Source organism: Arachis hypogaea, chromosome 3 (genome assembly GCF_003086295.3).
Source record: "Arachis hypogaea cultivar Tifrunner chromosome 3, arahy.Tifrunner.gnm2.J5K5, whole genome shotgun sequence".
NCBI classification, from domain to species: Eukaryota; Viridiplantae; Streptophyta; class Magnoliopsida; order Fabales; family Fabaceae; genus Arachis; species Arachis hypogaea.
In genome coordinates, this window is record NC_092038.1 from 7,351,329 (window position 1) to 7,410,573 (window position 59,245).

Genomic DNA, 59,245 nt, shown 5'->3' on the forward strand with positions numbered 1-59,245 from the left:
CATACTAACACCCGTTTTAAGCCACTAGGAATTAGAGCTGCTCTTTGTTGACATTTTGTCTCTGCAACCAAGGTTATTTTTGTCCTCTCAACGTCTAAGTAAATGGGCTAACTTTTCATACCATGAATACCATATTCCGCTTTTTTCCTCCGGTATATGTGATCATTTTCCTATAAGTTTATATATATCTTGTGCGGTTGATTGATTCTAATAATCAATTAATGTAATAATCACCTTCTGAAGGTTCCAGAATTTGAAGGAGGCTAGAGTTTAGAGTTTTCATCTTCATTCGAAAGTTTAACAGCAGAATAAGTACCGGTATCACCAAGTGCACTAAGAATTGAAGCTGTCAAATACATTTAAATTGTTTTGTAATTGTATCCTATAATTATTGAACCTAATATTTTTATTGGGTTTATGAATTTCTCTAATGCTGACCTGTAAATTAATAATATTATTATAATAATTAATTTATATTTAATTATTTAGACAATAAAATTTTTTTATATTTAATTTTGTGCGTGTAGATATTGTATTTTTTTAAAAATTAGATTTTCATCAATCTTAATTACTATATGCATAACTTTTTTTAATATAATAAATACTATTTTGACTTAAATATTTTTTTAATAATCAACATGTATTATTTTTTAAGAGAATTATATATATATCAATATTTAAAAAGAATAATTAAATAATATCACCTTATTAATTAATTTAAAAAAATAATGCATGCAATCATGACCATAAGTATTTAATATTTTTCTTAGTTTATCTTTTTATTTATTTATTTAGTATTTAGTATTTTAAATTTTTGGAATATAGAATTCTAATATCATATCATAAAATTATTCATTCTATAAAGAAACAACATAAATGATTATATTTACCAAGTTTCATAAATAGACCCTATTATAATAAATTAATAATTAATTATTTATATAATTATATGAAAGTAAAGGTAGATTTAATAGAAGGACATACCCGACTACGAGGATGTTGAGCATGACAATGGCTCTCACTGTGATTTTCGCTAACTCTTCAACCTTTATTTATCACCATAAACAACTTCATCAATATTTAATATTATAACATACACACATACTCCTTTTAATTAATATGTTAACATCAAATCAAATTTTGTTACTACATATAATTAATATTATAAACAAGGCTTACGTTCATAGTGCAATAAACAAACGAAGATTCCAAAATCTCATCTTAAGTATTATTTTTATTTTTTTAAAAAAAATATAAAATGATACAGCAGTATATCTCACTGCTAAAACATGTTCATGTCACACATATGAACAAAACTATTCATGCAAGTTGAATTATTGGGGACCAGGTACAAATACTTCTAATATAGATAGATGTATTTTGTAACTTAAGTCAATTCTTCAAAATTACTGCAACTGGAACTAACAAAATAAGAGCAAGTTTGTTTGACTCTAAAATAACGGTCGAGCATGTTAGGCCAAATATGAGAAAGGCGGTAGCAATTAACTCGATGATAGTTAGCTTCCATATCTGAAATAAAAAGAAAATAAAATAAAATGTTAGAGATAGCATAACTTTTTATAAAAATAAATTGACAAAAGCCCTTTCTTATCACTAAAAAAAAAACAACTGTTGCATATACAAAAAAGATCTTTTGAACTAGAAAATGAAAAGCTATATTTGATGGACCACAAAACATGACCCAGCAAGTGGTATCAGAACCGATAGTGACCCAATAAGTGGTATCAGAGCCGATGGTTAATCGGTTTGGTTTAAAGAGTATTCAATGTGAAGTATCGAAAGCCTTTCTGGCAAAGGTAGAGCCGATGGTGACCCAACAAGTGGTATCAGAACCGATAATGACCTAACAAGTAGTATCAGAGCCGATAGTTAATCGGTCTGATTTGTTTTTGTATGTTCAGTAAATTCACCTGGTACCTGGTATAATAACTGTGATTATGGGACTTGCTAAGGTGGGAAAATTTACATTGTTATTCTTAGGATCTATTCTTTTCTTCTCAAATTTCAGATACAAGGTTTCCATCTAATGTTTTTTGCTTTTTAATTTCAGATCCAAGGTTTGCTTGCTGCATTATTGGCTGTTGATTATTCAGTGGATACATTACCCTGTGCTAGGAAATTAAAAAAGTGGATATAGATGAACATTACAAACCTAAAGTCTTTATTTGGGTTTTTTTCATATTTTAGCTGCCATATTTATCCTTTACTGTATTAATCACAAACCAAATTTATGCTTTGCATCTACTGTTGATTTAATTTCTCTATATTTTATGGCAATCTTTTCGCACTGTGTCAGAATCATTTAGATTCATATTGGAAGCAGAAAATTGTTGATTATTCTCTATATATTTAGCTTCTCTATATACTACTAACTTTTAATATGCAGAATATTCTATTTATTACAAATATCCGTTTCAGCCTCATTGTTTTCTTTGCTGAATTCACTTTTTCTTAATTATTAAACTATTGATCCCTATCATTTTTTACTGTAATTAAAAGTCACAGGACCAAAATATTAGAAGTTAAATACAAAAATTAACACAAAAATAAGAACTTTAAATCAGAAGTTATACAGGGAAAATTAAACCATGGAGCAGTTAAGATACTTTGTCATCCAATATGACATACTTTATCTCTTTCTCAGGCCCTACAGAAGTAAGGATGTATAATAATCAATAGCCAAAAAGAGTAGTCCTCAATGAGAATTTTTAAAAGAGGAATGTTAGGGGCAGTAATTTTTGTGATTTATGACCATTAAATAGTTATTAATGATGTTTTTAATGGTGTGAAATTTCATCAAATGATGTAGAATTACTCATTTTTATTTTACTAGTTACATACTGACTAAAATTTAATAAAGTTGTTAGCCTCTATACTTTTCCTTTTTAAAAAGAAGTGTATAAAAGAAAAAAATTATTAGTCCTCAATGGAATCCAGGTAATTTTTTTTCCTATAAAAATAATCCACAAAAATATTATATTTCTATAAAATATTTCAATGTCACCAGTTCTATAGTAGTTTAAATATTACTTGTTTTAAAATTTTTTCAATACTAACTGTCATTTGTTACAAGATTTTAGTCAATAAACATGTAACATTCAATTGGACCACTGAATAAGTAGTATAAGTGTATCATATACTAATTTTTTATGTTAGACACCACCATCCAGACAAACATGCCAATGAAATAGTTGTTGTAGGCCTATCTTCATATAAATTTATGTGTATTACTTTCTTGTCTAACATTAGTAAAACAGTAAAAATAAGTTGTGCTTAAATATTAAAACTGCTTGTTTTAATATTTAATGTAGGTTCAAGCTGGGGCCAGGGGTACTGAGAACATGGACTAGGATGCAATGGTTATGCAGATGTATAAATCAATATATTCATAAACTATATATATTTGCATTGCATGATATATTTGTAATGAATTTTACTCTTACTCTTATCAAATTAAAAGGAGTGATATGACATCATGTATACGTTACTATATTAGTATATTATTATCTATCATTGCAACTATCTAGCTTCATGAAATAAAAATATGTGATTGATGTATTATTTATGAGAATTCTTAATTATTAGTTCTCTCAAACTTGAAAAAATCTAATTAAATGAGGTTCCTCGTATTTGAGAAGATATATAACTTCTTTTCATACATAACAATTAATATAGCACTCCTTTTCATAGATGTTTATCCACATTGATGTTTATGGCTAGAAAAGAAAAATCAAAATTACGTGGAACTAAATGAACCGTGTGGGAGCCAAACAATACAACCAATAATTCTGCATCAGATCGTATTCTATCCTTACATTATCATATACTTTTTGGTTTTATTTATTGATTATTATATGATTGAGCGTATTTATTAATCTTAGAGATAGTATAATATTTTATATATAACCCAAGAAAGTAACCCTATTCAAAAAGCTCCATCACTCTCGCACTCAATCATAGTCTCATTGCTGGATTATCTTCATCGGGAAGACTTTCAATGCTTCACTTTGAATATTCTGTAAACCAGACTGATTAACCAGCGGCGTTGACTACTTGTTAGGCCACCATCGGTTCTGATACCACTTGTTGGGTCACCATTGGCTCTACTTTTACCAGAAAGACTTTCGATACTTCACCTAGAATACTCTTTAAACCAAACCGATTAACCATCGGCTCTGATTTCACTTATTGGGCCACTGTCGGCTCTGATACCACTTATTGGGTCATGTTTTATAGTCTATCAAACATAGCTTTTCATTTTCTAGTTCAAAAGATCTTTTTGTATCTGCAACAATTGTTTTTTTTTTAATGATAAAAAGTGTTTTTATCAATTTATTTTTATAAAAGGTTATGCTATTTCTAATATCTTATTTTATTTTCTTCTTATTTCAGATATGGAAGCTAACAATCATCGAGTTAGTTGCTATCGCTTTTCTCATGTTTGCCCTAACATGCTCGACCATTATTTTAGAGTCAAACAAATTTGCTCTTATTTTGTTAGCCCCAGTTGTAGTGATTTTGAAGAATTGACTTAAGTTACAAAATATATCCATCAATATTAGAATTATTTGTATCTGGTCCCCAATAATTCAACTTGCATGAATAGTTTTGTTCATATGTGTGACATGAACATGTTTTGGCAGTGAGATATATCGCTGTATCATTTTACATTTTTTTTAAAATAAAAATAATACTTGAGATGAGATTTTAAAATTTTTATTTATTTATTGCACCATGAACGTAAGTATTGCTTATAATATTAATTGTATATAGTAACAAAATTTGATTTGATGTTAACATATTAATTAAAAGGAGGATGTGTGTATGTTATAATATTAAATATTGATGAAGTTGTTTATGGTGATTAATAAATGTTGGAGAGTTAGCGAAAATCGCGGTAGGAGCCATTGTCATGCTCAACATCCTCATAGTCGGGTATGTCCTTCTACAAAATGTACCTTCACTTTCATATAATTATATAAATAATTAATTATTAATTTATTATAATAGAGTCTATTTATGAAACTTGGTAAATATAACTATTTATATTATCTCTTTATAGAATGAGTAATTTTATCACATGATATTAGAATTCTATACTCTAAAAGTCTAAAATACTAAATACTAAATAAACAAATAAAAAGATAGACTAAGAAAAATACTAAGTACTTATGATCATGATTGCATGCATTGTTTTCTTAAACTAATTAATAAGGTGATATTATTTAATTATTCTTTTTAGATCTTGATATATATAATTCTCTTAAAAAATAATACATGTTGATTGTTAAGAAAATGTTTAAGTCAAAATAGTATTTATAATATTAAAAAAAAGTTATGCACGTAATAATTAAGATTGATGAAAATTGAATTTTTAAAAAAATACTATATCTATACACAAAAAATCAAATGTAAAAGAATTCTATTGCATAGATAGTTAAACATAAACTAATTGTTATAATGATTTTATTAATTTACAGGCCACCATCAGGAAATCAATGAACCCAATAAGAATATTAGATCCAGCAATTACAGCAAACAATTACAAAGCAATTTTCATTAAGGCTGCCTTCCAAATCTGAAATAAAAAGAAGAAAATAAAATAAGATGTTATCCTTTGTTATATTAATCTTAGAGATAGCATAATATTTTATAAAATAACCCAAGAAAGTAACCCTATTTAGGAAGCTCAATCACTCACGCACTCAATTATTGTCTCATTGCTGGACTACCTTTACCGGAAAGACTTTCAATTCTTCACCTTAAATACTCCTTAAACCAGACCGATTAACCATCGATTCTGATACTACTTGTTAGGCCACCATCGGTTCTGATACCACTTATTGGGTCACCATCGGCTCTACCTTTGCCAGAAAGATTTTCGATACTTCACCTTGAATACTCTTTAAGTCAAACCGATTAACCATCGACTCTGATACCACTTATTGGGCCACCGTCGACTCTGATACTACTTGTTGGGTCATGTTTTGTGGTCCATCAAACATAGCTTTTCATTTTCTAGTTCAAAAGATCTTTTTTGTATGGAAAAGTATAGGGAGCCAATATAGTTGCTATACAATATATACAATGAGGATATTTTTGTAATTAAAATCAAATGATAATTAGAGTAATTAATTATCATTTATTTCAAATTTTAAATTCAATCTAAATAAAGATTCTATACCGTAAACAATGCAAAATTAAAAACCGCCAACCCTCTTCCCCGTTTACAGGAAATTGCTTTTCATAAATTCTCACCTTCTCTCAGCGGTGCCACCCCGCAACCCACAACAGCCGTCATCGCCAATAATCTTGGGAGACACTGCGGTGCGCACTGCGAAGGACCGTGCAACACCGTTGCAAGGGTTGCACCTGATTCTACCGCCAGAGTCCACTCAGTCGCGTCGCCATCTCCGAACCAGTTCCAACGACACTGCTCTGCATCGAGAAGTTGCACTTCACCTGGAGTGCCGACAACTCTATCCCACACAAGCCAGTTCCAGCACCATCGCTGCCACTCCCTCGCGCCGTTGCTGACTCGTCCCCTCGCGCCATCGCTACCCCTCGCTGACCCGATGCCCAACGTCCTCTACACGAAGCAACAAAAATCACAACCAGGTTCCACCGCTTGTGTCCTGGTTCCTGGGTTTGTTTTTTTTTTCTTTTATTTAAACTGGTATTGGAATAAACCTTAAAAAATTTTCTGATGAAAATGGAGAATCCAGACTAAAAGTGATTGGAATTATAGTGGTAAATTATTAGTATGAACTTCGTTAACAAGTTAAGCTTTCAAGTTGGCAAATCGTTTCATTGTCCATACTTTCTTTGGGTTTCTAAAGTAATCTTACTACTTTTATCACCTCAATGTGCAGTCCATTAGTGCGCTGAATTCTTGGTATGAAACTGTGCTTGAAGAAAAGTCTTGTGGCGTCTTATTTCAAATTCACCATTGATGCAATTATCAGGTGCAATAGCACAAGATATTTGTGCACTGGACTACCCTTTTATTATTATCATATCCAAATAAAAAGGTGAAATTTAGTACAGAGACTCTCACTTGGTGGCAATTGTGAACGAAAGATTTATGCAGCCATAATTGCAAGAATAGAGGCTTTTTTATGATTTGAACCCATCACTTTCAACTTACTAGGCAACTACTTTACTGTTATGCCAAGGTTCACCCTCTAATAATTTTATCCACGTACACCACAAGACATCTAGGTACTCGAAAAGCAGCAGAAAATATGGAGTGATCAAAATGGCTTCTTTGATGTATGTATTGAAGTTGTACATTAATCCTTTCAATAATTAATATTGGTCAACCAAGGCCTGTAGCAGTAGCTTCTGCCAAGAATAATTTGAAGTTGTACATTAATAGATTGGTTTTTATTATTATTATTATATTTTTCATGTCACTAATATTGTGATTTATATTAGTTTTTTTATTGTTTTAGTTCTGTCACCAATTTGAAGAATGTCAGATATTTGGAATATAATTATTAAGTATTTAGTTGGTTGTATTGGATTCATGTAAATACAGTTAAATTATGAAGGATGTTCATTTTACTAGGTATACGGATGATTATTTTCATTGTTAAGTGGATGTTTGGTTGTTAATATTAGATTCAACTAGATGCAATTAAATTATACTGGATGTTTAGTGTAATAGGTATTCGAATGGTTATTTTAGTATGATTGCGGATGGCGCTTTTCATTCTAAATTGGATTATTACTTTGGATATACCATTTGTAGTATAATTTATGACCCTATTGCGTTGATGTAAACAAAAAATTAAGAGAGAAACTAAAATAGGCCAGATGTTCATTTTACTAGGTAGGCCAATGGTTATTTTTATTGTATTTTGGATGTTCTATTTATTATTATGTTTCTTTTAGAGGAAAAAATAAATTAATAAAAAAATTGTAACTGTATTCATAAACGCGTGATTAAAGGCAAATTAGGATTAGTGGTCGCTGAACATAGCCGGAAGGAAATTGACTCTGCTCTCTAATTTCTCTAGATTTTTATTTTCGGTCTATAGCCACCTATCCACACATTCAAGAAAATAGCATATTCTTATGCATGCAACCACATTACATTAGAAAGTGTAGCTCTGTGTCTCTAACCAGTTTGCCGTATATTAATTGATGGCAAAACTAAGTTGGATATTGACTTCAGTCTCACTATGACTAGTAGTTTAGTGCTGTTATATTTCAACTTTTGGCCACAATAAACATAGTCCAATCTAATACTCTTTTTCCTGTCTTCTTTTTTAATGCTTTTCAAACATTTAGCTCTTTGTACTTTTTGCCAACCCCTTGCACACAAATAAAAACACATATTTCCTTATTGTAAATCACAGCTTTATAGGTTCTTGAGTTCATATATATAGCATAAAGATTAACAAAGTTAGAAGATTTATAATATGTTGTCATTTACATTGTTCAGTATTACAGAACAAAAAAATTCATGGGGCGAGCAATATCTTCTCAAAACGTTGGGTACTTTCTATGATGCAGTGTGCTCCACTACCTCAAAAAGAGGGAAGTATTTGTACATGACAGGCTTTACCTTTCCTTCTGCAGTTGTTGGTCAAACATTCTTCTCCCCTTTATAGTGTACAGTCTCATAATGAGGTCTCTTTACACCACTCACAGCGAAGACTCAACAAAATCATAAACCACAAAAGAGGGTAATTTGACAGCATAAATAAATCCTATCTTCACCGTCTGTCTTACAATATGGAAGTCTGTAACTGCAACCAACTATAAAAGTTTGTAAACCATAAAAGGCCCTTATACTTTTTCATGCTAAAATAAATTCAACTAAAACTCATTGCATGAGAAATACATAAACATTAAACAGATTAAATTGCACGCTATATACTACAAAATGCAAACAAGGTATGAAATTAAGAATAAAGTAGAGCAATGATTGATTCTAGCTAGAACTCTAAACTATGTTCAGACTAATATCCAAAGTCAGTACACATAATCATAATTAAGAAATGATTTAGTTTTTCAGTTAAAACTCTAGGTCTTATTCAGACAAGTAATAAGTTAAATAAATGAATATCTTTCTCTTCACCCTTCAACTGAGAACAAAATAAGCTCAATTTAACACTATAATTGATTACCACTATATAACAACATGGTGAGGATGAACCTATAAGACCAAACTCATGAATGTAGAATCTAGAAGGGGAAAAAGAAACGAACAACATTAACTAAGACAGTAGAATAAGCTGGCTTCAGTTTAAGATATACTAAAATAATATGTACTTTTAACATACATAGAATTCAGATAGATAGAGGTACCAAAACCAATTAAAAGCATTGGAAAGTGATAGGATTTGAAGAAAGGGAACAAATATGAGCATATTTGGATTGTATATTATTAGTGTGGGACAAATTAAATAGTGTGTGGTTGTGCAAGTTGTGTTCCTTTTCTTTGCTATTATGCATGCCTTGTATTTTGCTCTGCTCAATGCTCAACGTTCAACACTTGGAGCACCTCACAAATTTTGGTTAAGCTAAATTTGTTCCTGTAATTGACTTCTATGCTTATTAATTAGTATCATAGGTTTATCATAATAAATAAAATAAATGAGAGCATGCAAATAGTTGTATATATAATCTTTAACTACCAATTAAGTAAGGTAAGATAGCATGTGAATCTTCTCCGTTCATCAAAAGCAGAAGGAGGTAGGAATAAAAAAAAAAACGACCGATTCAATCCTTCAGTTGACCATATAGTAAGCATATTTAAATAAAAGGAAAACTATAATAAAGCATGGATACATGCGACTGTGAAAACCAACCATCTAATTACTTACTAAAGTATCCATCCAATTAAAGGGGCAAAAAATATTTATCATGAACACCAAACATTCAATACCCTACTAAACTAACCATCCAATTAAACGGACAAAAAAAATCTATCATTAACACCGAACATCCAATACCCTACTAAATAACCATCCCATTATGGTCAACATTAAGAAGCCAGTGATTAGCTGGGTGATTAGCTGGTTTACGTAACATCGCATCCAAAGGTCCACACGAGGCGAAAAAATAAAATGCTATTTAAACTAGATTAACAAACTTATTTCACCTTTTCTGCTCAAAAGTTATATCAATTGCAATGATCTTAAACAACAACTAATTTCACATGCTCGAACATACTAAAATTCCATATACTGCATTTTCACCATGTAAAATCAATCAAATAAGCAACATACAGTCTCTACATTACAAAATGCAAGATGAATGATGTTTCATGAAAGGAAGAAACTAACCCACTTAACGTGGATGCTCGACGACGATATAGTTCTGATGTTCGTGTTGGTCCCGGTAAATGGTTCACGTCAGGCGGCGAAGCTGTTAAATAAATTGCAACAATCTCAAGCAATAGCTAATTTCTCATGCTCCAAAATAATAAAATTCCATTTATTGCTTTTTCACCATGTAGTTTCAGAAAACTAAGCATCTTAAACACTCTATAAAATAAGTAGCAACTGCAATGAGTAATCATTAAAAGAAGAAACTAAAGAACTCGCCGTGGATGGTCGAAGAGGTTCTGGAACACGTCAGTTGGCAAAACAACGATCAGATACGCAGCCGCAAACCGTGCACCGGTGATGCTTCCGGAGAGGGCGAACAAGCGCGGCACTTGGGCGCAGCAACTCGGGTCGGCAGGAAAGAACGACCGTGCGATCCTGATGCCGCCAGCGACCGAGTTTGTCGCGAACAGGGGGTCTCCAATGCAGACGTGTTTCCGGAGCTGCTGCAGGTTGCGATTTGGACAGCTAGACGGCGGTGTGGGGGTTGGTGAGCAGCGAGGAGGAGGTTTTTTGGTGGCAGGGTAACACAATCAAAAGGAGGTGAATTGGGTGTAATTTTATTTAGAAATTATAATTAGGTTAAATGTGTGTTTATTATTATTTTCAAATATAATTGGGCTAGATAAAAAGTCCATTGTACATATTGTATACAAATGTCATTGTCTCCCTAGCGGGACTCTTTTTGTATTTGCAACAATTATTTTTTTTAATGATAAGAAAGGGCTTTTGTCAATTTATTTTTATAACAAGTTATGCTATCTCTAATATCTTATTTTATTTTCTTCTTATTTCAGATATAAAAGCTAACTATCATCGAGTTAGTTGCTACCGTCTTTCTCATGTGTGGCCTAACATGCTCGACCATTATTTTAGAGTCAAACAAACTTTCTCTTATTTTGTAAGTCCCAATTGCAATGGTTTTGAAAAATTGACTTAACTTATAAAATACATTCATCTATATTAGAAGTATTTGTACCTCGTATCCAATAATTTAACTTGCATGAATAGTTTTGTTCATTTGTGTGACATGAACATGTTTTAGCAGTGACATATATTGCTGTATCATTTTATATTTTTTTAAAAAATAAAAATAATACTTGAGAAGAGATTTTAGAATCATTGTTTGTTTATTGCACCATGAATGTAAGCCTTGCTTATAATATTAATTGTATGTAGTAACGAAATTTGATTTGATGTTAACATATTAATTAAAAATAGGATGTGTGTATGTTATAATATTAAATATTGATAAAGTTGTTCAGGGTGAGAAATAAAGGTTGGAGAGTTAACGGGAATCGCGGTGGGAGCCATTATCATGCTCAACATCGTCATAGTCGGGTATGTCCTTCTATTAATTCTACCTTCACTTTCATATAATTGTATAAATAATTAATTATTAATTTATTATAATAGGATTTAATATTATAACATACACACATCCTCCTATTAATTAATATGTTAACATCAAATCAAATTTTGTTACTACATACAATTAATATTATAAGCAAGGCTTACGTTCATGGTGTAATAAATAAACAAAGATTTCAAAATTTTATCTCAAGTATTATTTTTATTTTTAAAAAAAATATAAAATGATACAATGGTATATCTCAATGTCAAAACATGTTCATGTCACACATATGAACAAAACTATTCATGCAAGTTGAATTATTCGGGAACATGTACAAATACTTCTAATATAGATGGATGTATTTTGTAACTTAAGTCAATTCTTCAAAATCACTGCAACTGGGGCTAACAAAATAAGAGTAAGTTTGTTTGACTCTAAAATAATGGTCGAGCATGTTAGGCCAAACATGAGAAATGCGGTAGCAACTAACTCGATGATAGTTAACTTCCATATCTGAAATAAAAAGAAAATAAAATAAGATGTTAGAGATAGCATAACTTTTTATAAAAATAAATTGACAAAAGTCCTTTCTTATCATTTAAAAAAAAATAATTGTTGCAGATACAAAAAAATCTTTTGAACTAGAAAATGAAAAGCTATATTTGATGGACCACAAAACATGACCCAACAAGTGGTATCAGAGCCGACAGTGGCCCAATAAGTGGTATCAGAGCCGATGATTAATCGGTTTGGTTTAAAGAGTATTCTAGGGGAAACATCGAAAGTCTTTCTGACAAAGGTAGAGCCGATGGTGACCCAACAGGTGGTATCAAAACCGAGGGTGGCCTAACAAGTAGTATCAGAGCCGATGGTTAATCGGTCTGATTTAAGGAGTATTCAAGGTGAAGCATTGAAAGTGTTCCCGGTAAAAGTAGTCCAGCTATGATTGAATGAGAGAGTGATGGAGCTTCCTGAATAAGGTTACTTTCTTGGATTATATTACAAAATATTATGCTATCTCTAAGATTAATATAACAAAAGATGACATCTTATTTTATTTTCTTCTTTTTATTTCAGATTTGGAAGACAGCCTTAGTGAAAATTACTTTGTAATTATTTACTGTAATTGCTGGACCTAATGTTTTTACTGGGTTCATTGATCCTCTGATGCTGGCATGTAAATTAATAATATTATTATAATAATTTGTTTATGTTTAACTATCTATGCAATAGAATTCTTTTATATTTAATTTTTTGTGTATAGATATCGTATTTTTTTTAAAATTAGATTTTCATCAATCTTAATTACTACGTGTATAACTTTTTTTTAATAAAATAAATACTATTTTGACTTAAACATTTTCTTAATAATTAACATGTATTATTTTTTAAGAGAATTATATATATATAAATTAAAAAAGAATAATTAAATAATATCACATTATTAATTAGTTTAAGAAAACAATGCATGCAATCATGACCATAAGTATTTAGTATTTTTCTTAGTCTATCTATTTATTTATTTATTTAGTATTTAGTATTTTAGACTTTTAGAGCATAGAACTCTAATATCATGTTATAAAATTACTCATTCTATAAAGAGACAATATAAATAGTTATATTTATCAAGTTTCATAAATAGACTCTATTACAATAAATTAAAAATTAATTATTTATGTAATTATATGAAAGTGAAGGAAGATTTTATAGAAGGAAAAACCTGACTATAAGGATGTTGAGCATGACAATGGCTCCTACAGTGATTTTCGCTAACTCTCCAACCTTTATTTATCACCATAAACAATTTCATCAATATTTAATATTATAACATACACACATCCTCCTTTTAATTAATATGTTAACTCAAATCAAATTTTGTTATTACACATAATTAATATTAAAAGCAGGGCTTACATTCATGGTGCAATAAATAAACAAAGATTCTAAAATCTCATCTCAAGTATTATTTTTATTTTTAAAAAAAATTTAAAATGATACAGCGGTATATCTCACTGCCAAAACATGTTCATGTCACACATATGAACAAAACTATTCATGTAAATTGAATTATTGGAGACCAGATACAAATACTTTTAATATAGATGGATGTATTTTGTAACTTAAGTCAATTCTTCAAAACCACTGCAACGAGGGCTAACAAAATAAGAGCAAGTTTGTTTGACTCTAAAATAATGGTCGAGCATCTTAGGACAAACATGAGAAAGGCGGTAGCAACTAACTCGATGATAGTTAGCTTCCATATCTGAAATAAGAAGAAAATTAAATAAGATGTTAGAGATAGCATAACTTTTTATAAAAATAAATTGACAAAAGCCCTTTCTTATCATTTAAAAAAAAACAATTGTTGCAGATACAAAAAGATCTTTTGAACTAGAAAATAAAAAGTTATGTTTGATGCACCACAAAACATGACCCAACAAATGATATCAGAGCTGACAATGGCCCAATAAGTGGTATCAGAGTCGATGGTTAATCGGTTTGATTTAAAGAGTATTCTAGATGATGCATCGAAAGTCTTTCTGAAAAAGGTAGAGCTGATGTTGACCCAGCAGGTGGTATCAGAACCGATGGTGGCCTAACAAGTAGTATCAGAGCCGATGGTTAATCGGTCTGGTTTAAAGAGTATTCAAGGTGAAGCATTGAAATTCTTTCTGGTAAAGGTAGTCCAGCTATGATTGAGTGCGAGAGTGATGGAGCTTCCTGAATAAGGTTATTTTCTTGGGTTATATTACAAAATATTATGCTATCTCAAAGATTAATATAACAAAGGATGGCATCTTATTTTATTTTCTTCTTTTTATTTCAAATTTGGAAGGCAGTCTTAGTGAAAATTATTTTGTAATTGTTTGCTGTAATTGCTGGACCTAATATTCTTATTGGGTTCATTGATCCCCTGATGCTGGCCTGTAAATTAATAATATCGTTATAACAATTAGTTTATGTTTAATTATCTATGCAATAGAATTCTTTTACATTTGATTTTTTGTGTATAGATATAGTATTTTTTTAAAAATTAGATTTTCATCAATCTTAATTACTACGTGCATAACTTTTTCATTGTTCACCTGCTGAAACAACCCTGAGTTGGTTTTTGTTCTCAACAGGGTGTAATGTAAATGTAAATACTACCTAATTGATGTACCAAGAAAACATATATTATCCAATTCAATGAATCTTAAAGTTTCTCTTGTTGGACAAAAAAAAGTTTCTCACCAATGTTAAAAAAGAACTCCATTATTTTGGTCCAATCTACACAATCCAAATTGCTTTGTAATTGTTTGCTGCAATTGCTGGACCTAATGTTCTTACTGAATTCATTGATCCCCCTGATACTGGCCTGTAATTGATAATACTGTTATAATAATTAATTTATGTTTAACTATCTAGGCAATGAAATTTTTTTATGTTTAATTTTGTGTGTATAGATATAGTATTTTATTAGAAATTAGATTTTCATCAATCTTAATTACTACGTCTATAACTTTTTTTTGTATAATAAATATTATTTTGACTTAAACATTTTCTTAACAATCAACATGTATTATTTTTTAAGAGAATTATATATATCAAGATTTAAAAAGAATAATTAAATAATATCACCTTATTAATTAGTTTAAAAAAATAATGCATAGAACCATGACCATAAATATTTAGTATTTTTCTTAGTCTATCTTTTTATTTAATTATTTATTTATTTATTACATTTGTGCAATTATTTGTGATTACAAATTGGTCTAGTAGGACATATATATATACACGTAATAATTAATCAATCCAACAAAAATCCTTCTAAACTAAGATCATATGGTGAGAATATCCATAACGTGAAGGAATGAATAATAGAAAGAACATGTCTTTCATTTTCAGTACTTATGAAGACATATTTTTCCTTCTTATCTCAACGTACCTTTATTATTATTATTATTATTATTATTATTATTATTATTATTATTATTATTGATAATGGGAACCATATATATTGAGACATGAAAATTATATAGCCCCTTATAAAGAATTTAGTCAAGTCCATCTTGAAGAATAAATTTACTTTGATAGAAGGACATACCCAACTATGAGGATGTTGAACATTACAGTAGCTCCCAACGCCATTCCCGCGAACTGTCCAACCTTCATTTATCACCATAAACAATTTCATCATTATTATTACTTAATTAAGCAAGAAATTATTGGCAATTAGCACATTAAATATTATAAACATAATATAACATATGCTTACAGTTCTAGTGTGAGTGGCGAAAGCAGTGACAACAAACATGAGATTGAAGCTGATGATGAATTCTAAAGCAAAACTTGGTTATATCCTCCTGAAGGAACCGTAACTCCACCCCCATGAATGGATGATACACTTCCTTCAGTGCAAATGCGGCACACACTGATGCCAATATCTGTGCTCCAATATACATTGGCACCTGCATGCATGACATATATATTTTAATGAACATTCACATGCATTCCATATATAGATAGATCACTGAGTTCTTACCTTCTTCCAAGGGAAGTGCTTTATGGCAGCAAATGATATGGTGACAGCGGGGTTGAGATGTGCACTGAATATGTGTCCGGTGGACAGGATGATGACTGTCACCGCAAGGCCGGTGACGACAACGCAGCCCAATAGACTTTCCAATCCATTAGTCTTCTCGTTCATTATTGCCGCCGCTATTCCGGCGAACATCAGCATAAATGTGCCAACAAACACTGCGGCTACCTAATCATACAAATTTGAAATTAGTTAAGTGAAGAAACAGTTACAAAAAAATTAGTAATAAAAGGAGTCGGGAGATAATTAGAGATGTGGCTTAGTACGTGCGTAATACCTTTTTGGCAAGAGGAGGAAATGACAAACACTTGCAATTCTTCATTATGAAAGGAGGGAGGTGGTGAGCGCTGTGAATGTAACAGCCCAGACCACCTGCTAGCACGATATTGTCCGCTTTGGCACACAAGGCCTCACAGTTTTGTCTTTGACGATAGGGATGATAGCCGAAGCCCCCTACACTCACTCGTCAAAACGCGTCATGCTAGAGAGAGGTATCCACACCCTTATAAGGCATGCTTTGTACCCCTCTCCAACCGATGTGGGCCTTACAATCCACCCCCCTAAGGGAGCCCAGCGCCCTCGCTGGCACATCGATCCGGGTTCTGGCTCTGATACCATCTGTAACAGCCCAGACAACCCGCTAGCACGATATTGTCCGCTTTGGCACACAAGGCCTCACGGTTTTGTCTTTGATGATAGGGATGCTAGTCGAAGCCCCCCACACTCACTCGTCAAAACGCGTCATGCTAGGAAGAGGTATCCACACCCTTATAAGGCATGCTTCGTTCCCCTCTCCAACTGATGTGGGCCTTACAATCCACCCCCCTAAGGGAGCCCAGCGCCCTCGTTGGCACATCGATTCGGGAACCTGGCTCTGATACCATCTGTAACAGCCCAGACCACTTGCTAGCACGATATTGTCCGCTTTGTCACACAAGGCCTCACGGTTTTGCCTTTGACGATAGGGATGATAGCCGAAGCCCCCCACACTCACTCGTCAAAAAGCGTCATGCTAGGGAGAGGTATCCACACCCTTATAAGGCATGCTTCGTTCCCCTCTCCAACCGATGTGGGCCTTACACTCACCACCTCCCTCCTTTCCATACATTCACAGTGCTTACTACCTCCCTCCTCTCCATACATTCACAGCGCTGACTACCTCCGTCCTCTCCATACACTCACAGTGCTCACCACCTCCCTCCTTTCCATACATTCACAGCGCTCACCACCTCCCTCCTTTCCATACATTCACAGCGCTCCCTCCACTCCATACATTCACAACATTCACCACCTCCCTCCTCTCCATACATTCACAACGCTCACCACCTCCCTCCTGTCCATACATTCACAGCGCTCACCACCACCCTCCTCTCCATACATTCATAGCGCTCACCACCTCCCTCCTGTCCATACATTCACTATAACAGCCCAGACCACCCGCTAGCACGATATTGTCCGCTTTGGCACACAAGGCCTCACGGTTTTGTCTTTGACGATAGGGATACTAGCCGAAGCCCCCCACACTCACTCGTCAAAACGCGTCATGCTAGGGAGAGGTATCCGCACCCTTATAAAGAATAATTCGTTCTCCTTCCAAACCGATGTGGGCCTTACAATCCACCCCCTAAGGGAGCCCAGCGCCCTTGCTGGCACATCGATCCGGGTTCTGGCTCTGATACCATCTGTAACAGCCCAGACCATCCGCTAGCACGATATTGTCCGCTTTGGCACACAAGTCCTCACGGTTTTGCTTTTGACGATAGGGATGTTAGCCGAAGCCCCCCACACTAACTCGTCAAAACGAGTCATGCTAGGGAGAGGTATCCACACCCTTAAAAGGCATGCTTCGTTCCCCTCTCCAACCGATGTGGGCCTTACAATCCACCCCCTTAGGGAGCCCAGCGCCCTCGCTGGCACATCGATCTGGGAACCTGGCTCTGATACCATCTGTAACAGCCCAGACCACCCGCTAGCACGATATTGTCCGCTTTGGCACACAAGGTCTCACGGTTTTGTCTTTGACGATAGGGATGATAGCCGAAACCCCCACACTCACTCGTCAAAACGCGTCATGCTAGGCAGAGGTATCCACACCCTTATAAGGCATGCTTCGTTCCCCTCTCCAACCGATGTGAGCCTTACAATCCACCCCCCTAAGGGAGCCCAGCGCCCTCGCTAGCACATCGATCCGGGAACCTGGCTCTGATACCATCTGTAATAGCCCAGACCACCCGCTAGCACGATATTGTCCGCTTTGGCACACAAGGACTCACGGTTTTGCCTTTGACGATAGGGATGATAGCCGAAGTCCCCCACACTCACTCGTCAAAACGCGTCATGCTAGGAAGAGGTATCCACACCCTTATAAGGCATGCTTCGTTCCCCTCTCCAACCGATGTGGGCCTTACAATCCACCCCCTAAGGAAGCCCAACGCCCTCGCTTGCACATCGATCCGGGAACCTGGCTCTGATACCATCTATAATAGCCCAGACCACCCGCTAGCACGATATTGTCCGCTTTGGCACACAAGGCCTCACGGTTTTGCCTTTAACGATAGGGATGATAGCCGAAGCCCCCCACACTCACTCGTCAAAACGCGTCATGCTAGGGAGAGATATCCACACCCTTATAAGGCATGCTTCGTTCCCCCCTCCAACCGATGTGGGCCTTACACTCACCATCTCCCTCCCCTCCATACATTCACAGCGCTCACTACCTCCCTCCTCTCCATACATTCACAGCGCTCACCACCTCCCTCCTGTCCATACATTCACAGTGCTCTCACCACCTCCCTCCTGTCCATACATTCACAGTGCTCACCACCTCCCTCCTTTTCATACAAACACAGCGCTCACTACCTCCCTCCCCTCCATACATTCACAGCGCTAACCACCTCCCTCATGTCCATACATTCACAGCGCTCACCACCTCCCTCCTTTCTATACATTCACAGCACTCACTACCTCTCTCATCTCCATACATTCACAGTGCTCACCACCTCCCTCCTTTTCATACAAAAACAGCGCTCACTACCTCCCTCCCCTCCATACGTTCACAGCGCTCACCACCTCCCTCCTGTTCATACATTCACAGCGCTCACCACTTCCCTCCTTTCCATACATTCACAGCGCTCACTACCTCCCTCCTCTCCATACATTCACAGCGGTCACCACCTCCCTCCTGTCCATACATTCAAAGCGCTCACTACCTCCCTCCTCTCCATACATTCACAGCGCTCCCTCCTCTCCATACATTCACAGCGCTCACCACCTCCCTCCTCTCTATACATTCACAACGCTCACTACCTCCCTCTTCACCATACATTCACAGCGCTCACCACTTCCCTCTTTTCCATACAGTCACAGCGCTCATCACCTCCGTCCTCTCCATACATTCACAGCGTTCACCACCTCCCTCATCTCCATACATTCACAATGCTCACCACCTCCCTCTTTTCCATACATTCAGAGCGCTCACTACCTCCCTCCTCTCTATACATTCACAGCGCTCACCACCTCCCTCCTCTCTATACATTCACAGCGCTCACCACCTCCCTCCTCTCCATATATTCACAGCGCTCACTACCTCCCTTCTCTCCAAACATTCACTGTAACAGCCTAGACCACCCGCTAGCACGATATTGTCCGCTTTGCCACACAAGGCCTCACGGTTTTGTCTTTGACGATAGGGATGATTGCCGAAGCCCCCCACACTCACTCGTCAAAACGCGTCATGCTAGGGAGAGGTATCCACACCCTTATAAAGCATGCTTCGTTCCCCTCCCCAACCGATGTAGGCCTTACAATCCACCCTGTTAAGGGAGTCCAGCGCCCTCGCTAGCACATCGATCCGGGTTCTGGCTCTGATACCATCTGTAACAGCCCAGACCATCCGCTAGCACGATATTGTCCGCTTTGGCACACAAGGCCTCACGGTTTTGCTTTTGACGATAGGGATGCTAGCCGAAGCCCCCCACACTCACTCGTCAAAATGCGTCATGCTAGAGAGAGGTATCCACACCCTTATAAGGCATGCTTCGTTCCCCTCTCCAACCGATGTGGGCCTTACAATCCACCCCCTAAGGGAGCACAGCGCCCTCGCTGGCACATCGATCCGGAAACCTGGCTCTGATACCATCTGTAACAGCTCAGACCACCCGCTAGCACGATATTGTCCGCTTTGGCATACAAGGCCTCACGGTTTTGTCTTTGACGATAGGGATGATAGCCGAAGCCCCCCACACTCACTCGTCAAAACGCGTCATGCTAGGGAGAGATATCCACACCCTTATAAGGCATGCTTCGTTCCCCTCTCCAACTGATGTGAGCCTTACAATCCACCCCCCTATGGGAGCCCAGCACCCTCGCTGGCTTATCGATCCGGGTTCTGGTTCTGATACCATCTATAACAGCCCAGACCACCCGCTAGCACGATATTGTCCGCTTTGGCACACAAGGCCTCATGGTTTTACTTTTGACGATAGGGATGCTAGCCAAAGCCCCCCACACTCACTCGTCAAAACGCGTTATGCTAGGGAGAGGTATCCACACCCTTATAAGGCATGCTTCGTTCTCCTCTCCAACCGATGTTGGCCTTAGACATGATCAGTCCCTGATGGAGGCATTTGGACGGAGGGATTGATCCGTCCAAGTTTTGTGAAGGTCAAGAACTTAAAAATATTTTTCAATGGTCAAAGACAAAAATATTCGCGGGACAAAAGGTCATAACCTATTTATCCTTTTCATAAAAATTAGATTTTCATCAATCTTAATTACTACGTGTATAACTTTTTTTTAATATAATAAATACTATTTTGACTTAAACATTTTCTTAACAATTAACATGTATTATTTTTTAAGAGAATTATATATATATAAATTAAAAAAGAATAATTAAATAATATCACATTATTAATTAGTTTAAGAAAACATTGCATGCAATCATGACCATAAGTATTTAGTATTTTTCTTAGTCTATCTTTTTATTTATTTATTTAATATTTAGTATTTTAGACTTTTAGAGCATAGAACTCTAATATCATGTTATAAAATTACTCATTCTATAAAGAGACAATATAAATAGTTATATTTACCAAGTTTCATAAATAGACTCTATTATAATAAATTAAAAATTAATTATTTATATAATTATATGAAAGTGAAGGAAGATTTTATAGAAGGACATACCCGATTATAAGGATGTTGAGCATGACAATGGCTCTCACAGCGATTTTCGCTAACTCTCCAACCTTTATTTATCACCATAAACAACTTCATCAATATTTAATATTATAACATACACACATCCTCCTTTTAATTAATATGTTAACTCAAATCAAATTTTGTTATTACACATAATTAATATTAAAAGCAGGGCTTACATTCATGGTGCAATAAATAAACAAAGATTCTAAAATCTCATCTCAAGTATTATTTTTATTTTTTAAAAAAATTTAAAATGATACAGCGGTATATCTCACTGCCAAAACATGTTCATGTCACACATATGAACAAAACTATTCATGTAAGTTGAATTATTGGAGACCAGGTACAAATACTTTTAATATAGATGGATGTATTTTGAAACTTAAGTCAATTCTTCAAAACCACTGCAAAGAGGTCTAACAAAATAAGAGCAAGTTTGTTTGACTCTAAAATAATGGTCAAGCATCTTAGGACAAACATGAGAAAGGCGGTAGCAACTAACTCGATGATAGTTAGCTTCCATATCTGAAATAAGAAGAAAATTAAATAAGATGTTAGAGATAGCATAACTTTTTATAAAAATAAATTGACAAAAGCCCTTTCTTATCATTTAAAAAAAAATAATTGTTGCAGATACAAAAAGATCTTTTGAACTAGAAAATAAAAAATTATGTTTGATGCACCACAAAACATGACCCAACAAATGGTATCAGAGCTGACAGTGGCCCAATAAGTGGTATCAGAGTCGATGGTTAATCGGTTTGATTTAAAGAGTATTCTAGATGATGCATCGAAAGTCTTTCTGAAAAAGGTAGAGCTGATGTTGACCCAGCAGGTGGTATCAGAACCGATGGTGGCCTAACAAGTAGTATCAGAGCCGATGGTTAATCGGTCTGGTTTAAAGAGTATTCAAGGTAAAGCATTGAAAGTCTTTCCGGTAAAGGTAGTCCAGCTATGATTTAGTGCGAGAGTGATGGAGCTTCCTGAATAAGGTTATTTTCTTGGGTTATATTACAAAATATTATGCTATCTCTAAGATTAATATAACAAAGGATGGCATCTTATTTTATTTTCTTCTTTTTATTTCAAATTTGGAAGACAGTCTTAGTGAAAATTATTTTGTAATTGTTTGCTGTAATTGCTGGACCTAATGTTCTTATTGGGTTCATTGATCCCCTGATGCTGGCCTGTAAATTAATAATATCGTTATAACAATTAGTTTATGTTTAATTATCTATGCAATAGAATTTTTTTACATTTGATTTTTTGTGTATAGATATAGTATTTTTTAAAAAATTAGATTTTCATCAATCTTAATTACTACGTGCATAACTTTTTTTAATATAATAAATAGTATTTTGACTTAAACATTTTCTTATCAATCAACATGTATTATTTTTAAGAGAATTATATATATATATATATATCAAAATTTAAAAAAATAATTAAATAATATCATCTTATTAATTAGTTTAAGAAAACAATGCATGCAATCATGACCATAAGTATTTAGTATTTTTTTTAGTCTATCTTTTTATTTATTTATATAGTATTTAGTATTTAGACTTTTAGAGTATAGAACTCTAATATCATGTGATAAAATTACTCATTCTATAAAAAGACAATATAAATAGTTATATTTACCAAGTTTCATAAATAGACCCTATTATAATAAAATAATAATTAATTATTTATATAATTATATGAAAGTGAAGGTAGATTTTATAGAAAGACATACCCGACTATGAGGATGTTGAGCATGACAATGGCTTCCACAGCGATTTTTGCTAACTCTCCAACCTTTATTAATCACCATAAACAACTTCATCAATATTTAATATTATAACATACACACATCCTCCTTTTAATTAATATGTTAACATCAAATCAAATTTTATTATTATATACAATTAATATTATAAGCAAGGCTTATGTTCATGGTACAATAAATAAACAAAAATTCCAAAATCTCATCTCAAGTATTATTTTTATTTTTAAAAAAAATATAAAATGATACTGCGGTATACCTCACTGCCAAAACATGTTCATGTCACACATATGAACAAAACTATTCATGCAAGTTGAATTATTGGAGACCAGGTATAAATATTTCTAATATTGATGGATGTATTTTGTAACTTAAGTCAATTCTTCAAAATCACTGCAACTGGAGCTAACAAAATAAGAGCAAGTTTGTTTGACTCTAAAATAATGGTCGAGCATGTTAGGCCAAACATGAGAAAGGCGATAGCAACTAACTCGATGATAGTTAGCTTCCATATCTGAAATAAGAAGAAAATAAAATAAGATATTAGAGATAGCATAACTTTTTATAAAAATAAATTGACAAAAGCCCTTTTCTTATCATTAAAAAAAAACAATTGTTGCAGATACAAAAAGATCTTTTGAACTAGAAAATGAAAAGCTATGTTTGATGGATTACAAAACATGACCTAACAAGTGGTATCAGAGTCGACAGTGGCCCAATAAGTGGTATCAGAGCCGATGGTTAATCGGTTTGGTTTAAAGAGTATTTTAGGTGAAGTATCGAAAGTCTTTCTAGCAAAGATAGAGCCAATGGTGACCCAACAAGTGGTATCAGAACCGATGGTGGCCTAACAAGTAATATCAGAGCCGCTGGTTTAAGAAGTATTCAATGTGAAACATTGAAAGTCTTCCCGGCAAAGGTAGTCCAGTAATGAGACTATGATTGAGTGCGAGAGTGATGGAGCTTTTTGAATAGGGTTACTTTCTTGGGTTATATATAAAATATTATACTATCTCTAAGATTAATAAATGTGCCCAATCATATAATAATCAATAAATAAAACCAAAAAGTATATGATAATGTAAGGATAGAATAATGTAAGCAGATAAAAGTGAGGCTTCAAATGATGTCACCACAAACCTTGAGTTGAAGACTCCTGGATCTTCTGCAGATCAGGTTAGCGTTGTTTTCTCAATATGGTAACTATTAACTAATGGCTGTTATTGAACAAGTACTGTATTCAAGTGGTGTTTTGTGCTTGAATTTCGGGTTTTGCAGGATTTATCGTCAGGAAAAAGGAAATGCAGCAAGCCATTGAGGTCAGAAGGGAGTTCATTAGGTAGGTGTTCATCGTCTCATAGTGTTCAGGACAGCTCATCAAGTAGTGTCGATGGTAGCAGAAAGGCTAACGAATGAGAATGGGCTTATTTATGCCTCCCTGTAATCCCTTTGGAATTTTTCATTGTTCACCTGCTGGAACAACCCTGAGTTGGTTTTTGTTCTCAGCAGGGTGTAATGTAAATGTAAATACTACCTAATTGATGTACCAAGAAAACATATATTACCCAATTCAATGAATCTTAAAGTTTCTCTTGTTGGACAAAAAAAAGTTGCTCACCAATGTTAAAAAAGAACTCCATTATTTTGGCCCAATCCACACAATCTAAACACTTAATGCTCAAGCCTTTTCCATTCTATAACGAAAAAAGCACCGGCAATAACTTCCAAGTAACTTCAGACTGAACTAGTGAAGAATATACATACAAAAGCACCTTCTACACTATTTCATATAACAAAACAAAATACAACCTCCTAACAAAACAAAAAAAAAGCAGTTCAAGTAATATAACGTAATAGGACTTGAAAGAGCTTAGAGTTCAGAGTTTTCATCATCAGGAAGCTTTATAACACAATAAGCTCCGGCACCACCAAATGCACCAAGAATTGGAGCTGTCAAATAAATCCAAATTGCTTTGTAATTATTTGCTGCAATTGCTGGACCTAATGTTCTTACTGAATTCATTGATCCCCCTGATACTGGCCTGTAATTGATAATATTGTTATAATAATTAATTTATGTTTAACTATCTAGGCAATGAAATTTTTTTATGTTTAATTTTGTGTGTATAGATATAGTATTTTATTAGAAATTAGATTTTCATCAATCTTAATTACTACGTCTATAACTTTTTTTTGTATAATAAATATTATTTTGACTTAAACATTTTCTTAACAATCAACATGTATTATTTTTTAAGAGAATTATATATATCAAGATTTAAAAAGAATAATTAAATAATATCACCATATTAATTAGTTTAAAAAAATAATGCATAGAACCGTGACCATAAATATTTAGTATTTTTCTTAGTCTATCTTTTTATTTAATTATTTATTTATTTATTACATTTGTGCAATTATTTGTGATTACAAATTGGTCTAGTAGGACATATATATATACACGTAATAATTAATCAATCCAACAAAAATCCTTCTAAACTAAGATCATATGGTGAGAATATCCATAACGTGAAGGAATGAATAATAGAAAGAGCATGTCTTTCATTTTCAGTACTTATGAAGACATATTTTTCCTTCTTATCTCAACGTACCTTTTTTATTATTATTATTATTATTATTATTATTATTATTATTATTGATAATGGAACCATATATATTGAGACATGAAAATTATATAGCCCCTTATAAAGAATTTAGTCAAGTCCATCTTGAAGAATAAATTTACTTTGATAGAAGGACATACCCAGTTATGAGGATGTTGAACGTTACAGTAGCTCCCAACGCCATTCCTGCGAACTGTCCAACCTTCATTTATCACCATAAACAATTTCATCATTATTATTACTTAATTAAGCAAGAAATTATTGGCAATTAGCACATTAAATATTATAAACATAATATAAAATATGCTTACAGTTCTAGTGTGAGTGGCGAAAGCAGTGACAACAAACATGAGATTGAAGCTGATGATGAATTCTAAAGCAAAACTTGGCTATATCCTCCTGAAGGAACCGTCACTCCACCCCCCATGAATGGATGATACACTTCCTTCAGTGCAAATGCGGCACACATTGATGCCAATATCTGTGCTCCAATATACATTGGCACCTGCATGCATGACATATATATTTTAATGAACATTCACATGCATTCCATATATAGATAGATCACTGAGTTCTTACCTTCTTCCAAGGGAAGTGCTTTATGGCAGCAAATGATATGGTGACAGCGGGGTTGAGATGTGCACTGGATATGTGTCCGGTGGACAGGATGATGACTGTCACCGCAAGGCCGGTGACGACAACGCAGCCCAATAGACTTTCCAATCCATTAGTCTTCTCGTTCATTATTGCCGCCGCTATTCCGGCGAACATCAGCATAAATGTGCCAACAAACACTGCGGCTACCTAATCATACAAATTTGAAATTAGTTAAGTGAAGAAACAGTTACAAAAAAAATTAGTAATAAAAGGAGTCGGGAGATAATTAGAGATATGGCTTAGTACGTGCGTAATACCTTTTTGGCAAGAGGAGGAAATGACAAACACTTGCAATTCTTCATTATGAAAGGAGGGAGGTGGTGAGCGCTGTGAATGTAACAGCCCAGACCACCTGCTAGCACGATATTGTCCGCTTTGGCACACAAAGCCTCACGGTTTTGTCTTTGACGATAGGGATGATAGCCGAAGCCCCCTACACTAACTCGTCAAAACGCGTCATACTAGAGAGAGGTATCCACACCCTTATAAGGAATGCTTTGTTCCCCTCTCCAACCAATGTGGGCTTTACAATCCACCCCCCTAAGGGAGCCCAGCGTCCTCGCTGGCACATCGATCTGGGTTCTGGCTCTGATACCATCTGTAACAGCCCAGACAACCCGCTAGCACGATATTGTCCGCTTTGGCACACAAGGCCTCACGGTTTTGTCTTTGACGATAGGGATGCTAGTCGAAGCCCCCCACACTCACTCGTCAAAACGCGTCATGCTAGGAAGAGGTATCCACACCCTTATAAGGCATGCTTCGTTCCCCTCTCCAACTGATGTGGGCCTTACAATCCACCCCCCTAAGGGAGCCCAGCACCCTCGCTGGCACATCGATTCGGGAACCTGGCTCTGATACCATCTGTAACAGCCCAGACCACTTGCTAGCACGATATTGTCCGCTTTGGCACACAAGGCCTCACGGTTTTGCCTTTGACGATAGGGATGATAGCCGAAGACCCCCACACTCACTCGTCAAAAAGCGTCATGCTAGGGAGAGGTATCCACACCCTTATAAGGCATGCTTCGTTCCCCTCTCCAACCGATGTGGGCCTTACACTCACCACCTCCCTCCTTTCCATACATTCACAGCGCTGACTACCTCCGTCCTCTCTATACACTCACAGTGCTCACAACCTCCCTCCTTTCCATACATTCACAGCGCTCACTACCTCCCTCCTCTCCATACATTCACAGCGCTCACCACCTCCCTCCTCTCCATACATTCACAGCGCTCACCACCTCCCTCCTTTCCATACATTCACAGCGCTCCCTCCTCTCCAAACATTCACAGCATTCACCACCTCCCTCCTCTCCATACATTCACAGCGCTCACCACTTCCCTCCTCTCCATACATTCACAGCGCTCACCACCACCCTCCTCTCCATACATTCACAGCGCTCACCACCTCCCTCCTGTCCATACATGCACAGCGCTCACTCCCTCCCTCCTCTCCATACATTCACTATAACAGCCCAGACCACCCGCTAGCACGATATTGTCCGCTTTGGCACACAAGGGCTCGCGGGTTTGTCTATGACGATAGGGATACTAGCCGAAGCCCCCCACACTCACTCGTCAAAATGCGTTATGATAGGGAGAGGTATCCGATCCCTTATAAAGAATAATTCGTTCTCCTCCCCAACCGATGTGGGCCGTATAATCCACCCCTCTAAGGGAGCCCAACGCCCTTACTGGCAAATCGATCCAGGTTCTGGCTCTGATACCATCTGTAACAGCCCAGACCATCCGCTAGCACGATATTGTCCGCTTTGGCACACAAGTCCTCACGGTTTTGCTTTTGACGATAGGGATGCTAACCGAAGCCCCCCACACTCACTCGTCAAAACGAGTCATGCTAGGGAGAGGTATCCACACCCTTATAAGGCATGCTTCGTTCCCCTCTCCAACCGATGTGGGCCTTACAATCCACCCCCCTAAGGGAGCCCAGCGCCCTCGCTGGCACATCGATCTGGGAACCTGGCTCTGATACCATCTGTAACAGCCCAAACCACCCGCTAGCACGATATTGTCCGCTTTGGCACACAAGGCCTCACGGTTTTGTCTTTGACGATAGGGATGATAGCCGAAACCCCCTACACTCACTCATCAAAACGCGTCATGCTAGGCAGAGGTATCCACACCCTTATAAGGCATGCTTCGTTCCCCTCTCCAACCGATGTGGGCCTTACAATCCACCCCCCTAAGGGAGCCCAGCGCCCTCGCTGGCACATCGATCCGGGAACCTGGCTCTGATACCATCTGTAATAGCCCAGACCACCCGCTATCACGATATTGTCCGCTTTGACACACAAGGCATCACGATTTTGCCTTTGACGATAGGGATGATAGCCGAAGCCCCACACACTCACTCGTCAAATCGCGTCATGCTAGGGAGAGGTATCCACACCCTTATAAGGCATGCTTCGTTCCCCTCTCCAACCGATGTGGGCCTTACAATCCACCCCCCTAAGGAAGCCCAGCACCCTCGCTGGCACATCGATCCGGGAACCTGGCTCTGATACCATCTATAATAGCCCAAACCACCCGCTAGCACGATATTGTCTGCTTTGGCACACAAGGCCTCACGGTTTTGCCTTTGACGATAGGGATGATAGCCGAAGCCCCCCACACTCACTCGTCAAAACGCGTCATGCTAGGGAGAGCTATCCACACCCTTATAAGGCATGCTTCGTTCCCCTCTCCAACCGATGTGGGCCTTACACTCACCATCTCCCTCCCCTCCATACATTCACAGCGCTCACCACCTCCCTCCTCTCCATACATTCACAGTGCTCTCACCACCTCCCTCCTCTCCATACATTCACAGTGCTCACCACCTCCCTCCTGTCCATACATTCACAGTGCTCACCACCTCCCTCCTGTCCATACATTCACAGCGCTCACTACCTCCCTCCTCTCCAAACATTCACAGCGGTCACCACCTCCCTCCTGTCCATACATTTAAAGCGCCCACCACCTCCCTCCTCTCCATACATTCACAGCGCTCACCACCTCCCTCCTTTCCATACATTCACAGCGCTCACTACCTCCCTCCTCTCCATACATTCATAGCGCTCCCTCCTCTCCATACATTCACAGCGCTCACCACCTCCCTCCTCTCCATACATTCACAACGCTCACTACCTCCCTCCTCTCCATATATTCACAGCGCTCACCACTTCCCTCCTTTCCATACAGTCACAGCGCTCACCATTTCCCTCCTCTCCATACATTCACAGCGTTCACCACCTCCCTCCTCTCCATACATTCACAACGCTCACCACCTCCCTCTTTTCCATACATTCAGAGCGCTCACTACCTCCATCCTCTCTATACATTCACAGTGCTCACCACCTCCCTGCTATCCATACATTCACAGCGCTCACCACCTCCCTCCTCTCCATACATTCACAGCGCTCACCACCTCCCTCACCTCCCTCCTCTCCATACATTCCCAGTGCTCACCACCTCCCTCCTCTCCATACATTCACAGCGCTCACTACCTCCCTTCTCTCCAAACATTCACTGTAACAGCCTAGACCACCCGCTAGCACGATATTGTCCGCTTTGGCACACAAGGCCTCACGGTTTTGTCTTTGACGATAGGGATGATTGCCGAAGCCCCCCACACTCACTCGTCAAAACGCGAAATGCTAGGGAGAGGTATCCACACCCTTATAAAGCAAGCTTCGTTCCCCTCCCCAACCGATGTAGGCCTTACAATCCACCCCGTTAAGGGAGTCCAGCGCCCTCGCTGGCACATCGATCCGGGTTCTGGCTCTGATACCATCTGTAACAGCCCATACCATCCGCTAGCACGATATTGTCCGCTTTGGCACACAAGGCCTCACGGTTTTGCTTTTGACGATAGGGATGCTAGCCGAAGCCCCCCACACTCACTCGTCAAAATGCGTCATGCTAGAGAGAGGTATCCACACCCTTATAAGGCATGCTTCGTTCCCCTCTCCAACTGATGTGGGCCTTACAATCCACCCCCCTAAGGGAGCACAGCGCCCTCGCTGGCACATCGATCCGGGAACCTGGCTCTGATACCATCTGTAACAGCTCAGACCACCCGCTAGCACGATATTGTCCGCTTTGGTATACAAGGCCTCACGGTTTTGTCTTTGACGATAGGGATGATAGCCGAAGCCCCCCACACTCACTCGTCAAAACGCGTCATGCTAGGGAGAGGTATCCACACCCTTATAAGGCATGCTTCGTTCCCCTCTCCAACTGATGTGAGCCTTACAATCCACCCCCTATGGGAGCCCAGCGCCCTCGCTGGCTCATCGATCTGGGTTCTGGTTCTGATACCATCTGTAACAGCCCAGACCACCCGCTAGCACGATATTGTCCGCTTTGGCACACAAGGCCTCATGGTTTTACTTTTGACGATAGGGATGCTAGCCGAAGTCCCCCACACTCACTCGTCAAAACGCGTCATGTTAGGGAGAGGTATCCACACCCTTATAAGGCATGCTTCGTTCCCCTCTCCAACCGATGTTGGCCTTAGACATGATCAGTCCCTGATGGAGGCATTTGGACGGAGGGATTGATCTGTCCAAGTTTTGTGAAGGTCAAGAACTTAAAAATATTTTTCAATGGTCAAAGACAAAAATATTCGCGGGACAAAAGGTCATAACCTATTTATCCTTTTCATAAAAATTAGATTTTCATCAATCTTAATTACTATGTGTATAACTTTTTTTTAATATAATAAATACTATTTTGACTTAAACTTTTTCTTAACAATTAACATGTATTATTTTTTAAGAGAATTATATATATATATATAAATTAAAAAAGAATAATTAAATAATATCACATTATTAATTAGTTTAAGAAAACATTGCATGCAATCATGACCATAAGTATTTAGTATTTTTCTTAGTCTATCTTTTTATTTATTTATTTAGTATTTAGTATTTTAGACTTTTAGAGCATAGAACTCTAATATCATATTATAAAATTACTCATTCTATAAAGAGACAATATAAATAGTTATATTTACCAAGTTTCATAAATAGACTCTATTATAATAAATTAAAAATTAATTATTTATATAATTATATGAAAGTGAAGGAAGATTTATAGAAGGACATACCCGACTATAAGGATGTTAAGCATGACAATGGCTCCCACAACGATTTTCGCTAACTCTCCAACCTTTATTTATCACCATAAACAACTTCATCAATATTTAATATTATAACATACACACATCCTCCTTTTAATTAATATGTTAACTCAAATCAAATTTTGTTATTACACATAATTAATATTAAAAGCAGGGCTTACATTCATGGTGCAATAAATAAACAAAGATTCTAAAATCTCATCTCAAGTATTATTTTTATTTTTAAAAAAAAATTTAAAATGATACAGCGGTATATCTCACTGCCAAAACATGTTCATGTCACACATATGAACAAAACTATTCATGTAAGTTGAATTATTGGAGACCAAGTACAAATACTTTTAATATAGATGGATGCATTTTGTAACTTAAGTCAATTCTTCAAAACCACTGCAAAGAGGTCTAACAAAATAAGAGCAAGTTTGTTTGACTCTAAAATAATGGTCGAGCATCTTAGGACAAACATGAAAAAGGCGGTAGCAACTAACTCGATGATAGTTAGCTTCCATATCTGAAATAAGAAGAAAATTAAATAAGATGTTAGAGATAGCATAACTTTTTATAAAAATAAATTGACAAAAGCCCTTTCTTATCATTTAAAAAAAAATAATTGTTGCAGATACAAAAAGATCTTTTGAACTAGAAAATAAAAAATTATGTTTGATGCACCACAAAACATGACCCAACAAATGGTATCAGAGCTGACAGTGGCCCAATAAGTGGTATCAGAGTCGATGGTTAATCGGTTTGATTTAAAGAGTATTCTAGATGATGCATCGAAAGTCTTTCTGAAAAAAGTAGAGCTGATGTTGACCCAACAGGTGGTATCAGAATCGATGGTGGCCTAACAAGTAGTATCAGAGCCGATGGTTAATCGGTCTGGTTTAAAGAGTATTCAAAGTAAAGCATTGAAAGTCTTTCCGGTAGAGGTAGTCCAGCTATGATTTAGTGCGAGAGTGATGGAGCTTCCTGAATAAGGTTATTTTCTTGGGTTATATTACAAAATATTATGCTATCTCTAAGATTAATATAACAAAGGATGGCATCTTATTTTATTTTCTTCTTTTTATTTCAAATTTGGAAGGCAGTCTTAGTGAAAATTATTTTGTAATTGTTTGCTGTAATTGCTGGACCTAATGTTCTTATTGGGTTCATTGATCCCCTGATGCTGGCCTGTAAATTAATAATATCGTTATAACAATTAGTTTATGTTTAATTATCTATGCAATAGAATTCTTTTACATTTGATTTTTTGTGTATAGATATAGTATTTTTTTAAAAATTAGATTTTCATCAATCTTAATTACTACGTGCATAACTTTTTTTAATATAATAAATAGTATTTTGACTTAAACATTTTCTTATCAATCAACATGTACTATTTTTAAGAGAATTATATATATATATATATCAAAATTTAAAAAAATAATTAAATAATATCATCTTATTAATTAGTTTAAGAAAACAATGCATGCAATCATGACCATAAGTATTTAGTATTTTTTTTTAGTCTATCTTTTTATTTATTTATATAGTATTTAGTATTTAGACTTTTAGAGTATAGAACTCTAATATCATGTGATAAAATTACTCATTCTATAAAGAGACAATATAAATAGTTATATTTACCAAATTTCATAAATAGACCCTATTATAATAAAATAATAATTAATTATTTATATAATTATATGAAAGTGAAGGTAGATTTTATAGAAAGACATACCCGACTATGAGGATGTTGAGCATGACAATGACTTCCACAGCGATTTTCGCTAACTCTCCAACCTTTATTAATCACCATAAATAACTTCATCAATATTTAATATTATAACATACACACATCCTCCTTTTAATTAATATGTTAACATCAAATCAAATTTTATTATTATATACAATTAATATTATAAGCAAGGCTTATGTTCATGGTACAATAAATAAACAAAATTTCCAAAATCTCATCTCAAGTATTATTTTTATTTTTAAAAAAAAATATAAAATGATACTGCGGTATACCTCACTGCCAAAACATGTTCATGTCACACATATGAACAAAACTATTCATGCAAGTTGAATTATTGGAGACCAGGTATAAATATTTCTAATATTGATGGATGTATTTTGTAACTTAAGTCAATTCTTCAAAATCACTGCAACTGGAGCTAACAAAATAAGAGCAAGTTTGTTTGACTCTAAAATAATGGTCGAGCATGTTAGGCCAAACATGAGAAAGGCGATAGCAACTAACTCGATGAGTAGCTTCCATATCTGAAATAAGAAGAAAATAAAATAAGATATTAGAGATAGCATAACTTTTTATAAAAATAAATTGACAAAAGTCCTTTCTTATCATTAAAAAAAAACAATTGTTGCAGATATAAAAAGATCTTTTGAACTAGAAAATGAAAAGCTATGTTTGATGGATTACAAAACATGACCTAACAAGTGGTATCAGAGTCGACAGTGGCCCAATAAGTGGTATCAGAGCCGATGGTTAATCGGTTTGGTTTAAAGAGTATTTTAGGTGAAGTATCGAAAGTCTTTCTAGCAAAGGTAGAGCCAATGGTGACCCAACAAGTGGTATCAGAACCGATGGTGGCCTAACAAGTAGTATCAGAGCCGCTGGTTTAAGGAGTATTCAATGTGAAGCATTGAAAGTCTTCCCGGCAAAGGTAGTCCAGTAATGAGACTATGATTGAGTGCGAGAGTGATGGAGCTTTTTGAATAGGGTTACTTTCTTGGGTTATATATAAAATATTATACTATCTCTAAGATTAATAAATGTGCCCAATCATATAATAATCAATAAATAAAACCAAAAAGTATATGATAATGTAAGGATAGAATACGATCTGATGCAGAATTATTGGTTGTATTGTTTGGCTCTCACACGGTTCATTTAGTTCCAAGTAATTTTGTTTTTCTTTTCTAGTCATAAATATCAATGTGGATAAACATCTATGGAAAGGAATACTATATTAATTGTTATGCATGAAAGGAAGTTGTATATCTTCTCAAATACGAGGAATCTCACTTAATTAGATTTTTCTAAGTTTGAGAGAACTAATAATTAAGAATTCTCATAAAAAACACATCAATCACATATTTTTATTTCATGAAGCTAGATAGTTACAATGATAGATAATAATATACTAATATAGTAGCGTATGCATGATGTCATACCACTCCTTTTAATTTGATAAGAGTAAGAGTAAAATTCATTACAGATATATCATGCAATACAAATATATATAGTTTATGAATATATTGATTTATACATCTGCATAACCATTACATCCCAGTCCATGCTCTCAGTACCCCTGGTCCCAGCCTAAACCTACATTAAATAATAAAAACAAGCAGTTTCAATATTTAAGCACAACTTATTTTTACTGTTCTACTAATGTTGGACAAGAAAGTAATACACATAAATTTATATGAAGATAGGCTTACAATAATTATTTCATGGCATGCTTGTCTGGATGGTGGTGTCCAATATAGAAAATTAGTATATGATACACTTATATTACTTATTCAGTGGTCCAATTGAATGTTACATGTTTATTGACTAAAATCTTGTAACAAATGACAGTTAGTATTAGAAAAATTTTAAAACAAGTACTAATTAAACTACTATAGAACTGGTGACATTGAAATATTTTATGGGAATATAATATTTTTGTGGATTCTTTTTATAGGAAAAAAAATTACGTGGATTCCATTGAGGATTAATAATTTTTTTCCTTTATACACTTCTTTTTAAAAAGGAAAAGTATAGAGACCAGCAACTTTATTAAATTTTAGTCAGTATGTAATTAGCAAAACAAAAATGAGTAATTTTACATCATTGGATGAAATTTCACACCATTAAAAACATCATTAATAACTATTTAATGGTCATAAATCACAAAAATTACTGCCCCTAACACTCCTCTTTTAAAAATTCTCATTGAGGACTACTCTTTTTGGCTATTGATTATTATACATCCTTACTTCTATAGGGCCTGAGAAAGAGATAAAGTATGTCATATTAGGTGAAAAAGTATCTTAACTGCTCTATGGTTTAATTTTTTCTGTATAACTTCTGATTTAAAGTTCTTGTTTTTGTGTTAATTTTTGTATTTAACTTCTTATATTTTGGTCTTGTGACTTTTAATTACAGTGAAAAATGATAGGGATCAATAGTTTAATAATTAAGAAAAAGTGAATTCAGCAAAAAAAAATAATGAGGCTGAAACGGATATTTGTAACAGAGAGAATATTCTGCAAATTAAAAGTTAGTAGTATATAGAGAAACTAAATATATAGAGAATAATCAATAATTTTCTGCTTCCAATATGCATCTAAATGATTCTGACACAGTGCGAAAAGATTGCCATAAAATATAGAAAAACTAAATCAACAGTAGATGCAAAGCATAAATTTGGTTTGTGATTAATACAGTAAAGGGTGAATATGGCAGCTAAAATATGAAAAAAAATCCAAATAGAGACTTTAAGTTTTGTAATATTCATCTGTATCCACTTTTTCAATTTTCTAGCCCAAGGTAATGTATCCACCGAATAATCAACGGCCAATAACGCAGCAAGCAAGCCTTGGATCTGAATTAAAAAACGAAAAGCATTAGATGGAAACCTTGGATCTAAAATTTGAGAAGATAAGAATAGATTCTAAGAATAACAATGTAGATTTTTCCACCTTAACAAGTCCCATAATCATAGTCATTGTACCCGGTACCAGGCAGGCACGGACCCGGTAAGGGCCATGAGGGGGCACTTGCCCCACTGGTTTTCATTTAAAAAAAAATAGTTATATATAATAATGTATCTTTATTTTAAATTTTAAATGACTCCACGGTAAATAAATTATACTCAATTGACTAAAGTTTTAAATTTATTTTTTTATTTTTTTATTATTTTCACTATTATTTAACCTAATTAAATTTAATTTTTGTATGGTCATTCTTTTATTCTTTTAAACTCTTTTTTATTTTTATATTTTAACATTTTTTTATTCCTTGTCTAGTAGTTATTTTCTTTTCATCAAAAGGTAAATTTTAAATTCTCCATATTTTTTTTATATAACTTTTTATAACTCTATGTATCTTCCAATTTCATTAATTTTCTTTTTGATATTTTCAATTATTACAAATTTTAATTCAAACAATTATAGTTTAGATATTAATCTAATATTTCTCTTCATGACTTTATATATTTTATTTTATTCTCAATTTATTCATCTTTATTATTTATTTTTTATCTTTTGTTTTATTATATGTACCTATGTTGCATATAAAATTTTAAAATAAATAAATTAATTTACTAATTTCGAATATATTTTTTATTTTTGAAAATAGTAAAGACAAAATATTTTAATTACAATACATAATTAAACAGATGAATAAAATTTTTCATCTAACATTATATCAAAATTAAATTAAAAAATATATAACAAATTTGATTATTTTAAAAAGAAAAAAAGAAAAAAATTATAAATTAAGGTTATATTATTTTATATAAACATACTTTTATATACATATTTAATTTTTTAGTATTTATATATAATTCTAGTTTTAAATTATACTAGTGTATCACTAGTTGCTAATGTGTCAATTGAGTCCGTCTTTTATTATTAAATGTGTATTAAAAAAATAGTTAAGATAACAAGTCATCTATAATTTAATTAAAATATTTTAAGTTCAAATTTTAGAAATAAAAAATTAATTTTTATAAATTATATATAATAAATAGTATTTTAAGAATAAAAGTGTTCATTAACTTTTTTTAATTTTTATTTTTTTATATAATTAATAATATTTAACAAAATTTATTTTAGTGTATATATTTTTACTCCCACTTCTAAAATTTTTTGGGTCGTCACTGGTACCAGTTGAATTTACTAAACATACAAAAACAAATCAGATTCATTCATGACCCGAACAAAGAAACAGATGGAAGAAATACTATCCTATGTTGCATTATTAATTAATTAATTAATTAAATAATTATGGTGTATTTTATTTTTATAAATCATGTATGAAGTAAAGCATAAGGAAGAGGTACGGATTGTACCCCCTGTACAAATATAAAGAACCTTGGAAACATCATTACCCAATGTCAAGCATTATTGTAAGTTTAAGGGAGTCTCTTTCTTTGACAATCCCAGGCCCGGTTGGAATCCATATATCTGGATAGGAATCCATATATCTCTAATGTAAGAACTTTGCTATCACCATTCCATATATATATCACGAGTTCTGAATTCAAGTGGTATTTTGTGCTTGAATTTCGGGTTTTGCAGGATTTATGGTCCGGAAAAAGGAAATGCAGCAAGCCATTGAGGTCAGAAAGGAGTTCATTAGGTAGGTGTTCATCGTCTCATAGTGTTCAGGACAGCTCATCAAGTAGTGTCGATGGTAGCAGAAAGGCTAACGAGTGAGAACGGGCTTATTTATGCCTCCCTGTTTCATTGTTCACCTACTGGAACAACCCTGAGTTGGTTTTTGTTCTCAGCAGGGTGTAATGTAAATGTAAATACTACCTAATTGATGTACCAAGAAAACATATATTACCCAATTCAATGAATCTTAAAGTTTCTCTTTTTGGAGAAAAGAGATTGGCAGGTCTTGTTGCTGTAGGAGGAAATTTACCACTGGTTAATCCCAATAGCAAAAGAAGGAGACTCCATCTATTGGCAGGTTTGAAGTTTGAACCACTCTTGACCCCAGAAAATTCTTATGTTACTGTACTACACAAACTAGAATTCTAGCTTTGGATTCAACTTTTGTTGGGAATTTTCTCTTCTTATTTTTTACACGCAGTTTTCATATATGCTACTGAGTTAATTTATTCCATGAACTTGTGGAAGGTTGGAAAATGAACTCCATGTAAAAGAACATGTTCATATGAAGGGAGGTTTAACTACCTAACAAGTCAATGCTTTGTTCTTGCTTTTTGTTCCTGTAATCTTGTTGGATCAATAAGTTCAAGTGAGAAGTTTTGCAAATTCATAGAATGACTGAAGTAAGTCTCACTCTATGATCTCAGATTATTTTATTGCATCTTTTTATCACCTTAAAAGAAGTAAACCCATGTTACTATGTTAGGAAGGACAAACAATATGAATATTTTGAGAACTGAAAACTCTAATTTTCTTTATCACTAATCACTCAGTGTTCTTCATAATAATTTCCAATAACTTCAGACTGAATTAGTGAAGAATATACATACAAAAGCACCTTCTATACTATTCATATAACAAAACAAAACACAACCTCCTAAAAAAATGAAAAAAACAAAAAACAAGCATATAAAGTAGGAGTTCCAAATCAAACTAACCAACCAAAATAGTTGATTCAAGTAATATATGTATGCTTGATTTCCCTTGAATTGTCTTTATATGGTTTAGACTTAAAATCAAACAAACCAGTTATCATGAAAGATAGCCTGATATTGCATCAATATATGTTCTCGGCTTCCTGAGAGGGGAGCTCGCCATGGGGGGTGGCTGCCTTGATTGTTGTGTTACTTATATTGATGCAATATCAGTCCATTTTTCATCATAACTGGTTTGTTTGATTTTAAGTCCAAACCACTTAAAAACAATTCAAGGGGAATCAAGCATACAGATATTACTTGAACCAACTATCTTGGTTGGTTAGTTTGATTTGGAACTCCTACTTTAAATGCTTGTTCTTTTGTTTTTTTTTTTTCGTTTTTTAAGAGGTTGTTTTTTGTTTTGTTTATATGAATAGTGTAGAAAATGCTTTTGTATGTATATTCTTCACTCTGAAGTTATTGGAAATTATTATGAAGAACACCGTGTGATTGGTGATAAAGAAAATTAGAGTTTTCAATTCCCAAAATATTCATATTGTTTGCCTTCCTAACATAGTAATATGGTAACATAGTAATATAGGTTTGTTTCTTTTAAAGTGAAAAAACTTAAAAGTGAGAGTCGTTTTATGAATTTGCAAAACTTTCTCACTTGAACTTATTGATCCACCAAGATTACAGGAACAAAAAGCAAGAACAAGGCATTGACTTGTTAGGTAGTTAAACCTCCCTTCATATGAACAATGTTCTTTTACATGGAGTTCATTTTTCAAGGGAATCAAGCGTACATATATTATTTGACCCAACTATCTTGGTTGGTTAGTTTGATTTGGCACATAATCAACAGCTCTTCTTGGTAACTACCAAGGCGAACTTCATCTATGCCGGAACCGGAAGCCCAGACGACGGAGTGAGCCGAGCCACGGATCCCGACGAGAGGGAACCGTCAGAACGACACGACGTCGATGGCGAATTCCGCGGAATCGATCATTGGAAACATGATCCCTTGTGGGCTTAAGTCAAGGGCTTTCTTAGCCCAAGTGGCGGAGCTCTCAAGAACGCGGAGGATTGCGGCCGTGCCGGTGGCTGCGAGCGCGTGGAGACAGGGGAGCGCGTCGGAGATTCCGCCGTGGCCATGCTCCATGTTGATGACGGAAGTCGTAGCCTACGAGTCGGCGATTTCGGCGAGCGTTGGAGAGAAGGAGAAGAGGAAGAGGTCGTAGAGTGTGTCGTCGTTTTGGAGGCGTAACCTGAGGTTTTTGGCAAGACAATGCGGCGGTTGTGTTTGTAACAGAGGAAGCTGAGATTGCAAAGGAGACATCATCGACGTAGGATTTGGGAATACACGGAGTGTCGGGTCTGGTGGTGGTGAGGGTTTTGGGTTCGAATGCGGAATATGAAGGGATGAGGATTCAATGTGGCTTTGGGTTTGGGAGAAGAAAGGAGAGGAATGCGGTTGTTGTTGGCAAGATGCAGATGTTTGGAATGTTGGAAAAGGTGGGAATAGATGTGGTGGAACGGTGAATTATACAGTGGAGTTAGTAATGATTATAGAAGGGAGATGAAGAAAGAAGAAGAAAGGACAAGATATTTATGGAATTATTAATAAAAATTTAATTATTGATTATTTTTATGGTATAAAATTTATTTTATAATTTTTAATGGTCGATTTTGTCAAATTTTTTATGGTGAGAAATGTAAAAATTAATTTAGTTATGGATAAAATAATAGTAATAAGGATAAATATAAATGTAGGGTGAGTTGTCCACAAATATGGATTTGCGTTGTTCAGTGACTTATAAAACGTTTTTGCAGGCGATGAAACAAAAAATTTGTGATTGGGTTGGAAAAAATTTGTGATTGGGTTGGAAAGGGAACCAAGTTGCGAAACGTGCTCGGGTGTCCCCTACATACTGACAGGAGCAGACATTGACTAGCATTAGACTAGGCAAAACGCAGATTGCATTTGTCAGTCTTGACAAAGCGCAAGTTGTGTTTTGCAGCCTTTCTAATTGTATGTACAGTAGCGAATTTACGGGAGTTTAAGGTGGCCATAGTCCCCTAATTTTTAAAAAAAATATTATTATTATTTTATTATTAATTTCTTATTATATAATTAATATATATATTATAATAGATTAAATATATTTTTGTATATTACACATTAAAAAAATTTTACATGTTACTAATTTAATATGTATAAATTATAATGTGTATTATAATATATCAATAGCAATTAATAAATAGGTTTAAAAAATAATAAAAGCGTATATATATATAAATAATTAAAAAATTATTGAAAAATATAGGTTTGGATTAATATAAAAAGTGATAATTATAAAAAAATTATTTTGACTCTTTCTATGATAACAGTAACAACTGAATAGATTTTTTAAACAATAAAAATTATAAAAATAATATTTTAAAATAAGATAAAAGACGAACTTTTAATAGATTATATGATTGTATATGTTGAAAAAGAGAATATTTCAAAATTTATTTCAGATAGTAAATTGATAATTTTAGTTATATGAAATATTGCAGAATAAATTTTAAAATACCAAAATTTTAAAATATGTAGTTGAATATTAATTGTTATATAATATAATTATTAATTTTGACCTATATACTATAAATTATATTTTGTTAATTTTTTGTTATGTTATATTTTAATTTATTTTATATTCTTTTTATAAAACTTTTGGATCCGCCACTCTGTATGCAAAACACGTGTCATGGAGGGTGGTCATTTCGGTCTTTAAAAACCAAAATACAGATAGGAGAGGCCAAATAGAAGCAAAGTAACATTACTGAAGTTGAGAAAGAGTGAAATGAGAGTGAGGAAGCAAGAATGAAGAGGGTTAAGAGTGAAAAAACAAAATGTGTTAGAAGAAGAAGTATACGGTGCAGAAAGAAAAAATGGTTCGTAATTTTACTAAATTCGAAGAACATATTATTAAATATTTGGATCATCCTCAATGAGTTAGTAATTTTTTTAATATTTAGTGAAGGATATATATTTATTCGAATTTTATTTATTTGTGTTGTAATTAATAATTTTATTACTATTATCATTATTAATATTATTATTACTACTATTATATTATTATTTATTTTTCACTACGGTTATTATTTTTACTATTATTATTATTATTATTATTATTATTATTATTATTATCCTTAAATCTTTTGAAAAAAAATTGTTATCATGAGTAGTGTAATAATAAAATACTGTGTAGGATAATAATAATAAATTATTAATATTTTTTAATAATAAATAAATAATACTGTTTAAGAAACAACTGTATATTATTTTTTAATAATTTAGTAATATTTTCTAAGTTTAATAATAGAATATCATTTAGGATAATAATAATAAATTATTATTTTCTAATAATAAATAAATAATGTTTAATAATTTTCAATCATTTTTTAATAATTTATTATTATTTTTTAAGATAATAATAGTAATAATACTATTTAGTTACCGTTGTTGTTATTATTATTATTATTATTATTATTATAAAATACTGTGTAATAATTATATTATTTTCTAATAATATACAAATAAATAATACTGTTTAATAAATAAATATTTATTATCTTTTATTTAAGATAATAATAATAATAATAATAATAATAATAATAATAATAATAATGTTTAATTACTGTTGTTATTATTTTTCGAATAAATTACTAATTGATATTATTTAGAATTTAAATAATTATCATTTTTTTTGTAGGCTACTAGGAATTTGTTGCACAAAAAACTCGATCTGTCAGATACCTTTAACGAGGTAGCTGCAGCGTTACTTGTGTTTACTGGGTTTTAACACGTTTTGCGAGTAGGTGAAATGAGAGGTTACTCTACACTGCTGAGGTCACTCTGCACTGCTGAATGCATTGGTGGAACGGTGGAGGCCAAAAACTCACACGTTCCACATATATACTTGGGCTTTCGGTTAATAGGGAGTCAGTCACAGGTAGAACAGACAGCAGTCACTAGTTTATGGTGGAGAACTGCGTTGCTTGCTTTGGTCGGGAGCCAGGTTCGCAGGATCACGTCTTGAGTAAGGTGAATCTTGCATGGGTTCTGCATTGTAGAGACAGCGAACCGTGTGACACACAGCAGTCTATTGAACGGTATGTCCGGGCTCACGTTTTCTGCATGCTGGGAACGATTGTGTTTCCGGATAAATCCACCACTTCATTAAACTCCAAGTTTCTACCTTTGTTTCGCGATTTTCACCGGACTCCACATTACAGTTGGGGGCAGTCAGTTTGGCACACATACAGATCATTGTGTCGTGCATCACGATACAACTATAAAGAGATAGATGACCCACTCATACTCCTTTTTGTTTGGGCATGGGAGCGTATGCTCCTAGCACCTGTACCTGGAAATGGCCACAGTCGCAGTGTCGTTGCGCAAGGTTAACCGAGTAAATGGAGCCATCTTGCATTTCGCGAACCTCAAACATCTCGTTGCGCCTGTCGAATCGGTTGACCACAATGTTTCCTGCATATCAAAAGCTTTCTTCAACTATCTTCGTTGCAAATTCTGAATACGTGAATCTGTTACGGACACGCTCATGAGCCTCAGCGCTCTTTCGAGTGAACAATTTATTCAGCCGATAGAGAGTAGACCTAACAATGGCAGGCACAGGAAGGTTGCGTGCACCGTTGAGAATAGAATTTATGCACTCTACCAAATTTGTCGTCATATGTCCCCAACGATGACCCCTATCGAATGCCAACACCTATCTCTCAACACCGATGTCATCACACCATTGAGTATATGCTTCACCTTACTCTTTAAGCCTTTGGTAGTTTATGTTGCACTCCTGTTCCGTCCTAGAATAGCTTGTTGAACAAACCATTTAATCATAAGCAGATGCCACAAAATTACTATGAATAGAACCATAACAGTGAAATAAAATACATGTGTTCACCACGAGTTTATGCAAATACGGAGCCTTGAACCTCCTTAAGAAGTTGGACCCGATGTGCCTGATGTAGTACATATGCCACGCTTTTGGTGGTGACCATGCACTGTTACTGCGAGCTATTGTAGCGTCGATGGAGGTATGGCGGTCAGAAATAATACCCACGCTATCAATGGTAACAACATATCTCCGCAAGTTGATTAGGAAAAACTCTCATGCGTCTCTCGTCTCACCATTGACTATCGGAAATGCAATAGGCACAATGTTTTGGTTCACATCTTGTGCAACCGCAACCAGAAGTGCACCTTTATATTTTTCGTATAGGTGAGTGTCATCAACCTGCACCAATGGCTTGCAGTGTCTGAATGCTACAATACATGGATAGAAGCTCCAAAAAATACGGTGTAGAACTCTTACCCCTTGAATTTCCTCACCTTCACGGTAAACAAGGATCGTTTTTATCTGAACACGAGACCTTGGCTTCTTCACAGTCATTGCTTTTAACCATACTGGCAGAGTCTGGTAAGAAACTTCCCAATCACCGAAAATCTTTGCGACAGCTTTCTGCTTTGCCAACCAAGCCTTGCGGTAACTTACAGTGTAGTTGAACCTGGATTGAACTTCTTCAATAACAGACTTCACCTTTATCGATGGGTCTGCTTCGACCAACGGCCTAATGGCCTCTGCAATTGTGTCTGAGTCCAACTTGTCATGATCTTGTGAAATCTTGCCCATGGTGCACGTGTGCTTGCCATTATATCTCCTGATCTCCCAACAAGCTTTCTTTCCAATCAAGCTAGCTCAGATAAGCCAATCGCACCCTGCACCATAACCTTTGCATTTCGCATAGAATATCTGCGGCTCAGACTCATACACAGTGTAATCAACTCCTCTAGAGATGGTGTAACTTTTGATTGCAAATATCACCGACTCTCTCGAACCAAATTTCATTCCGACACTAAATTTACCATCTTCCACAGCAGTGTTGCCTTCACCTACGACATGCGCACCACCATCAGTCAGACAAGGCAAATAAAATTAATAGTGACAGTAACTTTAATCAATAACCATAAGATAACATACCGATATTCGCATATTCAGGAAATTCTGGTGCATGCATGGCTTCAAAATCCAAAGTTCGCATAAAAGACGTAACTCCAAAGGGGTGCTGACTTACGATCGAATTCGCCTCAATTTGTACTGCCGGATTGCCTGCCAAGTCTCCATCCTCGTTTTCTTCATCCACTTCACAGTTGGCTTCAAACTCCTCTTCACTGTCGTTGTTATCTTTTTCCCAATCTATATCTTTGATTTCATCAACGTTCACATCGTCGCCAACCGAATCCATCCTCGTATGATGTTCAAACTCAATGTACAGCTCGATCATCGGCACGTGAAATCGGATTTGTTGATAAATACAGAACATTTGTTGCATACTTGCGTCGTCGGTGATGGACATTATTTGAAACTGTATTAGCCCACCAAATACTTGTACATGATTTCTGTATAAAATGTTGCTCACCCTTTTCGAAATGTGACTTTGTATGTTATCACACAGACCATTTTGCAACTCCACAAAACTGATGGTGCATGGAATAGCAAATGATAAGGGACATTCACAGACAAAAGTCACTCCTTCGTGTGTATTTGGTATAATCTCATCATTATAATATATTCGCAAATTTACAACACCTTTCATAACTTCAATTTCACATAACCCAACTTTTTTGACATAGTTAATTGCCAAAAAAGGACAGCATTATAGATTTTATGCAAGAAAGAGTTAGAGGAGAAGTGAAGATGAACATGAATGAAATTGCGCTTTGTATTTGTAGACAGAATTGTAGATTAAAATATTATTTTGTGTACAAAACGCAACCTGCATTTTGGGGCCTCTAAAAAAAGCTTTCTGACACTCATAAAACGCAACTTACATTTGTAGACTTAAAAAAATTAAATTTTCTGACTCAAAAAATGCAACATGCATTTAGCCAACACAAAAAAATTGAAAATCTCAAAACGCAGCTTGCGTTTAGTAAGTTTGGAAATAAAAAAAATTAAAAAAGCAAAACGCAGATAACGTTTTGCATCTCACATCATAACAGTGCAATTTCTTTTCACACATCCATTCCATGGTTTTACACCTTATTTCTTTCCGTAATAAAAAAATGAGCCTTAGAAATGATTATTTATTTTTATTATGATTCTCTAATTATTATTACTCCTCTCAATCTCTTTAATAACTGTTTTGAGAGAGAGAAAGGGTCTTGAGATTGATATTTGTATTCTGATGAGAGTGTTCAAATGTGAATTGGTGTTTATATAAAAAGGGGTGAAGTTGACTTGAGAATCCCAACGAAAAGAGAGAGAGGAAAGAGGGAAAAGATAATTAGTGGGTGAACTTGAAACTCATGTCACTTTGCAATGAGAAAGAGAGAATAGAAAAAAGATTAGATTTTGGATAGAATTTGAATTTTTTAAAATTTAAATATTATTTTAAAAAATAAAATATGATTTTTATTTTTAAATAATTTTTTATATTTTTTTAATTTTATTTATAAAATAAATGATAAGAGATTACATTTAATTTTTTAAAAAAAATTCAAAATTTAAAAAATTTAAATTTGTTTTGGACGTGTCTTTGGAAGTGGGTGGTGGGGATACTCATGAAGGGAAAAAGAGAGTGAACCTTGAGTGTTTGATGAACTCTTGGAGTAAGTAAGGATCAAGGACTTTTCTCTCTAACTTAAATTTTTTGTCAAAATAACACTACATATATATTAGGTGAAAATTTAGTTACAAATAATTTTACACAAAATTAATAATTAAAAATTTTTAGATGATAATTTAATTAAAGTTATTAAATTATTTAATAATTTTCAGTTATCAACTTCACATAAAATTAATTATACTTGAGTTTCTATCGTTAAAAAAATAAAATGACTACTTAAGAACAATTGAACATATCTTCGTACAAAAATAGTAATAATAATATTATTATTAAGTAATTTAATTTTGATGCATTATTAGTACAAAATTATTTTATATGTGTAATGGTCTCTTTTTCTTGGGTGCCCATTTTGTATGGGCTTTTAGTTTAATGTTTCTATTCAGCGGGCGTGGTTATTGGCAAGAACTTATTGAATCCATCGTTTGGGCTCCATTTCAATTTTTTTTAATGTTTTTTAAAAATGAACTTTATTTTTTGATTAAAAAAAGTCTTTTCCAGAGGAAAATTTCTTTCAATTTAAGTTGAAAGAAAAGTAAAAAAAGAATCTGCTTGGTTAGTCAAACATGGACTTGTTCATAGATCTTTGGGTTTCGACTACCAAGGAATCGAAACTTTACAAATAAAGCCCGAAGATTGGCATTCCATTGCTGTCATATCACATAATGGTATATTAGTAAAAATAAGGGTTAAGTTCAATTTTAGTCCTTAACGTAGGGATTGAAAATTTGTTTCGTCCCTAAATTTTTTTTAAACAAAATCGACTCCAAAATTGACAGTTGTATTAAAATGGTCTGACGAATAATTATGCCCCTGAGTTCGTTACTCTCCTTAACTGTTTGTTAATTATTAATAATAATAATATTAATAATAAAAGGGAACGTTGTGGGAGAGGGAGGAGGGGAATATGTTGGCTCGAAGGCTATGAGGAAGAAAGCTGCGCTAGGGTTCGACTCAGTGGAGGACGGGGACAGAAACGCCGATTGGATGGCTTCCCAGGGTTCAAGATCGGGCAGAATTTGAACACCTGTGAAGGAGATGGTATGTGGGCATGGTGAGAGGCCGATTCTGCGTACCTCAACAAAGAAGGACAACCCAGGCCGACGATTTTGGGGTTGTGTCTACTATGAGGTATTTTGATGGCCTCTAATTTCTGAGATTGAGTTTTTTCATCTGGGTTTCCTTCATCTTATGAGTTCTGGGTGGTGATAGGTTCAGGATACCTGTGATTTCTTTAGGTGGGCAGATCCAGAAACTGGAGGAGCGCTGCAAGATTCTAAGATTGCAAGATGCAGGAAAAAGATTACAACCTTGAAGACAAGGTTGAAGGATGTCGAATAGAAGCTGAGGATTGTAGCTACTTTAGGGGTAGTTGGGTGGATTGGGTTTCTCTATTTGTTGCTGCATAATCCAGAAAATTTGAGGCAACCATATGGAATGCATTTAATCAGGAGATGATTAGAACATTATTTATAGGATTTTTGTGTGTTGTTTTGGTTATTTGATACTGTTATTTGATACTGTTGTTTTGGTTTCTCTATTTGTTACAATGATGTTATATGATGTATCCCCTGTGAAGATGTTTCAATGTATGAATGAAGGCGTTGTGCAAATTTCCAATCATGAAGCAATGGAAATGTGTGGAAAACATATAAAGAACATTTATGTGCTAATTTGGATAAAACCTTAAGCAATGAACCTTAAAACACTGACAAAGTCATTCACAACAGCATCCATAAGCCAAAATGGCCAATTACAGACTTGTACTTGTCACTTAAACAGCAAAAACACAGACCAACATAGTTCATAAACAAACTTAAAACCAGTTAACCACATGAAACAAAATAACAAAATAACAAAATACCAACATAACATTGTTTCAGACCTAATGAAACAGCATAAACAGCCAAAACACATAACTAATCCTCTTTAAATATTGCTCCATGCAATAGGAGGCAATTTTAGCATTAGCTTGAGTTTCTGCATTGGGATATGAGGTGCACCAGTCTGGATAACAGAAAAATGCCTCTTCCTCTGAATTGGTTGACTGTGTGAGTCATTTTTGCAAGTGGAGGAAGCTGCTGCACTGCTCTTTTGAGGCAAAGGTTGGGATGAAGGAGCTTTAGGGTTGGACTGAGGTAGTGCAGGCCCAGCTACATTTTTGGTCTGAATCTTGGGCTGAGTTGAATTATCAGTGGGCCTAGCTGCCAATTTTTTGGGCCTGGTTACTGGTTTGTTGGACTGAGTTGTTGCTGTGTTGGAATGAGTTGTTGCAGGGCTGGGTTGAGAGCATGATTTCTTGCTCAATTTCCCTCTTTGAACTATTTGGCCAGGGGGTTGTGAGCTTGCAACCTTAGTACCTCTCCTTGGACTCTTGGCAGCTTGTTGAGATGCAGGTTGGACCTGTGACAGAGATAAAAGATAAGGAACATTTTTAGCAAAAGTAAATATAAACCAAACTGAACACTATAGCAGAAAGGAAGATACCTTCTTCTTAAGCTTTATGCAACCTGATTTCTTGTGACCTAGAGCACCACAGTTAGAACACCTCTGTGTTTGGCCCCTACGGAAGAGGTGAGTTTGGCTTCTGTTATCATCATCCCCAGGTCCCCCCTTCCTCTTCTTCACTGGCCGGTGACTTGGCTTCCGATATGGTGGTGGCATGACATCATCATACTGGGATCTCTGCCACAAATTTGGCCCATTCAGAGGATGTATCACTTCCTGTAGCATCTCAGGTAAGCATCCTTTTTGTAATGGTCATCCACAAACGACTCCAAGTACAAACCTTTGAATGTTATGCAGCTAATGGCATAAGGACAGGATAGCCCGCTCATCTGCCACCTCCTGCAGGAACACTCACAAGCAGCTAGATCTACAACAAATTTGTCTAACCCACACATCACCTCATACTTACTAGCAGCTGACCAAAATGGCCTCCAGTCCCTATAATGTTTTACCCTTTTTCTCTAGCTTCTTCAATATTGTTGGCATAATGTTACCCTGGTACACTTGAATCCTAGCTCTATTGGCAGCCCATCTAGTCATTATATAGACCTTAATGTCCTCTAACATAGTGACAATTGGTTTTTCTCTAGCCTCAACTATGACAGCATTAAAACTCTCACTCATGTTGTTAACAAGGGAGTCACACTTTGAATAAAATGAAAAGCGAAAACGGGACCAGAACCTGGGTGGAATGTTGTTCAAGTGCCGAAATGCTTCCTCCTTTTTGAGTCTCTTTGTCTTCATCTCCTTCTCCCATTCTTTTCGATGCGTAGACTTTGCACATCTCCATATTTGATTCTTCAGCTCCAATCCAAGAAATTTCTTCCTGAAGTTGTTGTACAAATGCCTCACACAATATCGGTTGTCCACCCCAGGGATGACTTCCTCAAGAGCTAGTAACAAGCCCTGCATCAGAAAGGTAACCAACCTAATTAGTATAGTCTTCACCATAAGTTATAAAATGCACAAACAACTTTAAATTAATGTTTACCTTCTGCTGATCCGACATGAATGTACACTTTCCAATTTTATCCGCACCCAGATCATCAGATAAGTGTCTCAGAAACCAAACCCAAGAATCCTTGGTCTCAGCTTTAACCACCACATAAGCAATAGGAAGGATTTGGTCATTAGGACCTCTTCCTATTGCAGTCAGTAGCTGGCCACCCTGAGGAGTCTTTAACAAATTGATAAAGGGTCTGACATGTTGGAAGCTCTTCTTGCATGCATTGAAGCAGACATACAATCTCTGGAATACACAATAGTTCATCAATTCGGGGTTTTGGACCTCCTGGGCAAAATCTGGGCTCCTAATCACTTTCAAGCTGACAGATGAACCTGGATTGGCCCTTAGAATCTCTGCACAGTAATCATTAATCCTTCTATACTGCTCCCTAAATGCACCCTGAATTTGACTTAGTGCCTCTTGCTTCGACTTAGCTGCCATGGACTTGGTCACAGTAACATTCCACTTCTTGTGTGCCTTTGCTTGTAACTCCCTTATTTTAATCCTCGGATTAGACTCTACCTTCTTTTTAAACTGGGCTCCAAGCTACTTAGTGTGCAGTATCCCAACTCTGTGCATTTGCATGCATGTGTGTTGGAGGTTCAAGCTTCTTAACTGCCAGGTGGATTCATCCCCAACCCTATGTGCATAGAGCCAAAATGGACAGTCTTTCTGACACACAGCTCTAACCCTGACCAAATCACACTTCTTAAATTTGATGCTCCTAGCTGTATGAACTGCATATGCCAGCACATTCTCCTTAAATTTTTGTCTGGATGTATAAAGTGTCCCTACCTCCCACCTATAGCTGCTCATATCCTTCAAAGGTTTATGAACTGGAAACCTTTGACCCACACGATCTGATATATCATCAGCATCATTCTCAGCATTGTCATCATCCCCCTCATCCCCACCAATCATGTATTCCATCTCCAACTCATCACTATCTGCTCCATTCTCATCACTAAACTGATTTATACCTTTACCATTTTCCTTGCCACCAGTAGCTTCTTCCGGCACAGAATTACCATCATCATATCCACTATCACCCTCAAAATCCTCATCACTATCAGTGAAGTGCACCTCTCCTGCACTGTCCCCCTGCTCATCAGATGGCATGTACTCAAGGTCCTCACTGTCTTCATCATTGGACTCACTTCTATCTACCCCAAACTCATCCCCCACATCTCCATCCTTGGTTGCCTCATTAGGTTCGGCACTGGCCCCTGCTGCCTCAGCCCCGTGCCCTTCGAAAACAACCAAGCCAAGCCCATCATCTCTTCCCTCTTCTGCAACTCCCCCAACGTCAACATAACCCACTTCTGGAAACGGCTCGGCATCGCCCACATCGTGGACCACATACAACTCTACCAAGCCCCGTAACCCAGCAATGTTGCACATCTCAATTGCTTCTGCGTCACCCTTCAGCATCTTCAGGCAAGTCTCCAAATCATCAAAGTTTGGATCTTTATACCACAACGCAACAATGTTGGACTGCAAGTAACCAAACTGCCTTAGTTCTTCATAGGCCTCAAACAAAGACCAACGATCACTGTCAATATCCTCGATGATAGTACTTTGACCCTTCCGGTACTTAAAAACCCCTCCTCATATCCGAATGCACCCCTATGATGCACCCTCACGTTCATATACACCATCTTCTGCTCAGTCAACCCTGCTATACAGCATAATACATTACTCACAAACATATATACAAACCCTAGCTATAGCAGCAGACTCAAAAGCCTGCATTCAACTCCGAAATGCTTAGAGAGAGCAACATGGTGATGAAATACAAACCCCCAACATGTTGTGAACAGTTGACGTGATTAATTGAGGGATGGAAAGTAATCGTACCTGACCAATCAGCTGTTGCAGCGATGAAGATCACTCACCAATGTCTCAGCACACCAATTCTCAACCATAACCCCCCCAACGGCGACAATGCTTTCTGTACACCCTCTTCGCACCTATGTCTGAGGGTTTCACACTAACGTTTGAGTTTTCAAGTGTTTCAAGGACGTTTATGAATTACTTGATGAAGAGGTATGCACTTCGCGGGAATGAAAATTAAGGGAGAGAAACCGCAAGGGCATAGTTGTTATTAAAATTTATTTTTGGTGCGAAAGGACCATTTTAATACAACTGTCAACTTTGGGGACTGGTGCACGAAATTGCAATCACACTTTTGCAACTCCGCACAACTAACCAGCAAGTGCACTGGGTCGTCCAAGTAATACCTTGCGTGAGCAAGGGTCGATCCCACGGAGATTGTCGGCTTGAAGCAATCTATGGTTATCTTGTAAATCTTAGTCAGGATATCAGAAATTATCAGGATTGATCGTGAAAAAAGAACAAAAGAACATGAAATGATTACTTGTTTTGCAGTAATGGAGAATAGGTTGAGGTTTTGGAGATGCTCCATCTTCTGAATATCTGCTTTCCTACTGTCTTCTTCTTCAAACACGCAAGGCTCCTTCCATGACAAGCTGTATGTAGGGTTTCACCGTTATCAATGGCTACCTCCCATCCTCTCAGTGAAAATGTTCCTATGCTCTGTCACAGCATGGCTAATCATCTATCGGTTCTCGGTCAGGCCGGAATAGAATCCAATGATTCTTTTGCGTCTGTCACTAACGCCCCGCCTGCTAGGAGTTTGAAGCACGTCACAGTCATCCAATCATTGAATCCTACTCAGAATACCACAGACAAGGTTTAGACCTTCCGGATTCTCTTGAATGCCGCCATCAGTTCTAGCTTATACCACGAAGATTCCGGTTAAAGAATCCAAGAGATAACTACTTAATCTAAGGTAGAACGGAGGTGGTTGTCAGACACACGTTCATAGTTGAGAATGATGATGATTGTCACGGATCATCACATTCATCCGGGTTAAGAACAAGTATTATCTTAGAATGGAAGCAAGCATGATTGAATGAGAAACAGTAGTAATTGCATTAATCCATCAAGACACAGCAGAGCTCCTCACCCCCAACCATGGGGTTTAGAGACTCATGCCGTGGAAAGTACACAAAGAAAACGTGTAAAGTGTCATGAGGTACAGATACAATGTCAAAAGATCCTATTAATAGTAAACTAGTAACCTAGGGTATACAGAAATGAGTAAATGACGTAAAAATCCACTTCTGGGTCCACTTGGTGTGTGCTTGGGCTGAGCAATGAAGCATTTTCGTGTAGAGACTTTTTCTGGAGTTAAACGCCAGCTTTTATGCCAGTTTGGGCGTTTAACTCCAAGTTTTATGCCAGTTCCAGCGTTAAACGCTGGAATTTCTGATGCTGATTTTCCATGCCGGTTTGGGCCATCAAATCTTGGGCAAAGTATGGACTATCATATATTGCTGGAAAGCCCAGGATGTCTACTTTCCAACGCCGTTGAGAGCGCGCCAATTGGGCTTCTGTAGCTCCAGAAAATTCACTTCGAGTGCAGGGAGGTCAGAATCCAACAGCATCTGCAGTCCTTTTCAGTCTCTGAATCAGATTTTTGCTCAGGACCCTCAATTTCAGTCAGAAAATACCTGAAATCACAGAAAAACACACAAACTCATAGTAAAGTCCAGAAAAGTGAATTTTAACTAAAAACTAATAAAAATATACTAAAAACTAACTAAATCATACTAAAAACATACTAAAAACAATGCCAAAAAGCGTATAAATTATCCGCTCATCACAACACCAAACTTAAATTGTTGCTTGTCCCCAAGCAACTGAAAATCAAAATAGGATAAAAAAAGAAGAGAATATACTATAGACTCCAAAATATCAAGGAAACATAGCTCCAATTAGATGAGCGGGACTAGTAGCTTTTTGCCTCCGAACAGTTTTGGCATCTCACTCTATCCCTTGAAGTTCAGAATGATTGGCATCTATAAGAACTCAGAACTCAGATAGTGCTATTGATTCTCCTAGTTAAGTATAATGATTCTTGAACATAGCTAGTGTATGAGTCTTGGCTGTGGCCCAAAGCACTCTGTCTTCCAGTATTACCACCGGATACATACATGCCACAGACACATAATTGGGTGAACCTTTTCAGATTGTGACCCAGCTTTGCTAGAGTCCCCAATTGGAGGTGTCCAGGGTTCTTAAGCACACTCTTCTTGCCTTGGATCACAACTTTATTTGATTTTTTTCTTTTTCTTTCTTTCTCTCTTTTTTTTTCAAAAAAAATTTTTTTTTTTGTATCCACTGCTTTTTCTTGCTTCAAGAATCAATTCTAATGATTTTTAGATCCTCAATAACAGTTCTCTTTTTCCTCATTCTTTCAAGAGCCAACAATTTTAACATTCTCAAAACAACAAATTCAAAAGACATATGCACTGTTCAAGCATTCATTCAGAAAACAAAAAGTATTGTCACCACATCAAGCTAATTCAACTAGTTTCAAGGATAAATTTCGAAATCCTGTACTTCTTGTTCTTTTGTGATTAAAGCATTTTTCATTTAAGAGAGGTGATGGATTCATAGGACATTCATATCTTTAAGGCATAAAATTTCAATTTCATTAACTATGAATTAAGAACAAGACTCAAAGATAAATATAAGATGAGACTAGAAAAAGTAAAAATAGAAAACAAAACAAAAGAAAAAGAAAACGCAAAAACATAGGCTCCTAATGATAGAGGTTTTCACAGAGTTAGGACTCAACAACCTTGATTTTGAGAAGTGGATGCTCCCTCAGCTTGAGAGGAGAGCTTTTGGCGTTTCAACTCTTGGAGTTCACGCCCCTGCTTCTCTTGTTCCTTCAGCAATTTGCAGAGTATGCAGTTCTGATTCTGCTGTTCTTCCTTCAGTTGCTCCATAGTCTCTTGCAACTTGGTGATAGATGCTTCTAGGCTGGTCCAGTAGTCAATTCTTGGGAATTCAGGGAGGAATTCCTGCGCCCTCCTCTTGATAGAGTTGTCTAGCATTTGTCCTTCCATTGACTTCTTGGTGATTGGGTGTTCAATGGGTATGAACTCATCTACTCCCATCTTCACCCCAGCCTCTTTACAGAGCAAGGAGATCAAGCTTGGGTAAGCCAATTTGGCTTCAGTGGAATTCTTATTTGCAATTGTGTAGATCTCACAAGCAATCACATGATGAACCTCCACTTCTTTTCCAAGCATAATGCAATGAATCATCACTGCTCTCTTGATGGTGACCTCAGAACGGTTGCTAGTGGGCAATATGGAATGCCCAATAAAGTCTAGCCAACCTCTTGCAATTGGTTTGAGGTCTCCCCTCTTGAGTTGGTTTGGGACACCCTTTGAATTGGTTATCCACTTAGTTCCAGGGAGGCATATGTCCTCTAGAACTTGATCCAACCCTTTATCTGCTCTCACCATCCTCCTATTAAAGGATTCAGGATCATCTTGCAGTTGAGGTAGTTTGAAGATTTCTCTTATTTTGTCCAGATGGAAGTACATAACTTTCCCTCTGACCATGGTTCTGTAGGTATGGTAAGCAGTTCCAGTCATTCTCTGCTTATCTGTTAGCCACAGATTAGAGTAGAATTCCTGAACCATGTTCCTTCCAACCTTTATTTCAGGATTGGTCAGAACTTCCCATCCTCTGTTTCGAATTTGCTCTTGGATCCCCGGATATTCATCTTCTTTCAGATCAAATTTAACTTCCGGGATCACTGACCTCAGACCCATTATTTTGTGATAATGGTCTTCATGTTCTTTGGTTAAGAACTTCTCTTGATTCCAAGGATTCTTCGGATTATTCTCTTTCTTTCCTCTTAAATTGGTTTGTTTTCCCTTAGGAGCCATGATCTTGATGAATCTTGGCTTAGTGATCACGGAAAAGCACACCAAACTTAGAGGTTTGCTTGTCCTCAAGCAAAAGAAAGGAAAGAAGAGAGAGAGAGGAAGAGGAAATTCGAATGGTGTGGTGGGAAGAGGGTGCCAAACGTGTATTTATAAGGTGGGGAGGGGAGTTTTCGAAAAAAAAAGAAATTTGAAAAGAGATTTGAGAAGATATGGAAAGAAATTGAGAGAAAGGTGAGTTTTTTGAACAAAATTTGGGAATGATTTGAAAGATTTGAAGAATGATTTTAGATAATTGAAAATTTGAAAGTGAATGATGAGAGATTAAAATGTATTTTTGTAGAAAAATATGGGTGAGAAAAGGAAAGTTTGAAAAAATCTGATTTGAAAACAAAATTGTGGTCCCCCCCACCTTACTGGCGTTAAACGCCCAGAATGGCACCCATTCTGGCGTTTAACGCCCATTGGATGCCCCTTTTGGGCGTTTAACGCCCAGCCAGGTGCCCTGGCTGGCGTTAAACGCCAGAAATCCTTTATCACTGGGCGTTTTTCTGAACGCCCAGGATGCTGCACACCTGGCGTTAAACGCCCAGAATGGTGCCCATTCTGGCGTTTAACGCCCAAAATGGCACCATTCCTAGCGTTAAACGTCCAGAATAGTACCCATTCTGGCGTTTAACGCCCAAAATGCCCCTTACTGGCATTTTTTCACCAGTAAGTTCTTTTTCTCTGCTTTTTTAGCTGAATCCTTCTGTAACTCTGTGAATTCCTTCATTTTTGATACTTGCCTCTGTAAAAACAAAACATATAACCTCCTAATGACTGGGTTGCCTCCCAGCAAGCGCTTCTTTACTGTCTTTAGCTGGACCTTCACTGAGAATCATTCAAGTCTCAGTTTTGAGCATTCCTGCTCAAAATTGCCTTCAAGATAATGCTTGATTCTCTGTCCATTAACAATGAACTTTTTGTCAGAATCAATATCCTGAAGCTCAACATATCCATATGGTGATACTCCTGTAATCACATACGGACCCCTCCACCGGGATTTAAGTTTTCCTGGAAACAGTCTGAGCCTAGAGTTGAAGAGCAGGACTTTTTGTCCTGGCTCAAAGACTCTGGTTGACAACTTCTTGTCATGCCATTTCTTTGCCTTTTTCTTATAAATTTTTGCATTTTTAAAGGCATTGAGTCTGAACTCCTCTAACTCATTTAGCTGGAGCAGTCTTTTTTCACCAGCTAACTGTGCATCCATGTTTAGGAATCTGGTTGCCCAGTAGGCTTTATGTTCCAGTTCCACGGGCAGATGACAGGCCTTCCCATACACCAGTTGGTATGGAGAGGTTCCTATAGGAGTCTTGAATGCTGTTCTGTATGCCCACAGAGCATCATCCAAGCTCTTTGCCCAATCCTTTCTTCGGGCCATTACAGTCCGTTCCAGGATTCTTTTTAGTTCTCTGTTAGAGACCCCAGCTTGCCCATTTGTCTGTGGATGATACGGAGTTGCCACTTTGTGGCTAATTCCATATCTAACCATAGCAGAGTATAGCTGTCTATTGCAGAAATGAGTGCCTCCGTCACTGATTAGTACTCTGGGGACACCAAATCTGCTGAAGATGTGTTTCTGGAGGAATTTCAGCACGGTCTTGGTATCATTAGTGGGTGTAGCAATTGCTTCTACCCACTTAGATACATAGTCCACTGCTACCAGAATGTAAGTGTTTGAGTATGATGGTGGGAATGGCCCCATGAAGTCAATGCCCCATACATCAAACAACTCTATCTCTAATATCCCTTGTTGAGGCATGGCATATCCGTGAGGCAAGTTACCAGCTCTTTGGCAACTGTCACAGTTACGCACAAACTCTCGGGAATCTTTATAGAGAGTAGACCAGTAGAAGCCACATTGGAGGACTTTAGTGGCTGTTCGCTCACTTCCAAAATGTCCTCCATATTGTGATCCATGGCAATGCCATAGGATCCTTTGTGCTTCTTCTCTGGGTACACATCTGCGGATCACTCCGTCAGCACATCTCTTAAAGAGATATGGTTCATCCCAGAGGTAGTACTTGGCATCTGAAATTAATTTCTTTCTTTGCACGCTACTGTACTCCTTGGGTATGAACCTCACAGCTTTATAATTTGCAATATCTGCAAACCATGGAGCTTCCTGAATGGCAAAGAGTTGCTCATCTGGGAAAGTCTCAGAGATCTCAGTAGAAGGGAGGGACGCCCCAGCTACTGGTTCTATTCGGGACAGATGGTCAGCTACTTGGTTCTCTGTCCCTTTTCTGTCTCTTATTTCTATGTCAAACTCTTGCAGAAGCAACACCCATCTTATAAGTCTGGGTTTTGAATCCTGCTTTGTGAGTAAGTATTTAAGAGCAGCATGGTCAGTGTACACAACCACTTTGGATCCCACTAGATAGGATCTAAACTTGTCAATGGCATAGACCACTGCAAGTAACTCTTTTTCTGTGGTTGTGTTCTTCTGTGCGTCATTTAGAACACGGCTGGCATAATAGATGACGTGCAGAAGCTTGTTATGCCTCTGTCCCAACACTGCACCAATGGCATGGTCACTGGCATCACACATTAGTTCAAATGGCAATGTCCAATCTGGTGCAGAGATGACTGGTGCTGTGACCAGCTTAGCTTTCAGGGTCTCAAATGCCTGCAGACACTGTGTGTCAAACACAAATGGTGTGTCAGCAACTAACAGGTTACTCAAAGGTTTTGCAATTTTCGAAAAATCCTTTATAAACCTTTTGTAGAATCCTGCATGCCCCAGAAAGCTTCTGATTGCCTTAACATTGGCAGGTGGTGGTAATTTTTCAATTACCTCTACCTTTGCCTTATCCACCTCTATTCCCCTGCTTGAAATTTTGTGCCCAAGGACAATTCCTTCAGTCACCATAAAGTGACATTTCTCCCAGTTTAAAACCAGGTTAGTCTCTTGGCACCTTTTCAGGACAAGTGCTAGGTGGTTAAGACAGGAGCTGAATGAGTCTCCATATACTGAGAAGTCATCCATGAAGACTTCCAGGAATTTCTCCACCATATCAGAGAAGATGGATAACATGCATCTCTGAAAGGTTGCAGGAGCATTACACAGACCAAAAGGCATCCTTCTATAGGCAAACACGCCAGAAGGGCAAGTAAATGCTGTTTTCTCTTGGTCCTGAGGATCTACTGCAATTTGGTTGTATCCTGAATAGCCATCCAAAAAGCAGTAGTAATCATGACCAGCTAGTCTTTCTA

The 59,245-nt window shown here is 36.0% G+C and overlaps 1 long non-coding RNA gene and 2 pseudogenes across 1 annotated transcript; 1 reads left to right on the forward strand and 2 right to left on the reverse strand.

The window, feature by feature from the left end:
- Window positions 1–263: 263 nt before the first annotated feature.
- Window positions 264–16,619, reverse strand: LOC112772269 (aquaporin NIP6-1-like; annotated as a pseudogene).
- An 8,521-nt stretch (window positions 16,620–25,140) lies between these two features.
- Window positions 25,141–26,853, reverse strand: LOC112772280 (aquaporin NIP6-1-like; annotated as a pseudogene).
- Window positions 26,854–37,817: 10,964 nt separating this feature from the next.
- Window positions 37,818–40,538, forward strand: LOC140181761 (uncharacterized). Its single transcript, XR_011876939.1, has 2 exons — window positions 37,818–37,907; window positions 37,995–40,538. It is a non-coding gene; the product is annotated as an uncharacterized lncRNA (long non-coding RNA).
- The last annotated feature ends 18,707 nt before the right edge of the window (window positions 40,539–59,245 follow it).